The 72,089-nt window shown below is 31.7% G+C and overlaps 3 protein-coding genes across 4 annotated transcripts; 1 reads left to right on the top strand and 2 right to left on the bottom strand.

Annotated features, from left to right (window-relative positions):
* Nucleotides 1-40,864: 40,864 nt before the first annotated feature.
* Nucleotides 40,865-44,419, top strand: LOC120166844 (transmembrane protein 64-like). 2 transcript variants are annotated; one of them, XM_039176036.1, is made up of 4 exons: nucleotides 40,865-41,291; nucleotides 43,290-43,526; nucleotides 43,658-43,897; nucleotides 43,934-44,216. In XM_039176036.1, exons 1-3 carry the CDS (start codon nucleotides 41,004-41,006, stop codon nucleotides 43,877-43,879), a joined length of 747 nt encoding a protein of 248 aa, XP_039031967.1. In that variant the 5' UTR covers nucleotides 40,865-41,003; the 3' UTR covers nucleotides 43,880-43,897; nucleotides 43,934-44,216. The 2 variants fall into 2 exon arrangements, with proteins under 2 accessions (XP_039031967.1, XP_039031966.1); XM_039176035.1 differs by lacking the exon at nucleotides 43,934-44,216 and adding an exon at nucleotides 44,234-44,419 and having other exon boundaries at nucleotides 40,866-41,291; nucleotides 43,658-43,875.
* A 7,245-nt stretch (nucleotides 44,420-51,664) lies between these two features.
* On the bottom strand, nucleotides 51,665-66,126 carry LOC120166889 (probable sugar phosphate/phosphate translocator At1g12500). The gene is made up of 2 exons (XM_039176066.1): nucleotides 66,109-66,126; nucleotides 51,665-52,905 (listed from the first exon to the last, which is right to left on the bottom strand). Exon 2 carries the CDS (start codon nucleotides 52,871-52,873, stop codon nucleotides 51,806-51,808), a length of 1,068 nt encoding a protein of 355 aa, XP_039031997.1. The 5' UTR covers nucleotides 52,874-52,905; nucleotides 66,109-66,126; the 3' UTR covers nucleotides 51,665-51,805.
* A 2,565-nt stretch (nucleotides 66,127-68,691) lies between these two features.
* On the bottom strand, nucleotides 68,692-70,136 carry LOC120166864 (protein STAY-GREEN homolog, chloroplastic-like). The gene is made up of 4 exons (XM_039176047.1): nucleotides 69,968-70,136; nucleotides 69,693-69,866; nucleotides 69,117-69,284; nucleotides 68,692-69,042 (listed from the first exon to the last, which is right to left on the bottom strand). Exons 1-4 carry the CDS (start codon nucleotides 70,088-70,090, stop codon nucleotides 68,707-68,709), a joined length of 801 nt encoding a protein of 266 aa, XP_039031978.1. The 5' UTR covers nucleotides 70,091-70,136; the 3' UTR covers nucleotides 68,692-68,706.
* Nucleotides 70,137-72,089: the final 1,953 nt, after the last annotated feature.

The raw sequence follows: 72,089 nt of genomic DNA, 5'->3' as shown, positions 1-72,089 counted from the left end.
AACAGATTCATTTTTAAAATTTGGGGACTGAGGAAAAGATCGTATTCTTTTAATTAAATTCATCGAGAAAAGACAGTTAGATCGAATCTATGGTCTCGTCTCGAGATATTTAATTAATTGAATACCCTTATTCTCATTAAATATTGGTAAATAAATAATTAATCAATTGCTTGATAGTTTTTTTACTTTTGCATGTGTTTTTAAAGGGTTTTCAAAATAATAATATTCGATCATAAATAATTAAATATTATTATTTTATCTCTAAAAATTATTTTTGGTGTTATTATTTTGAAATTTAGAATGAAATTTTAATATTTTTTATTTCGATTGGAGTAAGAATCGATTGCTTCAATGTATGATAGATCATTTCTTCTCGATAGGAAATAATTAAATATTATTATCTTTCATCCAAAATTTTGAAAAATGTTATTTTAGGGGATCATAAATCAAATTAATTTTGAACTTGTTTATTTTATTGCAAAGACAATTAATTAATCGACTAGGTACCGATTTAGGGCGCTGTGGGGGTGCTAATCCTTCCTCACGTGTAACAGACTCCCGAACTCATTTTCAGGTAACGCGGACCTACATTTATTGTTTTAATTAAAATTAATTTTTATTTAAAATGACAAAACATTTTTGGGTGCCCAATCACACCCTAATCAAAGATTGGTGGCGACTCCTCGAACCGTATTTTTATCATAAAGGAATTTCCAAATTTTCGAAACAAGAGGTTTTTTTAATCACATTCACTTTTAATTTAAATTTAATCTGAATAAAATAATTAAAAATTGGTGTGGTTTTCAAAATCTCAACTCGGAAAAAAAAACCGTTTCGACACGGGGATAATAGCGTTTCAGGTCCCTTGCTTTTGTAACATCTCTATTTCGGTCATGAAGTGAAAGAGGTTATTTTTATGTTCAATCTTCTGTATTTTGCGTATGTTTTATTTTGGTCACCATTTATATATAATATTGGAAGTTTCGGGTTTATTCACATGTTCGGTCCTCATTAAAGATTATCTATTATGACTTGGACATTTTATTTTAATCATGTTTATTTTGGTCACTATATATCATATATTTTTAATTATTTCGATTTTTTTAGCATGTACTTTTGAATATTTGTATTTTAGTTCTAGTTATAGATTATTTTCGTTTATGGTTCCTGTATTATTCGATGTTTACGATTTGGGCCCTGATATGTTTTGTAATTAATGTTTAGTCATTTTTAGTTCTTGTTAATACCAGTTTAGACCTTCAAATTTCTATTTTTGATATTTTAGTCCTCTAACCTTTTGTTTTTGCTATTCGGATCCTTTACATTTCTATTTATTTGTTTATTTATTTATTTTATGTATATTTTTTAATTTTTTAATTTTTCTTCGCATTTTTATATACATATATTCTTTTTTTTATTTCTTCACTTTTATTTTTTATTTTTTTCTTAACATTTTTATTTTTATTTTCTCGATTTTTTCCTCTCTTCAATTTATTTAATATTTATTTTTCAATCTAACCTTTTTTGACCTTTTAGGGGTAATTTCAAATGATCAAAGGTAAGTAATTCAATCAGATTTTTAAAATTTTAGTTTTAATTTTTAATTTTTTGTAATTAAGACAACTGACAAATTAATTGGTACCGGAAGGGCAGTTCAAGGGGGCTAATCCTTCCTTGACTGTAACTGACTCCTGAACCCGACACATTTATGGTGATACGCAGATCAAGTAAGATAGTGTCCGATCCACCTAACTATTTTAAAGTGATCGGTGGAGACTGTCCCAATTCATTCACGTCGAAGCCCAATTCTAGGCCCACTCGAAAGACGGCCGCTATAATTAATTTAATAGTCTAATAATATTTTAATAAAAATATTTAAAATATATTTATTAATAATTTTAAAAATACAATATACTCTTCTTATATTAATAAATCTTTAATATAATTTATAATATTTTTATTTTAATAGAATATACTAACCTTAACATTTTTATTTATAAAATTTTAGAAATAATATTTTAATAATAATATTAGCATAATTATTATTAAATAAATCATTCTAATATTTTTAAAATAATAATATTAATTTTTATAATAAATAATATTATTTATTATATTTCATATTTGCAATAAATAATTTCTAGAAAATTTATCAACTAGTTGAAAATGGTTTACATAACATCTTCTAAACACCGTAAAATGTTTTCCAGAAAATATTTTTCAAAATATGAAACCCATTTTACGAAAAATATTTTCTAGAAAATGTTTTTAGCGAAACAAACGGACCCTAAGATGTGATCGCTAAGGGTTAACTATCGTTAGATCTTTAACAGATCACTAACGTTGTACACTGAATTTATATAATTAAAAAGGATAAACTACAAAGATGATCACTAATATTTGGGATTTTGTTTTCCCAGTAAAGTTTCGAAAGTAATAAATTCGTCACTAGAACATCAAATAGGTCTTTGAACAATGATTTTATACTAATTTACCCCCAAAAGCTTTCTAACTTTTTGTTTATCATTTGAAATATTCGATTGCAAAAAAAAGGAAAAATTAGAAAGTTTTTGGAATAAATTAGATATAAAATCATTGTTCAATAGCCTAGTTTATGTTTTAGTGACCAATTTGTTATTTTTGAAACTTCAATGGGGGAAATGAAGACTTACTCAAACATTAGTCACTATTTTTGTAGTTTACCCTTTTTAATTTTATAAATTCATTGTGCTATGTCAGCAATCCGTTAAAGGTCTAGCGGCATTTAACCCTTAGTGACCACATCTTAATTAAATAAAAACAAAAGTGACCAAATCTTATATATATATTTTTTACTTTAGTGATAAAAAGTGTATAAAACTTAAACAAAAGAGATCAACCATGTAGTTTGATCCTCTATTTTTATGTATTAGTATGTCTAAGTTTATATTTATTAATTATTACTGTAAAAGTGATTATATAGAATTTTATAAAAAAAAAATATTTAGACATTCAAGTAACATATACATTTTATTATTTATTATTTAAATGTATGACAAAATAATAGTTAAAAAATCAACTCCGTGACTTTAATGATTGTGAATAGCATTGTCAATTTGAACTTACGAATAATATTATAAAAATAAACAAATATAGTCATATAGGGTTCAAATTAGGTTTATTAAAATCTTTGTTTTAATTACTTTAATCCAACATTTTATTATGAGTTAAAATATTTTTATAAAAATAATTAATTAATAATTAACACTTTTACTGTCGTGTACTTAAGTCTTGATACAACATAATGTCATATTATCATTTTTTTATTAATCTGGGATAAATACAAGGTAATATCTGTTCAAAGTTAACTCTCAACCCCTCAACCTCTCGATATTGAAAACTGTAATACCCTAATTTTGTCTAAACAATTCAATTAGACTAAAAGAGATCGAGGTGTATTGAGGTTGAATTAATTCGAGTGGCATTGACGATTTAGTGAAAAAATCGTTCATAAAATTTTGCAGTGTGTTGAAGAAATTCAATCGTGAATGATGGATTTAAGCCTTTGATAAATTGAGTTTAGTGGAGTTCGGGATCAAATGTTCATGTTGGAATTAAAACTAGAATTAAAGCCATTTTTATTGGATACCAAAATGCCCAAATTCAAGTATCCAAATGAAATGTCCATTTAAAACCAATTGTCCAAATTAAAATTCAATTACACTTCACATATCCAATTAAATCATTAACCCAATACAATGGACCCAACATATCAATTAAACCCCAAGCCCAAAGAGCCCAAACTTTTAGGGTCGCAAGGAAACCCTAGTTAGGAAGCCTCAAGCCTTGCCGTCGCCGTCTCCACGCCTCTTCATCTCCCACGCGTGTACTAGCCACGCCGGCATGGTGGTCTCAGCCCCCTCGACACAACAGCCCATTCCACGCTCGAGCGGTCCCAATCTAGCAGCTTGGTCATGCCAGCAGCGTACAAAGGGTCCTTTTTTCGACCTCATCAGCATCTTCACATGCAAACAAAAACGTACAAAAAGGAATTTGTAAATTCTTCTTTTCGGATTTTTGTGAAAAAGGTTAATATTAAACCACAACAAAGAACATTAAAATGGGGTGTTTTTATCGAAATATCACATGTACATCTAATAATTACCTGTCATGTACCTTTTCTCTTAATATTATCGATCTAGCACCCTTTCTGACAAAGCATGGATTGCCATCCGCGCCTTCGTCGGATTTTGTCCGAGCTGGTGCCACGTCAAGAAAAGCGCGGATGTCCATCCACACCTTCGCGGGATTTCTGACATATACGTAAGGCGCGGATCATTTTCTTTAATACCCCAACCGTTCACCTCCCACATTTTTGGGAACTCTTATACCCCTTCCCCTCTTTCTCTAAATACCCCCTAACCTCTTCCCCCAAACGCAACCTCCAAACCACACTCAAATCTCAAATTCTCTCATTCTTCCGAGTATCAATCTCTCTCATTTTTTTTTTTTGCAATTATAAAATAAAAGGTGGTTTGCTACGTTTATATGGGAATCATATCTTGAGGCATTTTGCTAATACGACAACAATTTTAAATTCTATTGTAATTTTAATTATTGTTAATGTTTTATTTATTTAATTTGTTTAGTATTAGTTATATTTTAATTTCTATAATATTTATTAAATAAGGAGAGATATTGTATATTAAATCCATTCATTTGTAACCTTAAGTTAGAGATACCTACACGTGTATGGTCGTATTTAGTCGAGGCTGAATTCAGTTACGTGGAAAAATATGAATGTCATTGTAACCTTGAATTCAACCTTATTTCTGCATTGGTTGAGAGTTGGAGACCAGAGACACACACATTCTATCTTCCGTGTGGAGAGTGCACAATTACGATGGAGGATGTTTCTATGCATATGGGGCTTCCGGTAGATAAGGATGTGATTTCTGGGGTGTCGCATGGTGACTGGCATTCCTTGTGTGAGGAGTATCTTAGAGGTGGCCCGCCTAATTTCAACGGTGGTCTAATACTGTTAAATTGGTTGGATACAACTTTTAAACATTTAAGTCGTGACGCCTCTAAGGAGCAGGTTAAAATGTAAGCACAGGCTTACCTATTACAGCTCATAGGAGGGATCCTAATGCCCGAAAAATCGCGCAACCAAGTTCATTGTATGTGGTTGCATCACCTCGCAAATTTTCATCACGCTAGCACACTCAGTTAAGGCTCCGCAGTTTTGGCATTTATGTATAGGGAAATGTGTTGAGCTACTGACTATCGAAAAAATGCTATCGACAGATGTCTTCTTCTTCTCTAATCTTGGGTGTGGTATCACATGCCTTTTTTATATCCAATGCTGAAAAACCCGTTAGTCTTCCCGCTATTATTGATGTAATTTCAATACTGATTTCGTATATAAATAATTTTGTTGAGTATATAATGAAAATTATTTCATTGAATAGGTGGTCAAGTGTAAGAAAATATCATCGGGATTTACCTGATGAATTGAAAGAAATTAGGCTACTCATTGATCAGAAGGCTGGTACAGAGGTATATATTTAAATATTATTATCTACTTTTAATTATCATTATATAATTAGAATATTATTTTGATAAGAATTATATATATATTTGTTTTAGTTTCAATGGGCTCCTTATTCTACTGAAGAAATGAGGATTTGTATACCATATCACTTAAGACGCCTATTAGATGTCTGGGTGGCGGTGGTCCCTTTGATATGTTATGCTAATGTCGAGTGACATCCTACTAATTGTGTGCTTCACCAATTTGTTTTTGTACAATCTATTCCGGAAGCACCTAAGAATCTCGAAGATTTGTATATCATCGATGGACGAGGCAAAAAAGAAGTCGATTGGCTGTTGAAGCACATTGAGTGGGTAATGATATAGGAGGATCGACGTGGGTGCATTCCCTGTACAGAACACATTTATGTGTATCATTACTCGGTTGCGGATGATTATTATGAGTTGTTCAACAGGAACGAGAAATCATTCCTACTTTCTGGGGAAGCACGAGGCAGGAGTATTCATCGACATCGACAAAGACGTCCACCGTCACAACATCATCGTCCCCTGACTCGTGGATAGAGAGCAAGCCCTTCCGGCTCATCCTCAGCTGCAGCACCGGAACCATCACAGCAACCACCATCTACACCTCTGTACATTACGCATTCATTTTATATGTCACAGTAAGTGTATCAAATGGCACCGTAACCATTTCATATGCCACTGCAGTTGGGTCAGATGCTACCGCTTCAATACCAAATGCTACCACCGCCGTAAAGTTTTATGACCACTCCTGGCGGATACTATACTTATATGCTTGCAAATCTAACTTGGGGTTCATACGCTGATTATTTGGCGGGTGAAGCTTCACCACATTCATAGAAACCTCCGGTGCAGTTTTTGCACTCATCGATGTCATTGTTTTCGCAGTTTTCATAGTTTTCTATGAGCGGTGAGATAGTCAGCCATACACCTCTAAGATCCTTATTCTATGGAGGTGCTACATCGTCATTCGTCCCTCATCTACAAAATGTATCTACTCCTAATGATGATGATAATGATGATAGTGAGGAGGCAGAACAAGTTATACAAAGAAATCTTCATCGACACAGACAGGCACCGCCCTGCGAAACACATTGAAGACACCGACATCAATAGAGTTGTTTACTTCGTTATATTTTTATTTAATTGTGTTTGTTTACCAGCAATTGTAAAGTTATTATTTAATTATGTACTTTTTATTTATTTTTTCTTAATTGTTTTATTATTTAATTGCTTGAATTATTTTATTATTTAGTTCTTTTATTTTTTTAAATTGTATCGTTTCTTGTTTTTCGTTTGTTTGAATTGTTTTCATTAATTAATTTCTTGAGTTACCAATTAATCGATGATGCTCAAATGACATTAACTGAAAGTAAATGAAAATTAAATAACAAAAACTTAGATTTCATAAACAACTACATCAATCGCAACATCAATGGTTACTTGATGACAAATGATATGGACATTTTTCCTATTGTGTCCTAGGTTTCTACAATCCCTACATATTTTGTTTTCTTTGGACGTCTCCCGAAGATTCATATCACAATGAATTCGAGTGGATTTTGAACGACCAGGCTCCCTCAATAAGGACGGATCTGGTACAATCGAAAGCTAATTATGAACCTCATCATAGCCTTTCTCATTACCTATGGGGGAAACTGTTGAAAACATTTTGATGTTTCGATATAAAAAATAAAATGTAAATGAATTTTAAGATTTTATATTCGATTTCAAAAATAATATTCGATTAAAATAATCGAATATCAAAAATATTACTCCAAGTTTTTAAATGTCAATTTTACTCCTTACTTAAGTGTAAAATTGTGTTTCAATCTTAAAATATTTTTGAAACAATTTTTACAAAGTATTTCGATCCTTAATCGAGCCAAAAATGAATTTTACAAAGGGAGGTACCGATACACTCATTGGATGTACCGATACCCCTTAATTTCGAATAGAATAAGGGTACCGATACACAACCGAATGTATCGGTACACTCAATGTCTAAAATGGCTCTGAGAAATATCGAATGTAATTAGTGTACCGATACCCCTAGGGTGTATCGATTCACTAGGTCAAATAACGGTCGAAATATTTGAATTTTACACTGGGTGTACCGATACCCTTCGAAGGTGTACTGATACCCCTACACTCCCAACTGATTTTTGAAATGGAAAACATACAACGACTCTATTGACTTCACCAATAATCCCCAACGTTCAGAATTAATCCAAGGCGTATTTAGACAAGTTCTGAAGCCATTGATCAACAACAAGAAACAAGAATTAAGAGAGAATCAAAGAGAAAACCTTAAACATCAAGTTTTAGAAATTTAAGCCTTATTTCCATTCAATATTCATTTGCTTTCAAGAACACCATTTGTGATCAATTGTATTTAATCTTGAGTGTTCTTTCTTTGTTCTAGAATTGTGCAAACATCTTGCCTTGAGAGTTTTTTCTGTAAGTTTGCGAAATTTGTAATTTTCTCTTTGGGAGAGAGTGTTCTCAAGAATTTGGGGTATAATTCTTGAGGGATTTATAAGGTTACTCTTTGTCCTCAAAAGAAAGACAAATTAGTGAATTTATGGAAAATCCTTAGTGTGAATATCTAAGGTAGTGGACATAGACTTTGTTTGAGAAAGTCGAACCACTCTAAATAGCTGTGCAAATCTTATCAATTTTCTGCAAAAGCTTTCACCGAAATTTTTATTGCCAATTCACCCCCTCTTGGACGATTCATCCGATCGATTAACTCAACAGAAACTCAAATTCATATACCTTAAAAACTTCTGAAAGTTGGTATATGAGATCTACAAAATGGTTATAGTCTTGACGGGTATGCGAGCAAGCTTTTTTAGTTGTATCGTTTTCTTGTTTTTAGTTTGTTTGAATTGTTTTTATCATTTAATTTCTTGAGTTTCCAATTAATCGGTGATGCTCAAATGAAATTAACTGAAAGTAAATGAAAATTAAATAACATATACTTAGATTTCATAAACAACTACATCAATCACAACATTAACGGTTACTTGATGACAAAAGAGATAGACATTTTTTCCTATTGTGTCATAGGTTTCTACAATGCCCACATCTTTTGTTTTCTCTGGATATCTCTTGAATATCCATATCACAATGAATTCGAGTGGATTTTGGTCGACCAGGCTCCCTCAATAAGGACGGATATGGTACAATTGAAAGCTAATTTTGAACCTCATCAGGGTCTTTCTCATTACCTATGGGGGGAACTCAAATTCATATACCTTAAACAATTCTCAAAGTCTGTATATGGGATCCACAAAACAGTTATAGTCTTGATGGGTATGCGAGCAAGCTGCTATGACAAGAGAGCATAGATACTTCAGAGCTTTAAAAAGCCCACAGTTATACCATATGTCTCATAGATTAACTCTGAATAAGTTAGCTTGAATCCCTTGAGGAGGTCGCGGCATCTTTGTGATTCATAGGTTCTAGAAAAGATTGTTATAGACATTCCATTTGATATAACAATTCTTTTTTGTAGATCTGTAACTAATCTTGGGTGATAGACATGACCGTTTTGCATCCAAGTTTGAGCTTGTCGCCCGAGCTTGGTAAAAGCGCTCCAAAAAATTGTCATTTTAACCAAAGCCGTTACTGGTAAATGGCGTGTCCCCTTTAATGTCGAATTGATAGCCTCGGCCAAGTTGGTCGTCATGTGTCCGTATCGATATCCACTATCATATATATTTGTCCACATTTCTTTGTTAATGAGGCTGATGTAATCGTATCCTTCCTCATTCTTTCATCGCAAATCTTGAAGCATATAGTCAAATGTTTCAGTTAATAGTTCGTAACTTGAGCATCAAATGTAGAACTTACTGTTAAGTTTCCATAAAATGTAAATGATTGAGAAATAAAAAATAGCATTTTTACATACCCATGCACACAAGTAATTGTCGCTCATCATTCTTCTTGAACCTTCCATGATAGTTAGCAGTAATGTATCGGATATAGTACCGATGTTAGACATAGAGTGGTTGCCACATTGGACCCAAAGAATCCATTGTTGCTTTGATCCCATCTCTGCAATATGAAATGACACATATTTTTTCCCTCGTGACAACATGTAAGCGTAAGTTTTTGAGGAAAAAACCCAAGAATATATATATTCTCCTTCAACAAGGGAAAAAACACCGGTAATAATGTTGTGATTACCATCTTGGAAAACTGCCAATAGTAAAACTTGCTTGTATTTTCCATAAAAGAATGTCCTGACAATTTGAACCACGAGCTTGTAGTATTTCACAACATTAATGCAATGTGGATAAGTCCAAAAAAGCTGGTAGAATTGGCATCGATCGCGAAGCACTCGATCATTTTGGTATGTATGGCAAGTTTCGAAGTCAAATATTGTCCCAAGATTCAATCTGTGCACTACTCTAAACCAACTTGGTAGTTCGTTGTAAGATACATCCCATTCGCCATGTAGTTTTTTAATGGCATTCTACTTTGTCTTCCATGCTTTCATGTATGAGACGGTATACCCATATTGTGATTGTATATATGAAATCAGCATCGCAATAGCTATATGGGAGCTTGATTTTACTATGGGCATGATGGCTTGGCAGATAATATTGGAGTCCAAGTTGGGATTTTCCCGGTTGATCCCTCCAACATAGCATATGTGAGGACCGTTGTATACCATTATTTCCCATATATTGTTTTTCTTTTTCCTTTTCGATACATGAATCATCCAATTGCATCTGTTATCCCGTTGGACACAGTGGCAAACATATTTCTCGGTAATGGAATGATCGACTCTGGACTGAACAGAATTATGAATATTGTAAATCTTAATTGCCATCATCGCTTCTTATTTGCATGAAAACTCCATTCCTTTATATAACTCACCATCATTGACTAATGTGTTAAATATGTAGTCACCGATATTAGGCATATCCGTAAATTTTGGCCCGTACATTGCAGCATAGTCAGCTTCATACATGTGTGCTAGAGGTTCAGTGTGTACCGTATTCATGAAAACTTCATCTACATCATCATCATCGGAGTCTATGTTGAACTACGGTGATTATGGCTAAACGAATAGTCCAGTCTCAGCATCATCCGCACCTGGCTCATGAAGAGGTTCTTTTGGTGGAGATGAGGATTCCTCCATGATATCAACATTTAGGTCGAACAAGCTGGTAGTTGCATGCCTTCCCCTTGAACTTGAAGGCATCTCGACATTGAGGTCGAAGAAGCTCACAGTTGAATGCCTCCCCCTGGAACTTGAAGGCGTCGTGTCAAATGGATACTACAAAGATTGTTGCGTAGAGGGAATCTCTATATTCAGGTCAAAGAAATTGGCAGATAAATGCATTCCCCTTGAATTGGACAAAATGTTACCATAGGGATTGTTTATGAAGCCACCTCAGTATAGATCGTAATAAGTCGTTGATAAATGTCTCCCTATTGAACTTGATGGGATGACACCATGATGTGGATTTCCCATTAACGAGTTAAAATCATCACATATTACTTGAGTTGGGCTGTCAACTTCATCAATTTGTTGAGTCATCCCATAGTGGGAGCATAGTGACATACCACAAAATACAAGCACTTCAACAAATTTCGCATACATTTGCGTATCGACGTTTGAATATTGATTTTGAGAATCAACCATCATAACAACATCTTCATCTTTGGATAGTTTGAACATTTTATAAGTTAACAGAAATACTACGGTTGGAACTATGTACTAAAGTGAGGACAGTCTTCTAGCACTTCCAACATGAATCTTCCTTGAAATTTAAGTTATCAGCTCCTCAAGAGTGATGTTTCTCTTGAAGAATATTCTAACATAATGATTTGATGTGAAGAAGACGCCGGTTTCATCTTCCCGAATTTCTCCATCATAGTAAACAATAGTTGAAATAAACATCATTTTGAGAGTTTGAAAGATTGAGAGTCTTATATTTGCAAAAACAATAGCTGAAAACGGCTAATTAAATAAATAGTTTATGAATTAAAATATAAACCAATAAAAAAATTAAAAATTTTCACAATAATTTAAATAACATAATTTTATATTGTTACCATATCGACAAAAATGTCTTGAGGTATGATCCCACTTTACAATTTTACAACAACAAAAAAATACAAAATAATTAGTAAAATAAAATTTATTCAAATAATAATATATAAAATAAATATAATATAATAAAAAATAGTTTTACCTTATAACAAAAATTGAAGGAATTGATAGAAGCAAAAATAAACAAGTAATTTTGATGTGGTAATGTTTACATAGAGGGGATTCTTATTTATAAGAGAATGGGAGGGTTTAAAAATTGAGTTGCTCGGGTGGTACCAATAATGGAAGACGCGGATCATTATATGCGCCTTACGTACATGTCAAAAATCCCGCAAAGGCATGGATAGCGATCCATGCCTTTCTTGACGTGGCGCCAGCTAGAACAGAACCCCGCGAAGGCGTGGATGGCGATCTACGCTTTGTCAGAAGGGTGCTAGATCGGTAATATTAGTACAAAAGTGTCTGACAGATAATTATTAAGTGTAAAGGTGATATTTTGATAAAAAAAACACTTAAAATGGGTTCCTTTTATTTTTCACAAAAAAATGGATATAAGGCTCTCCCCTTTTCTTTTTTTGCTGGAAAAATTATGAAGGGGTCTTCCTTTATTAAGAGGCTCCCCCATTCAAAAGTAACAGAAGGGTCCCTATTTTTTTACTTCTTCTCTTTCTCTCGAAAAGAGCTTGTAAGGGAATTCATCTTTCCCATTTTCTCTCGAAATTATAAAGCAATACAAGGAAATGTTTTTTTTCTTTCAAAGGATTTCATTTTCCCTTCTTTTTGACAACAAGGATTCCTTTCATTTTCAAAATTAAAAAAATAAAATAAAAGGGAGAGAGTTGCTTACCTGCGTTGTTGGTCCTCGTCGGAGATAGGGAGTTTGCAAGAGTTAAAATGTTAGGGTTTAGAAGACAAGGGGGTCACGTCTTCCTTTGAGTTTTAGAGGTCTTGCATGTTCTATTTTTTTAGGGTTTGATATTTAGTGAATCATCCACCGTGGTGGTCAGAACAGAGAGAACCCTGCCGATGTAGGTCAGGGAGCGGTGGCCATGGGCTTGGGGGGTTTCGGTCGAGTATATAGAAAAGAGGGGGAGTGCTTCGGCTTTATTTGGAGGCCGTTTAGGTGGAGTTCGAATGTCTTGGCAGTGTGGATGGTAGAGGAGAGACGCCTTGTGGCCGGTGGCCGAAGAGCGGTAGCCTTGGCTTTTGGGATTTTCGGCTGCAGTTTGTGGGATAGGAGGGGTGTTTAGTTGAGAGAAAATATGAAAAACCCTTCATTATTAGAAATTAGGTTTAAAATGAAATAAAAAAAATAGGCTTTTACGTTCAAGCCCACACATATTTGAGAGAAAATGGGTTAATCACATTTTAGTCATTCTAACTTACCCGTGTTTTTTTTATTTTGGTCATTGTCTTCTTCTTTTTCTCTTATTTATTTCAATTTGGGATGTTGATTTTATTAATTTTTATTCTTGTCACTCATTTATGTTTTTCTTATTTTGAATTGATTCATTACATTTTATTTTTATGACACTTTGATCCCTGATACTAATTTATTAATATTAAACGTTAATATCACCTTGTGGTGACTCGTCCTGGGGTACAATCCACATTATAACGGTTCGAGTAAAACTTTAAACCGCTAACTTGCTAATTTTAACTACTAACCACAAACTTTTTTATATTTGAATCGTTTACAACCTCACGATGACCCGTCCTTAGGTGTGATTCGTGTTATTCATGATCCAGGTAACAATTAAAAATTAACCTCTGACCTTTTAATTTTATTCAATTGATTTATTTTCTGTTATTGACATTTCTGCCCTTTAAATTTTTGTTATTTTAATTTCAACCTTTATATTTCAACATTTAATTTCAGTCCTTTAAATTCTAGCTTTTAATTTTCTGAATTATTTTAATTTAAGCTTTACTTTATGATTTATTTTATTTTAGTCCTTTAGATAATGAATTTTAATTTCAGCTTTACCTTTTTAATTTATTTTAGTTTAGTCCTTTTACATGTGTTAATTAATTTTAATTTTATCTTTATTTCAATTTCATTAAATTTAGTCATAGAACCTTTTTTTTATTGAACCCTCAAATTTATATTATTAATTATTTTAGTCCCTAACTAGGCTGTTACTTTATTTTTAAATTTAGATCCTTTTTAAATTAGACCATAAATTAGGGGAATTTTTAATTTGGTCCTCGTCTTTGCTTGAGGTTACATTTTAATTATTTGAATCAAATAATTAATTAGAATTGACTAGGTTAATAATTAGAGTCTCCATTTTAGGCTTAATTTCAAACTTAGTCATTAAATTAAGGAAATTTTTTAATTTGGTAATCGCTTTTGCTCGATGTCCCCTTTTAATTGTTCCAATCAAATAATTGATTAAAATTGACTAGGTTAATAATTACAGCCTCCATTTTAGGCTTAATTTTAAACTTAGTCCTTAAAATTAGGGAATTTTTAATTTGGTTCTCTCTTTTGCTCGAGGTTCCATTTTAATTATTCAAATCACATAATTGACTAAAATTAATTAGGATTAATATTATATCCTCCATTTTAGGCTTAATTTCACTTGGTATTTAAATTTAGGCAAATTTTTAATTTGGTCCTCGCTTTTGCTCGAGGTTCCATTTTAATTATTCAAATCAAATAATTGATTAAAATTAATTAGGTTAATTAATAGAGCCTCTATCTTAGGTTTAATGTGATATTTAGTCCTTTAATTTAAGAGAAAACTTAATTTGGTCCTCGCCTATGCTCGAGGTTCCATTTTGATTATTCGACTCAATAATTTATTAAAAATGATTTGGATTAATATCATATTCTTTAAATTTCACAATTTACTCCTTTAAGTTAGAGAAAAGCTTTAATTAATTCATTTAATATAATTAGGTTCAATAATTGATTGTATAATTACATTTTGTTTAAAAAAATATAGCAATGTTCATTTATTGGGGAGTTAGTAGTGTATCTTCGCTTTTTCCTGGGGGTGATCGCTATTGATTCCTGAAGTAAATTAACATCATTTTCAAAATCCCACACCATGATTTCTAAATTATTAAAGCAATGTTTATTTTTTAAGGTTGATACTGAAGCTTCCGCTTTTGCTTGGGGCGGTTGTTATTGATCTTAATAAATTGACATCATTTTCAAACTTTCCATACATAGTGATTTTTAAATTAAATAAAATTTTGAACAAAAAATCTTCAATTTTAAAATATAGGGTAATCGACTAAGTACCAATTTTGGGCATCATGGGGGTGCTAATCCTTCCCCACGCGTAACTGACTCCCGAATCTGATTTCTAATTTCACATATCAAAATGTGGTATTTTTGATAAAATAAAATATTTTATTAAATTTACCTGATTTAGGTGTTTCAATCTCACCCTAGCGACTTCTATTTTTTCATAAAAACCTTTTATTTTCCAAAACATTGGATCGGTCTTCCCAATGAAAATCAGTTACGACAGCTTGGCAACTCTGTTGGAGACTTTGTTTTCTAAAAATAAAAAGAAAGTCGAGCCACAAATCGATTACCATATATTTTAAGAGTTTGAAATTTTAAGTTCGAGATAATTTAATTTATGAATCATTATGTTTTTTTAAATATATATAAAATAAATAAAAAGCTTTTCTCTATGGTTAATGCTTTCACTTGTTTCAATATAAATAGGATTGTTACATATCATAGCTCTACACTTGAGCTCTATCCTGTCTCACATAAGTAAAGAGAAACACCACACCACCAAGGAAAATTGTTTTTCCTTGTGTTGGTCTGGCAGAGTACCTCTGAAAAACATTCTTTATGTCTGCCAGGATACTGTTTTCCTTTATAATCATTTAGTGATGTGATCCCCTAAATTAAATTCAATCTGAAAAGTTTATAATGGGCTAAGATCGAAGTCCTTGTTTACCTTAGCAGTTTGTAAGGACAGATTAAGAACCCTTCTTTAGAACCAAACTTAATATAGAGAATTTAGTAAGCCCATATCTTTAGAGCCATGTGGATACCCTAAGAGAACTAGAATGCATGCGGATATGGTTTTAAATTTCTTTGTATTTTATTCAATGTATTTATGTTTCATTTACCATTTGAATTTAATCATTTCATATTTTCTAATACACATTTCTTTTATTTGATTATCATTTTAGCTTTATTAACTCTTTTTCCTTTTAATTTGACTATTTACCTTGCTTTATGTGTGCAATAAACATGGTGTTAATACCTGAGTTATTTATCAAAATGAGAAGGCTCTCAAAACGACAACGCCACAGAAAGGGGTAAATAAAATAATTTTATATTTTTGGCATATTGAGACGTTGTGTGTTCTTTGAAAGTTGTTCTAGGATAATTACCTTTTAATTAACACATGTTTCATGCATGATATATCATAGAAGGTATTGATTCATGAGTTAATGATCACATTAGAAGGATTTTAATGTGACAATGTTACTCAAAGAGGTAGAATAGAACTGCAAAGACGCATTAATGGTCCAGAATGGTGCTCGAGGAATCAACTATAGGAGGTACATCAAGCTAGAATACATGAAGCTCAAACGATACAATTGATCAAGCTTTTGATAAGCCCATCCGAGAAGAAATATTGGAAAAGAAAGTATCTGAACCAGAGTCATCAAATAAAAATGAAGGTCAATCCAAAGTGTGAAGCTTTAAATGAAGAAGCAACTCCAACAAGTTGGGAATCATCTCGATGCTAACATGAGGTTATAGATGGTGCATGCGCTTAACTTGTATGATGATTCAATCGATGCCACTTTTCAAAAAGAAGTTGAAGCTTTGAAGTTGTACACTAAACCAAAGACAAAAGAAGAACATCATCTTGCATGATTGATCGAAGAAGTTAAAAAATCAAGTGATTTGTAGTTTTTGCCTACCTCGGTATACTGAGGCATTGTGTGTTCTTTGAAAGTTGTTTTATGACAATTACTTTGGAATCAATACCTCTGTTGCATTGGTATTTTACAGTTTGTATTTATATTTACATCTTTGTATTTACATTCATATCTTTGCATCTTTGCATTTACATTCAAATATTTGCATCTTTGTATTCGTATCTTTGTATTTGTGCACTTGTATCTCTACATTATGCATTCCATTATATTATTTAAGCATTTTTCAATGCATTCAATCATGAATATGTGAGTAACTCGTGAAGGATTTCATGAAAGAAATTCTGAGAGCAAATTGAAGCGACCTTGGTCATATCTAGAGAATGATAGAAAGTCTTGAATAAGATTATCGAGTTGGAGTTATTGCATCCACCATGAAGGTTTTTTTGTCTTGTTTGAACTTTTTTTTTTGTTTTTTCTTTAATATTTGCTTAAATATTTTGTAAATCATTTGATAAATAAACTTATGCTACCTTCTAAGGTTATGAGCAATGAAGAAAGTTTTAATCGGGAAGTTCTTTTAATATAATTTGAATTAAAGATTATTTTAAGGATCGAGGTTGTAGTCCTTTAACATGTGTCAAGGTTAAACCGTTTGTATCTTGTTTGAACCCCAAAGATACAATCACTCGATTCTTTACCCAAAATAATTCATGGTCAATACCAAAAAACTGAATCATGACCATGCCTCTCTCTGAGGTATCAAAGCCATACTCTTACTTTCTCAAACACCATCAACCATTTTATGACATTACCTTTCCCCAAATATATGACTTTAAAGTCACGTTGTCCTCTTCTAAGACACAAAACCAATATTCTTCTCCTATAATAAAACCAGAGGCATTGAGTACAAGACGATCGTTCTTATGTGAACCATTCCTGCAAGAGAAACAATATGGGGCATCTTAGATCAACTTTCTGAACATAAGCTTGAATAATTGGGGTATACGAGAAGCAAGAAGAAGAAGAAATAAGGAAAATATTTGCAATAATTCTATCATGCATTAATTACATTGTTTTCATGTAAATAAAAGTTAATCCTAAATATTTATCCCATAAGGATACCTCTTTTCAAATATTTTCAGGTATGAAATGATGAACGACCTTATTTCATTATCCATTCATAAAAGGATAAAATATATCCATTGTTGTCCCTATTTGAGCTTGGATTTTTTTTCTTTTTCTTCAGATTCAACCCTAACCAAGGATCACCCTCCACACTGGGGGGCAAGGCTAAGGGAAATATGCTCATATGAGTGAAAACCATCAACTTCGATTCTATTACAAGGACAAGTCCTTATGAAATAAAGTGGTAATAACAAGATAATGCAAAGTGGACTAGATACAATGTGTTCGAAGATTAAATTCAGTCAAGAGCAAACAAAAAAGAGGATATTCCGAATGAAAAAATTAACTTTTTCTCATATAGAAGTGTTGAATTCTACAAACAAAGAGAACAAGAATGTGCTCAAATCAATTGAAGTCCTAAATTCATAAAAAAAAAAAAAAAAAGAGGACAATAAGCATATATAAGGAGTTACTCATATGAAAAGGCTTGTTGAACTCTCAAACCACAAGGTTGATCGAGTACGACTGGTCCAAATATCAGATTCAATTCATCAAAAGATCAAGAAATTACAAAGGTACAGAAAAAGAAGATGAACTCTAAGGTGAAAACCCACAAGTGGGCAGTCTAGAGGGATCCAAGAGAAAATAATAAAAGACATGTAAAGCCAGATTCAAATCGTGCAAAACGAGATTGAAGACACCAAAACGAATTGAACATTGATTCTATCACCCTTAAACACTTGTTTGAGCCTATTTATCCTTTTATTTCATAATTGTGAGTCATGCCCTACATTACGCGTCTTAAAAGTCTATTCTAATCATACATGGATTTCTAAGTGGGAGAGACTATCCTTAGATTTTATTCCACCCCTCAGGGTTAATCTTTTTATTTGTAAAAAGTTTTCTAAAATCATTAATGCATGATAGGGAAAAATAACAAAGAGGGTTTCAAGATGAAAATCTTCAAACGACATCTTGAAACCAAAGGAGAATTCGAGTTGAAAACCTGAAATGGTGGCTTGAATATGGAAACTGGGCGACTGTTGCAAAAAAGGTGATCTTACAAATCTGTTGATGAAGCATCACACATCTCAAATTAGAACCAATTAATATTTCTAGAAGATGAACATAATAACCATTTCATTGAGTTAGTGGGCACTAAAGAATCAGAAATGCTACAACAAAGAAATCAACCTGAAACACCTTACCTTTCTAGAACCAACTTATACCCCAAATTTTTCATTAGTCTTCACACTTGTCAAAGGGCTATAATTTTTGAAGAATTAAAAGAGTAATTAATTGATTTGATATCCAATGAACTCATGTTTTATAATTTGCTCCAATTGTGAACCTAAATTAAGGGGCACATTTTTTCAAAACTTTTTCATTGAACTTTTTCACATTTTGAAAAATGAAAGAAGAAGAAAAATATATTTCAAAGAAGAAAATTTCTCTAAGGAGTGTATCTAGAAAATTGACAGAAGACTTTTAGATTTAAAAGCTCATAATCGGAAATTGGGGCAAACGAATTGAAGGTTAGGGGCAATATATGTTGGAGCAAGAAGAACATATTTTCACAAATAGATGCAATGGTATACTCTGGTGTGAGTAGAGAATGAAGACGAATAGATCAAAAAGAGAATCAAGATTTCTTGAGAACCTCTTCACTGCTATTAATCAAGAAAAACATGCATCGACATACACGTTTTGCATCATTGCATCAAACATCCATCATCATATGCAATAAAAGCTTTGATTTTCCCTCTCATAATGATGCCTTTAATAATTTCTCTTTAAATCTTTTTTTCTTAAGAACATTTTCTCGTCTCTTGAGGACAAAGCCAAAAATTCATTTGTATCAGATGACTTCATAAAAATATTCAAGACAACTGCAAAACCTTACTATAGATTTTGAATCAGGGTGGAAAGACTTTAAAAATGAAGGAGTCATATCAAGAAATTACATAAGATAGTTTATTCGGATTTGATATACAAGCAAAATTTTTATCTCACTTGAGATTGTTTTTCTTAAAACAAATTCCATCTCACGTGAGACAATTTTCCATTGAAATAAAAATCTTGAAATTGTTTCACTTGAAACAAAAATTTATCTCCCTTGAAACAAAAATTTATTTCACTTGAGATTGTTTTTCTTAAAACTAATTTCATCTCACTTGAGACAGTTCCCCTTGAAACACAAATTTTGAAATTGTTTTACTTGAAAAAATTTTATCTCACTTGAGATTGTTTTTCTTAAAACCAATTTCATCTCGCTTGAGATAGTCTCTCTTAAAACGAAATCATTTTATTCCACTTTCATCTCGCTTAAGATAGTTTCTCTTGAAATAAAAATCTTGAAATTGTTTAACTCAAAAAAAAATTATCTCACTTGAGATTGTTTTTCTTAAAACCAATTTCATCTCACATGTGATAGTTTCCCGACACAAATTTTGAAATTGATTCAATCGAAAATTTTTATCTCACTTGAGATTCTTTTTCTTAAAACTAATTTCATCTCACATGAAATAGTTTCTCTTGAAATGAATTTCTTTTCACTCATTCATTTTCATCCAAATGTTGAATTTTTTACAGGAATTCAAAAAGTTAGCCGAGATTTCATTTCACAATTCCATGTTGAAGAAGAAGATTTCAGCAAAGATTTAGTCCACATCTCAAATTTTGAAAAAGTGGATCTTAGCGAAGATTCGAGGACCTTCGGGTACTTCAAATACAATTTTTACCGACATATAATAACCTTTTTTTACATATTCAAATACATCGCATAAGGGGGTGGATCATCATTTCTAATGAAAGGGTTCATAATGAGAAGAACTCGTCCGAATAAGGAGAAAAAGTTCATAATGAGAAGAGCTTATTCAACCTTTTGCTCAAATCCATCACAGAATGAGGTGGATCATCATTCCCAATGGAATGGTTCATAATGAGAAGAATGGTTCATAATGAGAAGAACTCGTCTGAAGAGGGAGAAGAAGTTCATAATAAGAAGAACTTGTTCGACCTTTTGCTCAAATCATCACTGAAGGATGTGGATCATCATTTCCAATGGAAGGGTTCATAATGAGAAGAGCTCGTCCGAAGAGGGAGAAGAATTCCATAATGAGAAGAACTCGTCCGAAGAGGGAGAAGAAGTCCATAATGAGAAGAACTTGTTTGACCTTTTACTCAAATCCAACACAGAAGGAGGTGGGTAATCATTTCCAATGGAAGAGTTCATAATGAGAAGAACTCTTCCGAAGAGGGGGAGATAAGTTCATAATGAGAAGAACTTGTTCAACCTTTCCTCAAATCCATCACAGAATAATGTGGATCAGCACAATCAAGGGAAAAAGAAGTTTATATAGGAGAGCTTGTTCGACCTCAACATGACCTTTTATGGAAGAATTTGCAGTTCATATAGGAGAACTCACACAATCTTTCAAAAAAAAAAGGAGCAAAACCTTTTGATTTCCTCTTATAGAGGAGTCAATTGTCAAAGATTAATTTTTATTTAAATAAGAAAAAGAAAAAATAGAATAGGAAAAAAGAAGAAAAAGAAATAAGAAAAAGGAAAATGAAAATGAAAAAAAAGAAAATAATAAATGAAAACAAATCCTCACATGAACTAACAATGACAATTATGTTTTGCAAGTCCAACTTACGTAGGATTGGGGGCGAACCAAGGAAGAAAATTTCCAAATACAGAGAGGTTGATCATTCGGTTGAAAGAGGAGAAGATCGATAGAGGATCGAAGAAGAGAATTGGTGCTAGAAAAAAGGAGTTGCAGTCAAATCCGACAAAATTAGACTACCTTTTGTCTTTGCTATGTTCCTGTTTTTACAACAACGAGCAAAGAGAGACGGTTGTAATACTCTAATTTTGTCTAAACAATTCAATCAAACTAAAATATATCGAGGACCAATTTGAAGGCGTTCGTGTATTGAGGTCGATTTAATTCGAGTGGCATTGGCGGTTTAGTGGAAAATCGTTCATAAAATTTTGCAGGGTGTTGAAGAAATTCAATAGTGAACGATGGATTTAAGCCTTTGCTAAATTAAGTTTAGAGTACGGGATCAAATGTTCATGTTGGAATTAAAACTAGAATTAAAGCCATTTTTATTGGATACCAAAATACCCAAATTCAAGTATCCAAATGAAATGACCATTTAAAACCAATTATCCAAATTAAAACCCAAATTACACTTCACATATCCAATTATATCTATTAACCCAATACAATTAACCAAACATATCAATTAAACCCCAAGCCCAAAGAGCCAAAACTTTTAGGGTTGCAAGGAAGCCCTAGCTAGAAAGCCTCAAGCCTTGCCGCCGCCGCCTCCAGCCTCTTCATCTCCCACGTGTGCACTAGCCACGCCAGCATGGTGGTCCCAGCCCCCTCGACATAGCAGCTCATTCCACGCTCGAGCGGTCCCAATCCAGTAGCTTGGCCAAGCCATCAGCGCACAAAGGGCCCCCCTTTTCGACCTCATCAGCATCATCACATGCAGACAAAAACGTACAAAAAAGAATTTGTGAATTCTTCTTTCCGTATTTTTGTGAAAAAGGTTAATATCAAACCGCAACAAAGAACACTGAAATGGAGGGTTCCTTTTGTTTAAAAAAAATGGTGGATACAAGGGGGGTATAAATTCGGGTACATGAACTCGAAATTTTTGGGTCAGTGATTTTTTGATTCATATCTCGACTCGGATGTTACGGATATTCGGTAATTAAATTCTCGGATTTTACGGGTACCCGATAATCAGGTATCCAGTATCTGATTTTTTTATTTTTTATTTTTAAATTATTAATTTAAAAAATATACACAAATTTCAATGTTCGAAACTTCGAATTACATATTCTAATATCTGAACATAAAATTTAAAAGTTCAAAATACAAAATCTAATAATCTATAACATAAATAATTCATTATATTATATTATATATATATATATAATAAATAATAAATAAAAACTAACCGGGTAATCGGGTAACGGGATACCCGAAAAAATTATATTTTGTGACTCAGGCCCGACCCGGAAAATATTGGGTCGGATACCCGACCCAACCGGGTAATTTTTTTTAATTTTTTTAAAAAATTACCCGATTTTTTTAAGTTTGAGCCAGCGGATCAGGTCCTCGGGTAATTTTGCACACTCATCCTTCATTTTTTTTCTCTACAAAAGTTGTAAAAGGGTCTTCCCCGATTAAGAGCCCCCTATTCAAAAACAGCATAAGGGTCCCATTTTTTTTTTGCTTCTTCTCTTTCTCTCGAAAAGAGCTTGTAAGGGAATTCATCTTTCCTATTTTCTCTCGAAACTACAAAGCAATACAAGGGAACGTTTTTTCCTTTCAAAGGATTTCCTTTTCCTTTCTTTTTTGTTAGTAAGGATTCCTTTCATTTTCGAAATATAAAAAAACAGAATAAAAGGAAGAAAGTTGCTCACCTGTGTCGTTGGTCCTCGTCGGAGATGGGGAGTTCACTGGAGTTAAAATATTGGGGTTTAGAAGACTATGGGGTCACGTCTTCCTTTCAGTTTTAGAGGCCTTGCATGTTTTGATTTTTTTGGGTTTGATATTTAGTGAACCGACCACCATGGTGGTAGTCGGAACAGAGAGAACCCCGTCGATGTATGGTCAGGAGCACTAGCCATGGGCTTGAAGGGTTTCGGTCGAGTATATAGAGAAGAGTGATAGTGCTTCGACATCATTTGGAGGCCGTTTGGGTGGAATTTGATACCTCAACGGCGTGGATGGTATAGGAGAGCCACCTGATGGTCGGTGGCCAGCGAGCGGCAGCCTTGCCTTTTGGGATTTTTGGTTGTTGTTTGTGAGATAAGAAGGGAGAGTTTGGTTGAGAAAAGATAAAAACCCTTTTTCTTTTGAATTAGGTTAAAAATGAAATAAAAAAATATCTAGGCTTTTAAGTTCATGCCCACACGTTTTGAGAGAAAATGGGTTAATCGCGTTTTAGCCATCCTAACTTACCCTTGTGTTTTTTTTTGTTTTGGTCATCATCTTATTCTTTTTCTCTTATTTATTTCAATTTTGGATGCTGATTTTATTCATTTTCATTATGGTCATTCATTTATGTTTTTTTTATTTTCAACTGATTCACTGTATTTTATTTTTGTGGCACTTTGATCACTGTTATTAAATTATTAATATTAAACGTTAATACGACCTTGTGGTGACCCATCCTGAGGTACGATCCACATTATCATGGTCCGGGTAAAACTTTAACCCGTTAACTTTGCTAATTTTTAACTGCTAACCGCTAAATATTTTTATATTCGAATCATTTATGACCTCACGATGACCAGCCATGGGGTGTGATTCGTGTTAGTCCTGGTCTGGGTAACAATTAAAAATTAACACCCTAACATTTTAATTTTATTCGATTGATTTATTTTATGTTATTAACATTTTTGCCCTTTAAATTTTTGTTATTTTAATTTCAACCTTTAAATTTCAGCATTTATATTCCAGTCCTTTAAATTATAGCTTTAATTTTTTTGAATTATTTTAATTTAAACTTTACTTTCTGATTTATTTTATTTTTGGTCCTTTATTTAATGAATTTTAATTTCAGCTTTGCCTTTTTAATTATTTTAATTTAGCTCTTTTACATGTGTTAATTGCTTTTAATTTTATCTTTAATTTCAATTTCATTAAATTTAGTCCTAGAATCTTTTTTAGATTAAACCCTCAAATTTATATTTTTAATTATTTTAGTCCCTAACTAGGCTATTACTTTATTTTTAAATTTAGATCCTTTTTAAATTAGTCCTTAAATTAGGGGAATTTTTAATTTGTTCCTCGCTTTTGCTCGAGGTTCCATTTTAATTATTTGAATCAAATAAATAGTTAAAATTGACTAGGTTAATAATTAGAGCCTCCATTTGAGGCTTAATTTCAAACGTAGTCATTAAATTAGGGGAATTTTTAATTTGGTCCTCGCTTTTCCTCGAGGTTCCTTTTTAATTGTTCAAATCAAATAATTGGTTAAAATTGACTAGTTTAATAATTATAGCCTCCATTTTAGGCTTAATTTCAAACTTAATCCTTAAAATTAAGGATTTTTTAATTTGATCCTCACTTTTGCTCGAGGTTCCATTTTAATTATTCAAATCACATAATTGAGTAAAATTAAGGGTAAAGTATAGTAATGGTCACTGAATTTTTCTAAAGCTTTCATTTAGGTCCCCTAACTTTTAAAACTTGCAATACAATCCTCCAACATTTAGTCAATTTGCAATATAGTCCCCAACCGTTACACTGTCGTTAGTACGTTTGCAATATGGTCACTGAACTTTTCAGGTGCTTGTATTTAGGTCCCCTAACTTTTAAAACTTGCAACACAATCCTTAATTTTATTCTAAACCCCAAATTCCTTTTCAATCTCAAATTTCCTTTTTTGATTCTCTCTTCTCATTTCCAGCGTAACTTTTCAGTCGGAGATGCATGAGAAATTCTAATCTAACTTTGAATTATGTGGAGGTGTTGACTTGAATAAGGGTCTATTGAGATAAGACCCGACTAAAGGGCTATCGGGACCATCAACGATTCAAGGTGTAATGTTAGATATATGTCATCTCAAGTGAAGCATAAATGTTCAATGAAATGCTTGTGAGAAAAAAATGGGGTTAAAAATGCATAGTTGACAAATACTACTAAGATGAACCAAGTATCATTGTTGAAAGTCACCCACAAAGCTGGAATTTTTTTTGTATAAATGGCATGTAATAATTTCTTCGTTTAGTGGTTAAAGATTTTCCAACAGATGATCAAATATAATGAAATCCCAAACAGCGCATTCATCTCTCAGTCTCTTTCGCTCACATGCACTCTCGTTTGGTTTTTGTTCTTCAATTTTCCGCCATGTAATATTGTAAACCCAAGTAGTGCCTCTGTCTTTCAGCTTTTTATTTACAAAGAAAAAATGGAGGAAGAATTGCTGGAACGCAACACTGATTGCGTTTATTTCTTAGCCTCTCCCCTCACTTGCAAGAAGGTATTTATTTTCTCTTTTAGGCTATCTGGAAGTAAGCTTTTCCTCTTTCGCATGTTCCCATTTTCAGCTCGCATTATGTGTTTTTTTGTTGAATTTTTTTTGTTTCTGAAACTGTATGTCAAGGATCTGGATATTCGGTGTTAGTTTTGAACCAAACCATCTAATTTTCTTTTCTTCTTCTTAATCAAAACTTTTAGTACTCCTTATGAAAGATATTCAGTCCATCAGAATAAAAGTGAAAAAGGGTCATATGCTAAATTTTTTATCTTTTTATTTGGTTTTTCTTTAAATCAGGTAATTGGTTGTGAGTATTGAAATAGTGAAATCGCCAGGCTCAATCCGATAGACTACCGATACTAGCTTACTGGAATTGTATTGATCTGACATGTAGTTTTCAGCGTCTTGTGAGCTCGTATTCTTTTTAATAAGTTCATGTTAATTATGGGACTGATATATCGTAAACAAATTGGATTTTTACAAGTTTTTGAAAATTTTACAGTTGAATATGTATTGAATTATAGATTTAGAAGACAATTCTATATGCATAAAACTCGAAAGGCATCATGACATGATAGTATATTTAGAGTAGCTACTTGATATTTTGCCCGGTCATTGCACATTTGCAACTTCATTTCTGGCATATATATGTTTGTTGCAGTGTCCTCTATGTTTTACAATGTCTTTTATTGCTAACATGTCATGAATTTACAAGAATTATGATGTCCTATGATTTTAGTTCCGCTATCTGCTTTAGATTCTCATCATGTTTGGCTATGGAGAAACATTAAACCTGGAGCATTAGAAGCAATTATATGTTAAAAAGGTAGGCCATTAATGCATTTGCAACTGGTTATGTTGTATTTGGCATCTAATTTCTATCTTAAACAACCCATTTGATGCCTTAGCTTTTGGAGTGACTATGACCGAATCTCTTTCCCTTTATTTATTAAGTCCTACTTTTGAATGAGTTATTAATTGATATTCTTGGTTTATTTTAGTTATTGCTTGGTTGTATGGTGTAGTCCTGTGAACTAAAACTCTTTACTATTTTTGCAGACGTTGGATGTGCATGCTCAAGGTCCTTCCAAACCTATTGGATTGCCATACCAAAGGGCGGCAACTACGGACAAGACAAATTGGCCTTGTTACTTTTACTTCAATGGTTTATGCAATAAACGTGATAGATGCACTTTTCATGTTCAAAGTACGGCAGTCGCTAGATGTGCATGCAACAAACCTCAAATTTATATTGAAGTAAACACTGTCAAATAGCAAATTCATGTTCAAAATTCAAAAAACACTTCAATTACCTTATAAACCCCAAATTCCAAAATACTTTAATTACATTCTAAACCCTAAATTAAAGTATTTTAAACTTTAAAGTTTAAACATAATTGAATTATTTTGAAACTTAGGGTTTATAATAAAAATTGAAGACTATGTTGCAAGTTTTAAAAGTTGGGGGACCTAAATGCAAGCGCCTAAAAAGTTCAGTGACCATATTGCAAACGTACTAACGGTAGTGTAACGGTCGGGGGCCATATTGCAAACGGACTAATTGTTATAAAACTGTATTGCAAGTTTTAAAAGTTAAGGAACCTAAATGAAAGCTTTAGAAAAGTTCAGTGACCATTACTATACTTTACCCCAAAGTTAATTAGGATTAATATTAGAGCCTCCATTTTAGGCTTAATTTCACTTGGTCTTTAAATTTAGGTGAATTTTTAATTTGGTCTTCACTTTTGCTTGAGGTTTTATTTTAATTATTCGAATCAAATAATTGATTAAAATTAATTAGGTTAATTAATAGATCCTCTATCTTAGGTTTAATGTAATATTTAGTCCTTTAATTTAAGAGAAATATTAATTTGTTCCTCGCCTATGCTCGAGGTTCCATTTTGATTATTCGACTCAATAATTTATTAAAAATAATTTGGATTAATATCAGACCCTACACTTTTTAGTTTTGTCCCCTAGGTTCTTTAAATTTCATAATTTACTCCTTTAAGTAAGAGATAAGCTTTAATTAATTCATGTAATATAATTAGGTTCAGTAACTGATTGTTTGATTGCATTTTGTTTTTAAAAATAAAACAATGTTCATTTATTAGGGGTTAGTAGTGTATCTCCCACTTTTGCCTAGGGGTGACTGATATTGATTTCTCTTGGGGTGATCGTTATTGATCTTGGTAAATCGACATCCTTTTCAAACTTTGCATACATAGTGATTTTTAAATTAAATAAATTTCTGAACTCAAAATCTCCAATTTTAAAATATATGGTAATCGACTAGGTACAAATTTTGGGCAACATGGGGGTGTTAATCATTCCCACGCGTAACTGGCTCCTGAACCCGGTTTCTAATTTCACATGCCAAACGAATGTGGTATTTTTATAAAATAAAACATTTTATTAAATTTACTTGATTTTCAGTCTTCCCACTTAAAATCGATTACAACAAATGCTCACACCCCTAGCATCTATGGTGCTCGAACCCATGTCCTAAAAAAATAACAACAATTCCTTTACCATATAGGCCACTTGGTTCATACTGTCATATTATCATTTTTTTAATATGTTAAGTCATCAAAAAATATTTTATTAAATTAATTTTAATCATACAAATATTTATTTAAACATATTGGATTACCGAAAGAGCTCAGATACATCATACAAGTATTCCAAATATACTAATCATTTAAGGTTTTCACCTAACAGTCATAAAAACTAAAAGAGTTTTATATTGTGTAACATAATCTTATCCCTTTATAGGTTAGGATCTATTTACATAATGTAAAATTCATTAGTTTTACATAGATTTAGGATCATTGGATGTGTGAAAATAGATGACTAAGATTGACTCCTTGTTTTTTTTCCAATGAATATCTTATCATTTCATACTGTTAATCTTAGTCATCTATTTATGCTCATCCAACAGTCCTAAACCTGTGTAAAACTAAAAGAGTTTTACATTGTGTAACAACTAAAAGAGTTTAACATTGTGTAACAACATCTTATCCCTGTCTATATAAATATAAGAATAGAGGTAATTTTATGATGATAATATTTATTTAAATATTAGTCACTAGAATAGAATTTTAAAAACTATTTAAAAATGATTTTTTTTACATATGTAGGATAAAGATGTGCTTAGTTGGCTGCTCCTTTGCTCTACGTGGCACATAGTTTTAGGATAATATTTAGAGAAAATAACCTCAGTGACAAAAAATATCAGATAATATACGATTTTGACCAACTTTTTTTGGATTTGCGAAAATGACCAACAAAATCGCAATGCGATCTCTAATTCGCATTGCGATCTCCACTATCGCAAATTCGCGTTGCATTTCGCGTTGCGATAGTTGAAAATCGCGTTGCGATAGTCTACAGTTGTCGTTGCGATTTTCCAAATTCGTTGCGATTTTCCAAATTCGTTGCGATTTTCCAAATTCGTTACGATTTTCCAAATTCGTTGCGATAGTCTACAGTTGTCGTTGCAATTTTCCAAATTCGTTGCGAAAATTCGTTGTGATAGTTAAAAAAAATATTTTGTTTCTTAAGAATTTTCACTAAAAAGATAGTATCTGTAACATCCCAAAATACGGGTAAGTGACCAAAATTGTAAAATTTCAGAATATGGTGATTAAAGTATAATAGTTTAATAGTTTAATGATTTGTTCAGAAATATTTCCTAAAAGTTTATTGTAATTATCTAAAGAATTAAAGGGCAAAAGGGTCATTAGACTTGAAATTATAATTAAATGATATATATATGGATAAGGATGGAGGTTTTCCAGAAAAATCTCTTCTCTCTTTTCCTTCTTCATTTTCTCTTCTCCACGTGTGAAGCCAAGCAAAGGTGAGTTGTCTCTTGAGCTGATTATGTGCTGAAATTTAAGTTTAGTTTTGATTATTAGATGCTAAGTAAGATTAAGGAAGGATTAATTTGCTTTAAAACAACAAAATGAAGAGTTTATGAGGATTTAAAGATTAGGAGTTTTTGAATGAAATATTGAAATAAAGTTTATATTGAGAATTGAAAGTTGAATTTGACTTGTCATCAAGTTAATTAAGGGATAGGAAGTGTTAGAATAGGAATTTGAACATGTTGCAAAATTAGTATAATTTTTGTAATTACATAGGAATGACTATATTTGAAGTTAAAGAAGTGATTATGGAATAGAAATAAGTTTAAGTATGTGTATTAAAGTTAGGAGTATTAAAGGAAGTAAAATAGGAAGGTTTGAGTTGAAAATTGATGATTTTCGAGCTTAGAATACAATTTCTGGGTAGAGGGAACCGATACCCTATGAATGGGAATCGATTCCCCCTCTTGAACGAAAAATTCCAGAATGTTCAGGGGGTATCGATTCCCCTGGGGGGGTATCGATTCCCCCCTAAATGAAAATTCAGAATTCGATTCAATAAACCGGTTTAAGTTATTAACATCAAGTTTAAAGTTTAGGCTTCTGATAGTTGTTTTGAAATGATATATTTATGTAGATATTGAGCCTAAACAAGTTCCGGAATAATCAAGGGATTATAATCGAATCAAAGCAAGGCTAAGGTGAGTACAATTTAAATTGTAATTATGTGATTGATCAAACATTGGCTTGCGATGAGTCAATGATAGAGTTACTATGGTAAGAAGTAACTTATATAATGTTATGTGATTACTCTGTATGCATTAGTACATATAAATGGATGTATGTTTATATGTTACATGATTTATATGCTTACATGAAAATACAACATATGATATTAGATATGTGCTTACACATACATTTGGTATGTGATAGAAGAGAAGGAACATGTGATTATGAGATCAAGGATTACACGTACATGTGGTACGTGACTGAAAAGAAAAGATATGTTTTAAGAGTAAGAATATGAATAAGTAATGTGAACGGTCATAAATAATAATGCCCATGTTATGTGATATGAGAGCTAGGGGTATAGTTGGCATGCCAAGGGTCGAGGGTTACCTATGTTCTTCGGGACATATGGACTATTTACCTATGTTCTTCGGGACATATGGACTGTTTACCTATGTTCTTCGGGACATATGGACTGTTTACCTATGTTCTTCGGGACATATGGACTGTTTACCTATGTTCTTTGGGACATATGGACTGATTACCTAGGTTCTTCGGAATCTATGGACTGGTCCTTCGGGACATTGATCGAGCTGTTGTGACAGCATAGTGGTGCACAACCTCAATGTACTCACATACCTTAAGTTCTCAAAAGTATACATGGGCTAATACATGGTCTTTACAGAGAGTAAATAAATAAATTGATTTGCTACTATGTATGTTTTGTTGTGAAGTAGTGTATGTGTTCCATGGTATTTAGAGAAATGTTCGATATATGTATTTATACGATAAAAAGGTACGAAAAGTACTTATATTATCTCAGGTTATCATGTATACTGAATTATATGCGACTCGATTGAATTCATAGATTGAATGTTTATATTTATGAGAAATGCATTATTGTTATTATGTTTTTGCTTCACTAAGTCTATGACTTAGCGTGTAAGTGATTTACACGTAGGTACTGAGAAGCAGAAGGATCAGCTAAGTTCAAAGTAACAATATATCTCTGCCCAAAGACCAGATCAGAAGTAAATTACACAGTATGTATTATTATGATAAATAGGTTGGCATGTAAATAAAGTAGGTAAATTAGGTATTATGCTCTGATCGAGTTTTGTAATCTTTTAAACATATGTAGATATAAGTACAAATGCAAAGAAATGAACTGTTAAATTTTTACGAGTGTTATGTACAATTTACGAAAAATCACTGTAGCAGGTTACCGTATTACTGTTCATATCGTATTTCACCGTTCATAAACACGTTTTTATATCAAATTTTTATACAACACACAATTGAATAATATTTGATTGTATTTTCTTAATATAAATTCAAATGTTCAGTACTTTTACAAGAGTAAAGGTTTTGAAAATGTCAATGTGACATCTCGGACTCGTATTCAAGTCGGGTACGGGTTGGGGTGTTACACTTAATGGTATCAGAGCTACGGTTTAGCCGATTCTCGGCATAAACAAGAGTCTAGGGTGTCTTATAATGGATACATGCCAACAAAATAGTGGAAACTTCTGATCTGGTATAGTAATAAGTATGTTGTTTTGCTAATAGAACGATATGTTTATTCTTAATAGATGTCCGGACATGATAGTTATAGAAGTCAAGCGGGAGATGATCGGCCCGCTGAGAGCAGTAATTCACCTGCCCTGGCCAGGCAAGGTGAAGAACAGACACCTTCTGGAGTGCCTGTAACTGATCAAGATGTGTTCTTTAGAACATTAGATGCGGTATTGACGCGTTATCAACCTCCTGTTACTTCAACTCCAAGAATGAATGTTGCAAAGGAGTTGAAGGGTTTAGGAGCTACAGAGTTTAAAGGTGAAGCCGAAGAAGGTCCTGTTGCTGCGGACCTTTGGCTTAATGATGTAAAAATTATGTTAGATGGACTCCGCTGTTCTAATGTAGAGAAGTTAGATGGAGTGGTCTCCTTGCTTCGTGGGCAAGCGAGAATTTGGTGGACAAATGTCACTTTGAGAATGACCAATGATCAAGTGACATGGTCTTTGTTCTTAGAAGAGTTTAAGCATAAGTATATAGGAGACCAATTTATCCGTCAAATGAAGCAAGAATTTTTGAATCTGAAACAGATGAATCGCACAGTGTATGAGTACGAGTGTGAGTTTAATAAGTTAAGTCGTTTTGCGGCCGAGTTGATTCCAACAGAGAAGGATGTGTGTGAGTGGTTTGTAGAGGGCTTGCACCCAAGGTTGAAAGAAATGTTAATAGTATTGAACTTGTCCTCATTTCAAGAAATAGTAAATCGTGCTAAAGCTCTAGAGAGAGCTCAGAATGAAAGGTTTGGGGATCAAAGAACCCAATCATCTAAAAGAACCGGGGCTTTATCGAGTTCTGCACCACCCAAGAGGGGTAGAGATTCTGGTACTCAGTCTCAGGCAAGGTCTGGATGGGTAGAATCCTCCGTTAGAGAATCAAATCAGAGGAAAGTTAGACAGACCCAATCAGTAGGGTTTAGTGAGCACAGAACCCAACAGAGACATTGTCAGACTTGTGGAAAATATCATGGTGGAATATGTAGGGTAGAATCCGGAGCTTGTTTCCGATGTGGTGAAATGGGACATTTTGTGAGAGATTGCCCATTGGGGAAAGGAGAACCAGTACAGTCGGAACGATCTGTTATGATACCTGGGAGAGGGAGAAGGAGAGGAAGAGGTAGGAGCCAACCTGAATCTTCTACTCAACAAGAAATACGCTCCACTGCTCGAATGTATAATATCAATACCAATGAAGATTTTGATGATCCGGAGATAATAGCAGGTATCTTTCTAGTGTGAAATAAATACATTATGATAATGATTGATTTAGGCTTGCATGTTTATATATATTAGTAGTAAATTGGTGAAAGAATTGAGAATTCAATTAGAAGTTATTTATAGTAATATGACAGTGACAAATATATTAGGGTACAGTGTGTGGATAAGTAAGATATATTGAAAGTGTCTCATTATAATTCGGAGAATTTAATTTCTTACTAAATTGATGAATTGTTATTCAATGAATTTGAAGTAAGATTGGAATTAAACCAGTAGTATAATGTTAGAGGATTTATATCGTTCGGAAATAGAATAGTTTCTTTGCTGCATTGATAAAATAAGGTATAGGGGATGATTCTTATAAGGAGAATATTAAAAGATCAAATGATGCAGAATATTGTTATAGGAAAGTTTAAGAATATGTACATTAGGGATTTACATTATAGATGGATTATTGGTATGGAGTGATGAAACTAGAGGTTACTGTCTATATAATGAGTTACATTATATGGATTTTAAGAAAGGTTAAAGTAAATTGCATTAGAGATGTGTAGACAATATCTTATCTCCTGGTGCAATGAAAATTCGAGGACGAATTTTCTTAAGGGGGAAGATTTGTAACATCCCAAAATACGGGTAAGTGACCAAAATTGTAAAATTTCAGAATATGGTGATTAAAGTATAATAGTTTAATAGTTTAATGATTTGTTCAGAAATATTTCCTAAAAGTTTATTGTAATTATCTAAAGAATTAAAGGGCAAAAGGGTCATTAGACTTGAAATTATAATTAAATGATATATATATGGATAAGGATGGAGGTTTTCCAGAAAAATCTCTTCTCTCTTTTCCTTCTTCATTTTCTCTTCTCCACGTGTGAAGCCAAGCAAAGGTGAGTTGTCTCTTGAGCTGATTATGTGCTGAAATTTAAGTTTAGTTTTGATTATTAGATGCTAAGTAAGATTAAGGAAGGATTAATTTGCTTTAAAACAACAAAATGAAGAGTTTATGAGGATTTAAAGATTAGGAGTTTTTGAATGAAATATTGAAATAAAGTTTATATTGAGAATTGAAAGTTGAATTTGACTTGTCATCAAGTTAATTAAGGGATAGGAAGTGTTAGAATAGGAATTTGAACATGTTGCAAAATTAGTATAATTTTTGTAATTACATAGGAATGACTATATTTGAAGTTAAAGAAGTGATTATGGAATAGAAATAAGTTTAAGTATGTGTATTAAAGTTAGGAGTATTAAAGGAAGTAAAATAGGAAGGTTTGAGTTGAAAATTGATGATTTTCGAGCTTAGAATACAATTTCTGGGTAGAGGGAACCGATACCCTATGAATGGGAATCGATTCCCCCTCTTGAACGAAAAATTCCAGAATGTTCAGGGGGTATCGATTCCCCTGGGGGGGTATCGATTCCCCCCTAAATGAAAATTCAGAATTCGATTCAATAAACCGGTTTAAGTTATTAACATCAAGTTTAAAGTTTAGGCTTCTGATAGTTGTTTTGAAATGATATATTTATGTAGATATTGAGCCTAAACAAGTTCCGGAATAATCAAGGGATTATAATCGAATCAAAGCAAGGCTAAGGTGAGTGCAATTTAAATTGTAATTATGTGATTGATCAAACATTGGCTTGCGATGAGTCAATGATAGAGTTACTATGGTAAGAAGTAACTTATATAATGTTATGTGATTACTCTATATGCATTAGTACATAGAAATGGATGTATGTTTATATGTTACATGATTTATATGCTTACATGAAAATACAACATATGATATTAGATATGTGCTTACACATACATTTGGTATGTGATAGAAGAGAAGGAACATGTGATTATGAGATCAAGGATTACACGTACATGTGGTACGTGACTGAAAAGAAAAGATATGTGTTTATAAGAGTAAGAATATGAATAAGTAATGTGAACGGTCATAAATAATAATGCCCATGTTATGTGATATGAGAGCTAGGGGTATAGTTGGCATGCCAAGGGTCGAGGGTTACCTATGTTCTTCGGGACATATGGACTGTTTACCTATGTTCTTCGGGACATATGGACTGTTTACCTATGTTCTTCGGGATATATGGACTGTTTACCTATGTTCTTCGGGACATATGGACTGTTTACCTATGTTCTTCGGGACATATGGACTGATTACCTAGGTTCTTCGGAATCTATGGACTGGTCCTTCGGGACATTGATCGAGCTGTTGTGACAGCATAGTGGTGCACAACCTCAATGTACTCACATACCTTAAGTTCTCAAAAGTATACATGGGCTAATACATGGTCTTTACAGAGAGTAAATAAATAAATTGATTTGCTACTATGTATGTTTTGTTGTGAAGTAGTGTATGTGTTCCATGGTATTTAGAGAAATGTTTGATATATGTATTTATACGATAAAAAGGTACGAAAAGTACTTATATTATCTCAGGTTATCATGTATACTGAATTATATGCGACTCGATTGAATTCATAGATTGAATGTTTATATTTATGAGAAATGCATTATTGTTATTATGTTTTTGCTTCACTAAGTCTATGACTTAGCGTGTAAGTGATTTACACGTAGGTACTGAGAAGCAGAAGGATCAGCTAAGTTCAAAGTAACAATATATCTCTGCCCAAAGACCAGATCAGAAGTAAATTACACAGTATGTATTATTATGATAAATAGGTTGGCATGTAAATAAAGTAGGTAAATTAGGTATTATGCTCTGATCGAGTTTTGTAATCTTTTAAACATATGTAGATATAAGTACAAATGGAAAGAAATGAACTGTTAAATTTTTACGAGTGTTATGTACAATTTACGAAAAACCACTGTAGCAGGTTACCGTATTACTGTTCATATCGTATTTCACCGTTCATAAACACGTTTTTATCTCAAATTTTTATACAACACACAATTGAATAATATTTGATTGTATTTTCTTAATATAAATTCAAATGTTCAGTACTTTTACAAGAGTAAAGGTTTTGAAAATGTCAATGTGACATCTCGGACTCGTATTCAAGTCGGGTACGGGTTGGGGTGTTACAGTATCCGTGTGGACGTGTCGAAGACACGTATGACCACGACCACGACCACGAACACGACCACGAACACGACCACGACCACGACCACAAGACGAGACGGACGGCGGCGGCGGCGCGCGAGAGTCCCCCTTGTTCTCTACACTAAACAAGAAAGTGGGAAAGCCAAGCCTTAAATACCATTCCCAATAGTGTTTCCAATACTATGTGGGATTTGAGCATTACCAACACTTGTTCCCAATACTATGTGGGATTGAGCCTTAAATAGTGATATTATTTTTTAATGTTTTGCTTAAAATTGCAATAATCGCGATTGATTGTAGATTGACTTTTAATTATGACATATTTAATCGTATAATACTAATGCAATTGGTTGCTGATTCAGTTGTTTTAAGGTGAATGATTGTTAATTGTTTCCTGAATAATCACATTGTATTGGAAACAAGTGTTGGTAATGCTCAATCCCACATAGTATTAGAAACACTATTGGGAATGGTATTTAAGGCTTGGCTTTCCCACTTCCTTGTTGAGTGATAGAGAACAAGGGGGACTCTCGCGCGCCGCCGCCACCGCCGTCTGTCTCGTCTCGTCTCGTCTTGGGTCGTGGTCGTGGTCGTGGTAATACGTGTCTTCGACACGTACGCGCGGATACTATCTTTTTAGAGAAAATTCTTAAGAAACAAAATCTTTTTTTTTAACTATCACAACGAATTTGGAAAATCGCAACGACAACTGTAGACTATCGCAACGAATTTGGAAAATCGCAACGACAGCTGTAGACTATCGCAACGCAATTTTCAACTATCGCAACGCGAAATGGAAAATCGCAACGCGAAATGGAAAAGCGCAACGCGAAATGAAAAATCGCAATGCGAAATGGAAAATCGCAACGCGATTTTCAACTATCGCAATGCGAATTTGCGATAGTGGAGATCGCAATGCGAATTAGAGATCGCATTGTGATTTTGTTGGTCATTTTCGCAAATCCAAAAAAAGTTGGTCAAAATCGTATATTATCTAGGACTTTTGGTCACTGAGGTTATTTTCTCTAATTTTTATTTTTATTGGCTGAAAGAGAAATGTGTGAATTATAACTGGGGCCTCCTAGTTATTTTATTAATTTTTATATTATTTTGATTAAAGAAATTATTAATTAATTATTAGTTTTATTTTTCTCGTATTTGAATGAAGTTTTTTATTTTTTAATATTAGTTTATGTAAATAATTAGTTTTTATATAATTTATATTTAAATAATTTATATTTAAAATAATTAGTGATTAAATAATTAGTATTTAAAAAAAATAAATTAATAATTATGGTGTGATAAACATTTCAAAAAATTATATTCTTCAAATATAAATATGATTTTCTACATTAGAATTATTGACATTCATATTTAGAATAAAAGCGAAAAATAAATCTCCCAACTCACGGATAACATATATGTGAACTGGTTTTATAGTACAATTGTTATCCGTTACGTGTAAGATACTTCATATTAGACGATCTTCAACAGGATCGTCACTGTCAACGATAGTTTGTTTAGTATTATTATGAATTAATGAGACATATTAATTCATTGATGTGTCTGATTTACACAATAATTAATAATAACCTTTGACGAATAATAATTTCGAGTGCGTCCAATCGACAATCCTATAGTTGAGTGAAATTGGTGAAAATCTAAGAAGTGCAATCAATAAATAGGATGTCAGTGACTGAAATTGTTGTGGTAGAAGAGCAGTCCCACTCAATACCGATGCACATGTTACATGTGTCTGATCTGATAGTACTGATGTGTAAAATCCTTGTATTAGACTCAATAGAACTGAAAATATTGCATCGATAGGGCACATGACAACAACTGTGGTGGCCTGATCGGAGAGGATGAAGACAAGTTAGAAGGGTTCCATCTCCTACTATTGCCTATTCCCGGATTAACTAAGGATCGATGATAATCCATCAGTGGACGTTTTTCCCTGGTTTATGAATTGTCTATACTTGTCGTGTCTTGGATAGTATATACCCCTTATTGTAACTCATAAACTCTGACATATTCTTCAAAAATCACAATATTGGGTCTTTGGATTAATTGTAAATCAGGTATTCTGTTGAGTTCCACATCGTTGACTTACATTCAATGACGAGACACCTTGAGGACCAGTGGGGGCCATGGTCCCCCACCCAAAAAAACTATTACTAGGATATATATATTTATATAAATATATATCTACATATATTAAATTATTAAATTTGTTTTCTTTGAATAATATTTATACTAATAAGTTATTAAATTTAGTTGCTCCAAAAAATATGTATATTATTTTATAATTTAGAAGCCACTTAAATATTATTTATTAAGAAGAGTTAATATTTATTTTTATATTATTATTTTGTTTTTAAATGAATGAAATCTATTTTCATTTGTTATTTTTTATTTCAAGATACAAAAAATTTCTTTGTATTTTTCATGTTTTGTTGTTCATATTCTTTGAGGTTTTTTTTTATCTTCTTTAAGTTGGGGCTTCAATCAAGTTATCACATATTTAATTTCAGTTGAAAGTAATTTTTTAAAATATTTTTAATTTAATTTATATTTATGATTTTATTTCAAACAACTATATTTATTATATGTGTTCATGAATTTTCATCTCTAGAAATAAAAGCATAGACACAAATATATATAATATTTTAAAATGTTTCTAAATATCTTAATTATATAAATATAATTTTAGAATTTATTGATTAAATTGTATATTATGTGAATTTATTATAAAATTAATTTCATATAGTTTTATGATTATATGTAAGTTGTGTGAAATTATAGACAAATATAAAAGACTAGATGAATTTTATTTCTTTAAAATTTTATGTGAACATATAAATTTTAGGGATTTATTAAATATTCTTTTATTAATATGATATTTAGATATATAATCTACATTGAAAAAAGTGCTAAAATATTTTAAATGGCCCCCTCAAAAAATAAATATTGAGTTCCGTCACTGTCTATATTGATTAAAAGAGAATTTATACACCTAAATAAGAAAAAGAATATAATTTAAATACCTTTTTTATATTAACCCTTTCATAAATTAAAAATGCTAAAATATTTTAATGTTATTGTGAGATATAATATAATTTTATGATTTTTTTAATTGTGTTAGTATTCGAAATATTATTTATATTTTATATTTGTGTTGTATTTGAATATATGAAAATTAATATAATAAAAGACATAATTATATCAATAATTAATTGGTCTAATGGGATGAGGTACTAGATTCTTTTAGCAAAGTCAGGCGTTGGAACCCTGGTATTTGCGAATGAAGTAAACTGGATTAGGAGAGTCGCTATCGCCTCTGCAGTACTCGATTTGAATTAATCGGTCAATGGATCAGATACTAGTGATTAATTAAAAAAAACATAATTGTAAATAACTTGTTGGTTTGTTATGTTGCTTAATCAGATAAAGCTGATTGGTTCGTACATATTTTGAAGCTTCAAAGGCAAACCTAGTGAATATAAACGTGTTTGGGGTATATTATTGCCAAAACATTCCAGCTTTGATTCCTTAGCTTGGAGCTGTTATTGCTTGAAGCCAGCTATTTCTATCACACGTGTCCCATTTAAATTGATCTGTTCTCCAAATCTAGCGTACCATTGTGTCACCGTCACAACATGCCCTTCTAATTATATTTTTTAATTTAAAGTCCCAACATTTATCCATATTTTTTTTTGTAGTTATGTAATACCACAATTTAATTTAAAATTAATTTAAGGTACGCATTAAATTATCTTGGTAATTAAAAAAATGATTACTATATTTAAAGGTCCTATATTCGAGTACAAAAGACTGCATTATATTTGAGTGCTTATTGTCAAATGATTGAGGGTTTTTAAAACAGAAACTACTACTTGTAAGCATATTAGATTAATAAAAAAAGATTAATTTAAGACAATTTTAACTTAAAATGTTATTTTGTTCAACCTAAAATATCATGTAAATTTATAATATTTTCGATTGCAATTTAAAAGTTACATTACGGGGGAGACTGCAGGATATTCGAGTTTTTATTGCCAAATGGTTGAGATATTTTAAAACAAATACTACCACTTGTAAGCACTTAGATTAATAAAAAAAGATTTTGTTCAACCTTAAATATTATGTAAATTTATAATATTTTTGATAGTAATTAAAAATTTACATCGCAGGGATTTGAGTCTTCAATTGAAAATATTATAAAAAATATAATATTTATGTAAAATGTTATTTTACAAACCTAAAAATTAAACTCTTGATAATATTTTCGGTTATAACTTAATTATATTTTTTAACCTTTTATTAACAAATTATAATTTAAAATTTCCACGGTATTTTAGATGAAATAAAAAAAGAAAAAAATGAAAATTTACAAGGGAGTGAGTCAGTTCCTCGTCGGGTGCAACTCGTGATAAACTCAGTTCCCGAGCTCGGTATCAACGTAGCGTATCAAAGCCGTCAGTTTCCAAGCAATAAACGTATTGCCACCTGTCCTGCACTATCGGATCCTTTTAGAAAACGACGCCGTTGCATCCAAACCCAATGGCAATTTCGTGAATTACAATACCTTAAGAATGAAAAATCTCCCAAATCTGTCAATGGAGGTTGACAAATTAAGATTAAGATAAATAAACGTTGGGGTTTTGGTTTTCTTTTAGATTAATCAATTTAAAAAATTCAGAATTGAAAATAAGTAATCGTTGGGGTTTTGGTTTTCTTTTAAATTAATCAAAAGCCAGAAATCAAACGGTTGTTTTGTTTTATTTAGTTGCTTTCAATTCATCTATCCATCCACTTCTTCAACTTCTTCCCTCACACATTTTTCCTTCTCTAATTTTCCCTGGAACCAAACAGAAATTTGGGATTTTTGTTCTGATATTCAATGACTTTTTATAATGATAATGATGAGGGAGGAGATGAGGTACCGGAGCTGAAGCTAAGAGTTGAGGGTGATGATGATGATGTTAACGCAAAAAGACAAACTCTGAGACAGCGATTATTAGAAGAAAGTGAATCAGAAGAGAATGATTCGTGGTTAAAGGATCTGGGTTTTTCTTTTCTATTGAGAAGGTCTATTTGGGAGTGGATCAAGTTGGGAATTTTGCTTATCATTGTAGGGTTACTGGCTGCTGTTTTCCTCAAATGGGTTGGCCCTTTTTTCATGGATAAGGTTAGTTCCTTTTTTTTTATCCCTGCTTTCATTTGTTTTTTAGTGTTTTTGATCTATGTGGATTGTTAGTTTTATCCTGGATTTCTTTCTTTTCTTCAAATTTTCTCTTAAGGATGAAAAGTAGTTGTTTTTTTTACTTGATTCTTGGCTTTTTTCCTGGTGGGTGTTAGTGATTGCATGATATTTAACTGTTGGTTGAAGATGTGTTTCTTTGTTCAATCTGTTTAGTGCAATGTCTTTTGACTTTTAGGGCTGATATGGGGTTTAGTGGTTGTTGTACATTTGTTGCTTATGATTTTATTCTTTGATGTATTCATCTTCTCTAATAAATAATCCTGTTTTCTATCCTTGTATGCTTTGGATGTTAATGCCGGTTTTTTCTTAAGATGGATGAACTCAAACCTTCTCCATTGGAGTAGCTTATGTTATTACTGACTCTAAGATTGCAGGACCATGCGGCTATCTTTCGAGTTGGAATTTTCAGTTTTCACTGCTTGCTGACAAAGAGCTGTATTGCTAGAATTGCACTTTCATGTTTGATTTCTTCTTTAACCTCGAAATGTCCCACCCTAGTGTTACTTTCTATGACAATAGTTTATGGTTTGAGACATTGAGAATAACTGAAATGTTTTTATTCCAAATCCGGTACCTGTTGATCAGCTGTCTATAACGGAATTAGGCACCTGTCGATCAGCTGTCTATAACGGAATTAGCACTAACTTTTACTTCCTAGGATACTTATCTTTAGTTGAATCACCGACCGTGGTATCTTTGATTTCGTTCATGTTTGAGATGCAGTGCCTAGGCAAAATTGTTGGTGTTTTTGACCGTTTTGTATTTCTCAATGTTTTTAAAACCGGACCGGACATTGAACCGGTGAAGGTACTGGATCACTGGTTCAACCGGATTCAACCGCTGTTGAATTGGATTTTATATAAAATAATATTTTTTTTCTTAATTTTACATAATATTCAAAGCAATATTAATATATATGTAACACTTTTTTTAAGTTTATAATATTAAAAGGTATAAAAATATCACAAGTCATAACATATATAAATTAAAAATCATAAAATCAAGTGAAACAAAATGATTCAAATCAACTACAACATAATATTTAAGGTAAAACATATTAAATATTAAATATAATTATATAACTATAATCAAAAAAATAAAATTGGGGCTTAAAAAAATCATAACAAATGATGTCATTTGGTTTAATTTTTTTTTATAAAAAAATCTCACATGACTAAGAAACATAGAAGAGCATCTCAAAAGTTTAAAGAGTAAAAATATGAGAACAAAACAATCCCACATGGCTAAGAAATATAGAAGAGCATCCCAACTTACTTCTATAAATAATGGAGGTAATTTGACATTCAAAATCATTGAGCCTTTTGGTGAGCACACATCAAACTATTCTTTTGCTTCAATTGAGCTCAAATTTTAGGCTTCAATCGAACTTCTAAATTTTTTTTGAGTTCGAGTCTTTTCGAGTTCAAGTTTTAATATTATATTTCGAGTTCGAGTTGAACTAGATAATTTTTAACTCGTGAGTTTTTGAGTCGAGTTAAGCTTACTTTTAAAGTTGTTGAGTTTGAGTCGAGTTCATCAATATTTGAATTTGACTTGGCTTGTTGAACAAACGACGTCGTTTGGTTTAATTTTTTTTAAAAGAAAAAAAGTGAACCGGCGGTTCAAACCGGTTTTGTCGGTTTTCAGCCGGTTTATCCCGTTTTACCGGTTTTCAGCCGGTTCATTGCCAGCCCGGTTTTGTGAGGTAATCGGACCGGACAGGCCACCGGTTCACGGTTTAACCGGTTGAACCGGTCGGTCCGGTCCGGTTTTGATAACCATGGTATTTCTTTTCTGTGATCTTTATGTAAACTTCGGTTAAAGTGATTATCTCCTTCCGCATACTAGTGGAGTTAGTTCATTTATCTCTTCTTAGGATATACACTTTCTAACTGGACTCAACTAATGACATTATGACTGCAGGAGCTAATGCCTTTAGTTAATTGGGAGATGGCAACCTTCAGTGCTCCAATGCTGGCAGTTGTAGTTTTCACTTCTGTGGCATTATTCCCGACAATACTTCTACCATCATCACCATCCATGTGGTTGGCTGGGATGGCATTTAGTTATGGTTTTGGATTTCTGCTAATCATATCCGCAGCTGCTGTGGGTGTATCAATACCATTCATTATCGGCTCACTTTTCCTTCACAGGATTCAAGTGCGTGTCGTACTCTAAGATTACTTTGTTCACCCTTTACTCAATTATCATTTCCGACCATAGGTGCTTGTGTAGGCCTGTGTGCTATATCACTGTGCTTTGCAATTTTAACATTTTCAGATTTTTTGCAGGGCTGGTTAGAAAAATACCCTAAGAAAGCTGCCTTTCTGAGAGCAGCCGGTGAAGGAAATCGATTTCATCAGTTCAAAGCTGTAACATTAATCAGGCTCTCTCCATTCCCATATATGATATATAATTACTGTGCAGTTGCAACACATGTTGAGTATGGGCCTTACATCTTGGGATCCTTGATAGGAATGGTGCCAGAAATTTTTGTTTCTATATACACGTAAGATCTCGGAGTCCCTCATGTACTCTCTTTTTCTAATATTTTGTTTTATCCCGAGCTTGTATTTCCATAACATAAGTGTTTATTTTGCCTGTGATCTTTGATCATCACAACTTTTGTGCATGTGCACAGGTCAGCACGTTTTAAACGTATGATATAATTCTCGACCATAACTGAATCAATAAGATATGCCTACATATATGATATACACAAAATGTATGAGCTATGTTTTTGGTTAGCTAACTTTTAGGTTGTTCTGCCATCCATTCTGTTCTGTATGCTTATCATAGACGTTGCTTAATGGCAACATGCAAAGTTAATAAGGTTAAACTTATTACTAATAGATTGATGATTGCAGTGGCACCCTCATACAAACCTTGGCAGACGCTTCGCAAGAGCGAAGTGGCCTATCAGCTGTACAGATTTTGTTGAATGTTGGTGGTTTCCTTGTAACGTTGGTGGCAACAATTGTTTTCACGGTTTACGCAAAACGTCAGCTAAGAAAATTGCAGATGGAAGAAGAATTGGTATAGGCGTAAGGTGTTGTTTTGGTTTTTACAGAAGAAGAAAAATAGTGTCATCTAGATCGAAGCTAGGCTGTCCGTTTCGTGTTGAATCGATACATGTTTATAGGGCTGGATGAAGTTTTTACTCATTGAACAGCTTCAGCCAATGAAGGTAAATACGCAACAGATTGTGGTCCTAGTTAAACATGAGTGAACACGAGGGGAACCAAGACAAATCTAACAATCTACACTGAGATTGCTTCTGTCCTACACAGAGATTGCTTCTGTACATAATTCAATGTCATTTTGTTGTTGACTTTCTGTATATTATATTTTACAAAATGGTGCTGTTGATGGTGCTCAACTATTCTTTAGTCTAAATTTTTGTATTTTATTCTTATGAACGTGCTCTCCTTTTGTTTCGAAAGGAAAAATATGTTAGGTACCTAATTGGGTCATTAAAGTAAAGTTAGAACCATAACCCGATTGATTCGACCTGAAATTTATACATCCTATCAGAACCTGACTCGATTTTTTGAGATAAAATTTGAATCTGACTTGACCCGAGCCGAAATAATATATTTATTAAAAAATATTTTTTTATTCAATAAAAATAGGGATTTAATTGAAAAAATAATATATATAATGATATTATTGTAATTATCTCTAAATATATAAAGTAAAATTATATTTTTTAATGGTCAGGTAAGGTATTTTTCACTCCAAATCCGATCCGAACTCAATTATTTTAAAAAAATTCGATCTGATAAAATCGAGTTAGAGCTCGTTGGGTTTGAGTCTCGTGTCCATCTCTATGTGGAGCATATATATGCCTTATAATCGCCTTGATTTATTTCTTATAAAAAATATAAGATAATTCTTAAATTTAAAGACAACAAACTATATAAGATCACAATTTGACTCATATAAGATATTGATTGCTAATGGCTTAATGATTAACACTAAATAAATCCCCCCCCCCCCAAAAAAAAACATTGAATTTTACTGATTAAGATCGATTATTGTCGGACTACATAATAAATAGATGAAGGGAGCAGGGTCAAAGGTTGGTATATGTTGTATAAAATATGTCTCTAAATGAGACGAGACAGATAATAAGTTGTTTGAGATTGATTTGGTTAAAGTTCGATAAATATTTAACTTAAGCTTGAGCTCGATTAGAGTTCTTAACGAGTTACTTAATACAACAACAAAAACAAAATCTTATTCCCATATGCAATGGGGTAAGGGGAGGTAGGGTAGTATGCTGCCCCCAACGCCAGGTTGAGAGCAGCTTCCATGGAAGGCCTCCGACAATCAGAAAATTAAAAATAAAAATAAAATACAATGCATAAATAAATAAATACATAGTTGAACAATCTTCATATGTAGTCTTCATATGCGAATTTGTAATAGGAAGTAATCCCTGCAAATAAATCCCTGCGTAAAAATCTCAGCATATAGACAGAAACGTAAGACCCGCCTAAATTTAAAAAGAGGAAATGTAAGACTCGCGATCAACTCGAAAAAATATATTAAAATTTAATCTTTTGAAAAATAAATTATTAATACTATTAACATTTATTGGTTGATATTTTTTATAAAAAATTTAGTCTAAGGTTTTCATATATTTAAGGTTCAAGTTTAGGTTTGAGCTTCAATCAAGTTAAATTTAAGATTCTTTTCTTTTCAAGCTTTATCGAGCTTTTACAAACTTTAATTCATGATTTCGAGTTTGAAAATTTTTTACTCGTGTATTTTTGAATCAAGTTGAACTCCATTTTAAAATTTTTAAATCAAGATAAACTCAACAACACTTGAACTCTGTTCAACTCGTTTACAACCATAGTACGAAAGCAAAAAAAAAAAATGAGCTTGTTGTCACATATGGTTGGGGGGAAATATTGAAAAAAGGAAACCAATGAAACCAAGTGACAGATGAAGCCAGCACATCATTCAATGCTTAAGTTATAGTATCAAATGATATCAATGCACAGCCAAAATTAGGCCAATATTGTTGATTCCAAAATTATTTAGGGTTATAGAATAGCCTTAAAATTAATTTGAGATTTGCGATAAATATTACGGTATTTATAGAATTTGTTATTGTCTCATGAGAGTTTCATGAAATGTTATTTTTTATTGGCTCCGATTATGTAGGCCCTGTAAGCAATATTATTTTAATATATTTAATAGACTTCGTCATGATTTCGTGAAAAGTTTCTTCGAGTAAATTGAAAAATATTTTTTAATTTTTTTAATTTTTAAAATTTAGAAAAGAGGTAGCTTTGAAAATATAAATGTTGTTTACTATTTGATCCTGATTATGTGTAACGGGAGGACTTTGCTTCGCAGTGTAATCGGTTGGTTGAAGAGATCGTGGTAAACTGACTATTAACCCCATGGTGTGGTTGTGACCCCCTATTGGTTGGATTAAAACTAACTCGGATGGCACTGTGCGAACGAATGATAGTATGGCTACGAAATTCAAAGGGTGATAGACGTGAACCGTGCCGCGAAAAGTTTGTTTATGTGCGTTTATTTATTAAATGAACGAACATGAGCAAGATTTTATGTTCGTTTAATTAAATGAACGAACACAAACATATGTCCCGTTCGTTCATTTACGTTCGTGGACGTTCGGTTATGTTCGTTCATTTATGTTTAACTCAATCTTCTTAAATCAATTTTGGTGACTAATTTGTAAGTATCTTAAAAATATTAATTAATCTAATATTCTGATGACCAACTCCATAATTAACCCAATTTTATTTAGAGATTAAATCCAATATGTTAACCTATAAGGCACCTCGCACCTATATTCATTTTCCTCTTTTTTTCCCAAACCCTAGTGTTCATTGGAGAGTATAGACGATCGGTGAAAGCTTCAAAATAAGTTATATTATAGTGCAATCTGAAGTTTTACAAATATGTTTTCATCTCTTTCTCTGTTTTATTTGACTTAATAATTGATATGTAAAGTTATTGTGGGTATCTTCACATCTAAAACTCAAGAAAATATCATATTTCTTTCTAGAAATAGATGGGAAGATAAAGGTAATAATCGGAAGTATATGAGTATCAGTAAAGAGAAAATATATAGAATTTGTAAAAAAAAAACAAAGATTTTTATGTAATTTCTAAAAAATAATGTAATAGCGGAAGTAATGAGCTTTTAAGGAAGAACCCATTAATAAGTAGAAAATACACTTTGACCACGAACTTTTGTTTTCATAGTTCTTGTATGATCTTTAGTTGTGGAGTAGACTTTAGGTACATTTAAATTTTGAATGGTGATTTAGCAATAATATCAGTTAGATATGTAGCATCGGAGAGATTTCAGATCTATGTTATTGCCTTGTAGTCCAATTTGTACCATTCGAAATCTTCATGCTATTAAATTTTCTACTCTGCCAATGGAAATGATCATTATTAACAAATCTCACTAAAGTCTGACATTGATGTCACAAAACTTTTAGCCGACGAATTTATTAGAATAACGTAGTGAAAATGATTGTTCATATGTAATCATGGACCACTAAAATAAATGTTATAGCGTTAAATTAAAGTCGCGTGAATCATTTAATATCTTTAAAAGATCGATCGAAATATCTGATATCTTCAAACATTTCATCGCTGCTAATCAGCTCTTACGCTATTTATCATTGTAGATTTGGTTGATTTGCATTGTCGAAATGGAAGGTAGGATATCCAACGTTTATGTTCATGTTCATTTATGTTCGTGTTCGTTTATGTTCGTGTTCGTTTATGTTCGTGTTCGTTTATGTTCGTGTTCGTTTATGATCGTTTATTTATTAAATGAACGAACATGAACAAACTATATTCCTTAATGAACGAACATGAACAAAAACATTTTTGTTCGTTTATATTCGTGTTCATTTATTTATTAAATGAACGAATATGAACATACCTCCGTTCGTGTGCGTTCGGTTCGTTTATAGGCCTATCTTCGGATTCACTCGGAGTTTGGGGAAATGTTCAGTCCTTGTTTTGGGGGAGGGGAATGATTACGTGCGACGATATTAATATACAATAAAAAAATATTATCGATTTTATTATTATTAAAATAATAAAATTAATAAAAAATTATCGAAAACATTATTATTTCTATCATTTTGTTATTATTTCTATCATTTGTTATTATTTGATGTTTTACCGATTTTGTTAAAAATATTGATATTTTAAATAGAAATAATAATATTTTAGATAATATTTTTATCTATTTATTAATTAAATAATAATAAAATCGATAATTTTTAATAGTATATTAAAAGTGTGTACTATAAAACTTTGTTGTGGAGCCCTGGGCTATCCATAACATTATTTTATGCTTAGGCTACCGACATGACGAGATGGAGACAGATAGTCTTGAAGCTATAAGAATTTGTAACAAGTTTTTTGATGCTGCAGCCAAAAGTGCCTTGGTTGCTACTATCTCGAATCTTTGAATTCATGACTGGGAGAGAAAATTTCTACACGTTCGTCGTAATCAAAATACTGTTGCAGATAAATTGGCAGCTTTGAGTCCATCGCCGAAGTTAAGTTTGTAGAGCATCCATTGGAAGAATAGTGCAGGGGCAAAAGAATTTTATTCTCTGGAAAGATTAATTACTTTTATCCTTTTATTTTGGATTAATTAAAAAAATTGTCTAAACTATACCTATTACTTATTTTAGGTGTTTAAGTTTTTTTTTTGTTAAGATAGGTATCTATTTTTTTTGTTATCATTTCAAGTGTCTAATATTTTCGTTTGGAATTTTATTTGTTTAATTTTTATTTATTGTTATTTTATTATTATTACATATTATATATATATTATGGTACGATATTATTATTTATTTCTTAGTGTGCACTGTTTATTTAGAATCATAATTAAAAAAATAAATAAAATAGATTTATACTTGTGTAATTATGTGTAAAAGGATGAATCATTTTAAAATTGCTCTCTTCTTTCAAGAGTATTCTTGTTCTAAAAGGAGAGAATTATCTAATACTTCAGAAATGGAAGGGAACGACATTCATTAAAAAAAAAGGCTCAAAAAATAATACTGAAAGGTTCATGACCCCTGAAAGGAATACTCTAACTAAAAGTGTGTATATGATTCCGAAAAAAAAAATATTTTCCTTAATAATATTTTTTCTTGTGAAACAAACACCCCTTAAGAATCGTAGGCCAACATATAAAGGGGTTATCATTAGATTAGGCCTTTGGACAATGATTTAAGGAGAATTCGTGAAAAAGATCGCTACTAAGGGATTAACTCGAATTACATTTCCTCGTTTAATTCACGAAAAAATCATTACTATATAATAACTTATTACCAGTGATAGTAATTTTTTTAAAATTGTGGGAATGCATTACCTCAAAATTCTTGGGTATTATATAATTCCTGTCACTTTGGACTAGAATACCCATGAAATAATGAATTATTTTCATATAGATCCTTCTCAATTCCATTCTTCGTGTTTTACTCAAAATTATAAACCCAATAATGATAATATACAAAAACTTTAATTTAATAAAATACTAAAAAATTTAAGTAGTTAAAATTATTTTATATTTTATATTTTTAATATTTAATATTTTGAATTATTAAAAAATAGATATTATACATTAAAAAAATAATATTTTTGTCCAATCAAGATCATAATATTATTTTTTATATTATGTTACATTTTATATAAATAAATAAGATACTGATGAAAATTATTTAGAAATATAAGTTTGATATTACTAATTATATGCTAAATGTATTTTTTTCCATAAAAATTAGATAGTGTAACAATTAAAATATTTCTATGGATTTTCATTCAAATGTTTATAATTTAATATTAAAGGTTAACTTGTTGAAAAAAACATATATCACATGGATAATTTGATAAAATATGCATCCAATAATTTTATATTCCTTCAACTTTACACTTATGCTAAACAAGCCAAATAAGATAATACAACATGTAATGTTACATTCAAATAATCTTATTCTCAAATGTAATCTTACATCCCGTGAATTAAATGCCCTTTTAATGTTCGGACAAATCAAGCATCTTAAGAGGTGAACATTCAAACCTCTCAGGATACGCACAAAAATATATATTAATTGTCTGGAATGATTACAAGATAGTATCTACTTAGATTTTTTTTTTAACAATATAAGCATACATTGCAAACGTAACTACTTGAACTCAAGATCTTAAAAGAGAACAATACTCCCTTTAATCACTGAGACTTCTTGATGGGCTCTTCGACTTTCCCAGTTTATTTTTTTCTTTCTTTTAAGGAAACTTATAATTGTGAGAGATGGAATAATGGAATCCCATTTGATAACAAGTGTTAGTTTGCTACAAAGCACCAAACAATCTCAGCCGGCCAAGTTTTGCTAACCATGGGAAATTCCGTCGCACTTTTTAATACAATTCTATAATTGCAACATTTGGCTTTTTGTATTATTTTTCACCAATGGTGGATTAAAACTATAAAAGCAACATCTCATCTTCCTATATTAAAATAGAGAGGTAATATATTTCTTCGAAAAATGTGAAATTGGTGAGACAATATGAACATCATTGACCACTCGATCAATTAATAGATTTCAGTAAATACCTAAAAGATTCTAAAGTTCTCCACACTTATCTTATAAATAAGAAAAAATGAATGGCCTCTAATCTCCATGCTCAAGAAAAACATGTCCTAGGCTGGTTCAATTCCCCATTAACTTGAATTGAAGTCATCCCTTTTGTTTTCTACATTATATTTAATAAAGAAACTGACAATCACGATGAGAAATAGATGTGAACAATTAACAAATTTATCATTGGATGGAGGGAAAATCACATTATAGATCACAAAGATGAACTCTCAAATGGTATACAGAAGAAACTTGAATGCAGATTTCATTTTCAAGCTGTTACATCATGCAAAAACATGTTTCCTTCTAAAATCTAAACCCAAATCAAAGGACAAGACCCCAAAAAGACATAATATTGCCAACCAAACCAAAATTTTCTAAACTCAGAAACATGACCAAAGGCGTCAATCATGCATTGCATTTTGAAACTGCAAATAGAACAATTGGAAATTACAAGATTCAACAGCACAGCGGATATGTAACAAATAAAAATGAATAGTTGAATTGAGTCTTCTGTATGTCCATTTTAATGAAGCAAATCCATATGATAAGATTACAAACAGGGGAAATTTCTCTTCCCAAATTCTTCCTATACAATCCAATTCAATAACAATTTTATGCAATTTTTCTTCATTGATTCTTTCCCTCAGTTAAATCTAAAGTAGAAAACAAGAAATTTATAGTAAATGATAAAGGAAAATAAGAAAAAAAGGGTCGCACCAGTGTTTGTGGCAACCAAAAAGAATCACATTCTTTGTTTTTCAACATATATTGTCAATGTGCTGTGACCTTAGATCCCTTCTTTGCCTCACTGTAAAGAACAACTCCCATAACTGTAACGGCGAATCCAGTTATTCCCATGACGGTCACCGGATTCCTGAAGACCAAAACCGACACGAATGCAGCCAATGCAGCTTTGGCATTGCCTAAAACCTGCAAAGTAAGGGCACTTGTATGCTTGGTAACCAAGAAATTGGTCAAATTCACCAAATAGGCTACCGTAGCATTCCCAATCAATAAGAAAATAATGAATGAATCACTGCTGGCTTTCTCAGCTGTGACCCTTGCAACATTCCCTTCAATATAAAGAGAAAACGGAAACAAAATCATGGCTGCCATAGGTGCCATATACAACAACAAGTTCATGGAATGTAGCTTCTCAGTTTCATTAGTCAACAATATCCCTTGGACCACAGATTTCAAAGCACGACCAGAAGTGGAACCAATGCAAACCAAGAAGCCAAAGAAGTTAAACAAAGGCTCACTGTTGGTAGCCAAAACAATCCCAAAAACCACAGGCAAAAGTGCAAAATAGACCTCAGCAGATTCCTTCTTGCAGGTGATTAAGAAAGCGAAGATGGCAGTGAAAAAAGGGGTGGTCGCGCCAATTGCTTGGTTAAACGACACGGGTATGTACCTTAAAGAAGTGTTCCCACACACCACGGAGAAACAGAAGATGACACACAAAGCCAAGATCTTGAAGAACTGCTTCCTCGACAGAATGTGTTGCCTTGGAACTATTTCAAGGAAATTTATGGCCACGTAACTGTAAGAAGCGCATGAGAGCATGTGAAGCATGGTGAGGAAGATTGGATAGCGGTAGCCATAAAAGCTGAGCAGATACTTGTTGAGCAAAAGGACCCCGATGTTGGACATGAACCATGAGGCGATGATCAGTGCCGTTACAAGGTTAGGAGAGAGACGGGATCCAACGGCGTAGGTGCTGTTTTTAAGTTCAGCCGTCGGCGTTGCCGGTATGTCCAAAACCTGGTCGTCCGCAGTGACGGTTGAGTCCAATCTTGGATTGCTCATCCTCCGTGTCCATGTTTGCGCTTCCACCATTTGGGATCACCGTAAAGATGCCAACTTTGAGCCCAAAGATTCAATTTTTTTCCTTTTGGATTTCTTCCCTCTCCAAAAAAAAAGAAACAAGAGAGAGATGAAGAAGAAGACCTTGTGTGGCTGGTTAGATCTAAGGAGTGAGGTGATCTGATCAAAGGGTGGAGATTCAGATTTGAGAAAATGGAGAAATGGGAGCCTTTGGATTGGAAGAAAGGGTGATGGAGATTCAGATACCCTGGTGATCTGGATCTGACCAAAATTTGTTTCCTCCCTTCTTTCACTACTAAGCAAACAAATGAACGATTATAGTTAGATCATAGGCTTAGTTCATGATTTTTCCCTAAATTATATATATTTTCTCATTTTAGTCTGTTTTATTTTCTTGTCCAGATCAGGACCGAACATTATTATTTTTATATTAATCCCTAGTTATTATTCACGATTGACATTAAGCAAACAACTAATTGTCTAGTAGGATGATGCATTAGATCCCTTAAGTAAGGTCAAGAGTTCGAATCATGACGTTTGCGAATGAAGCAAACTAAGTTGAGATGATCATCATTACCTCTGTATTACCTGAATGTCAAAGATATAAACATTCAATCTCAAATGATTAAAATTATTTTTAAATATATATTACATTATAATTATCACACATTAATAAAAAAAATCTCATGTCGTACCTCCAATCAAAAGTAAAATGATAAAACTTAGAAAATGAATATAATTTAAGAAACAAACCATGTATTAAGCCTTAAAATATGTTAAAAAATAAAATATACATATACTCGTTGAGTTGATATATATATTTAGATTCAATTTAAATATATATAGTTATTATATTTTTAGATCAACAAATATATACAAATCATGTTAGATAAATTTTTAGGCATAATATCAAAATTAATCCACAATGTTTATCAAAATGCTCATTTTGAGTTATATTTTATTTTTTAAGCATTTGGCTCTCAACTTTTTTTAGGGCAAAAAAACTTATAACGTTTGATTAAATAGTCACTATGATCCTTATTCTTTTTAAGAACATTTACAATGTTTCATTTTAGGGTAAAAATATTCTTATTTTTTAGCGTTAATTGTTTGTTAACTAACGATTTCCATCCACTGAGATGCCTTTTTGCTCCCAAATTGAAACGTTATGGGTCAAAATATTCCAAAAAAAGAATATGAGCTAAAATGACCATTTTGATAAATATTGAGGGCTAATTTTAATATTATTTTAATTTTTATTATATTTATATTTACTCACCCAGTAAAATTTTCTTTCGTCACCTTTCTACTTGTAACAAGTAATAACGATAGTTAAATAATTTTACTTTATGTTACTTCGGTTCAAATTGTGATTAGCAACGATAATAATTGGATGAACTATTACTATAACAGTAAATACATAATTTATCACTAAATTTTACTCTCTTTCTTATTTCATTCATTAAACTTTCAATTTTTTAATTTGATCACTAAACTTTATAGATTGATTTTTTTTGCCACTCAACCGTTAACTTTCTAACAGTGTGATTATGTGTCAATTAACACCAAAAAAAAGTAGTTATGGATCATATAAAAATTTAAATTTAGACCAAAACGACGTAGTTTCAATTTAAATAAAAAAATTATTTTTCTTTTTTTTTCATCTCGTTTTTGCTCTTTCCTTCTACCTTATTCCTTTTTTCTTCCTCCCTTTCTCTCCTCAATCTCACCTCAAAATAACTATTTTGACAACTGCCATCCATAGTTGTCGGAGATCAATGACCAAATACTAACTTCACCTCAAAAGAAACCTCACTCAAATAACTCATGGATCGAAATTCTCTTGTACATCCACACTCGTCTCCTCGATCGTACTAACTTTAGTCCCATCTGTAAACAAAAATTCGATTTTTGATGGATCTATAGAGTTATACCAACAAGTAAATAAAAAAAGGGAGAAAGTGACACATCTTTTGATCCAAATCAAATGCTTATCCAACATCCAAAACACAAAAAATTGCAACAAAGATGTATACAAAAACAGGGTAACTGACACATCTATGTTGTAACTCCTATCAAATGAACACCACAACCATAAAAACCCAGAAATCAAAAGGAAGAACAAATTTCAGAAGAAAAAATTAATTTCTATATAGAGATCTAATTCACCTAAAAGCAAACAAATTCACAACCAATGAGACTAAGAACTAATGGAATGGACTTTTATGAAATAAAACCAAGAAAAGATGAAGACCAATTCTCTCACAGAGACCAAAAAATAAGCGCATGCAGTGCATGAGAAAGCAACTAAAAATCAAAACTAGAAAAAGGAAGCTTCCTTAAGATGCATATACGTCTAAGTCATAAATCATATGAGATATAATCTAATTACACAATGTAAAACTTTTTAGTTTTATACAGGTTTAGGATAGTTGGATGAGTAAAAATAGAAAACTCATATTAACAGTAAGAAATAAGAAGATATTCAATGAAAAAAAGAATAAAGAGTTATATCTTAGGCTTCTATTTTCACTCATCCAACAATCCTAAATCTGTGTAAAACTAAAAGAGTTTTACATTGTGTAAGTGGATCGTAACCATATGTATATATATATATATATATATATATATATATATATATATATATATATATATATATATATATATATATATATAATCGTATCATATATTCTTAGTCGAGAATTGTCTTGATTTCGACCTTCTAGTCCTCAATCAGGATTAAGGGTAACAAAACATCAAAAAGTGACATAGTAATCCTTCTCCTTTGAACTTTCTCACCCTTTTCAACTTAGTAATTTTTTGTGTACGTTCAATGCAATTTATTACTTTGTAGTTTAATGTTTATGTTATGATGAAGCCATGATAATAACGAATATAGAACGATTGTAAAAAGAAAGAACACCAAGATTTAATGTGGAAAGTCCTTTTGGGAAAAATTACAGACAGAAGAAGAGAATTTTACTAATATAAAGGAAGAAGAATTCAAGAGGATTTGGAGAAAGATAACTTAATATCTAACTCTCACCCATAGTATTTATTTACAGGGATATATACTTGATTAGAAAGGAAATTTATAAAGTAGAAATCTACTCAAAATAGGTTTTCTACATAAAAGAAAAATATTCTTCTTTTAATCAAATTAGTTTATTACTTTTCTCAATTATTCTAAGTAATTTGTGTCACATTGAATTTGAGTTAAACTCTAATAAATCTCCACCTTGACATGGATTCTTAAAGTGCGAAGGATTCAAGAAAAAAAATACACAAAGTCGATGAGACACCACACAAAAAACAATTATCCACTTCAACGAACAAATTCTTCACTTTGAGAATATATTCTTTACTTATTCCACAAAACCCCTTAAAGGGGCATTCTTCAACAATGAACACTGACCAAGCCCAAGCAATGCTTAAACTTGATTGTAGGAAGCAGGGTCGACAATGGGTCAAGGCAAAAGGAGCGCCCGCCCAGGGCCCATAAATTAAAAATATTATTAGTATGATATTTTCCTTTATTTTTGATAAGAAAATTTAAAAAAATTGTAAAATAAAATAATAGAGACCATAAATTTATTAAGGTATATTGAATTTTATATTAATGTTAATAAATTGTTCCACTTCCCATTAAATTCTAATTCAATATTTTTTCCAAAATAAAAAAGTCAAATTGAATTGAATCTCTGTAATTTTAGTATTCCCAAATTCCCACCATCAATGCACTAAATCTCTTTTTCGATTTTCCATGTCAATGAAAAATTTTATTAACATTATATTTTTCTTTTCAAAACTCAATTTAAGTTGTTAGTCTGCTTCTCTTCTCTTCCATATTTTATAATTCCTCTAAAAATTATTACACTCGCTTTTTAATTTCTAATATTTCTCACAAACACAAAGTCAAAATTCTTTATCACCAATTGTGGTGCTTGAATCATATTGAAGACTGTTATTAAAATTCTAGGTAAGATCATGTTTTTCAAATTATTTCTTTTGGTTTTTATATATTTTCAAATTCTAGATAAGATAGTTCTTTTATTTCCAAATGCTATGTTATGTATTGAGAAAAATATATTGGAAAGCAATGATTTTGACACTATCATCAATGATTTTGCATCAAGAAATATTTGAGGGCAATGTTTTTATAAGTATTTGTATGCTTAAATATATTTTTGACATTTTTGATATTGTAATGAATTGTTATTTGTTTAATTTAATAAAGCTTTTATATTACATATATTTTTTATTTTTTTTATGAATTAGGGACTCATTTTTTTAATTTTGCTCTAGGCCTAAAAAATAGTCAGGACTGATCCTGGTAGGAAGTGACTTAGTCATCATATCTGCAGGATTATCATGAGTGCTAATTTTACTCACAACAATGTCACCCCAATGAATAATATCACATATAAAGTGATATTGTATATCAATATGTCTTATCCTCTCATGGAACATTTTATCCTTAGTAAGGAAGATAACACCCTGATTATCACAAAATAATGTATTAGTTTGAAGGTCTTCACGTAGTTCACTAAAGAGACTTTTTAAGCACATCGCTTCTTTACAAGCTTTAGTAAATGTTATGTACTCAGTTTTAGTAGACAACAAAACAATCGTGGATTGTAAGGTAGCTTTCCAACTAATGGTGCAGCCTCCAACTGTGAAGACATAACATGTAAGAGAAATTCTCTTATCAAAGTCTCCAACAAAATCAGAATCAATGTATCCAATAACTCTATCTCTTGTTCTTCTAATTTGTAAACATACATCAGAAGGCCCAACCCTTGTAACTTACATTTCACTTTGGTAACCAATTTTCCCAAGGCAAATATTTGGAAATCTAGCTTTTAATTGAACCAACTACGACGATCGTCATTAGTACAAAAACAATTTTAGTTTAGGAAAAACCCAACTCGGATTATGTTGTCTCGTTGAGAATAAAACCCGATCTCAGTTTCCCTTAGTGGACCACCGCTAACTGTGTTCAGAGAAATTCATATATGCTACAAGCCAATCTTTCCTCCCAACTTTAAATCAGAACAACATCCATACCAACGTCAACTTTTTGAAATGAAAGTTTTTTGATTTTAACGGATAGGTCGATTACCTATCCAAGTTTCCAGAAAACTGAGAATGACATCTTGATGTTAAGTGCTTTTCAATTCTCACATATTGAATTGAGTTATCGCTTAGTCTTTCCGCTTATGAGAAAATTAGCTAAGCATGGCAGAAGTCATACTTATCATATTTAAAAATAAAACATGAAAATAAATAATAAAAATGAAAACAAAAGAAGAAGAACATAACTTTTATAAAAATCAAAATCACCGAAAGTTACTGAATCTAAAAAACAAGTGTGTTCTAAGCCTTACCCCAATGGGGTATTTATAGCTTCTAAAACCCTAGAGATAAACATAAAAATGAAAAGAAAAATAATCCTAAAGATAATTCCAAATGTTTTTCAAATTCAAACCTTACAATTTAAAAATAAATCTCTTGAGATATCTCTGACCGTCCACCTTCCAGAAGGTGCTGACTAGATCTTCTAGAAAACTACTCCTGACTGGACCTTCTAGAAATTATCACATCAGACTGTTTCATGCCTAGAGTCGTGCCCATGTCTTCAGTCGTAACCAAATAATAATAAAAAATGCAAAATACAACCTTCTTACTGTTAATTTTGGAAAATAAGATCATGCACGAAAATAAACACAATACAACCAAATTAGCAGTAATAAATCCACAACAAGAAATAATTAACAAGAAAATATCATCAATTTAGAACACTCATCACTCTAACTATGAAGACATAACATGTAATAGAAATTCTCTTATCAAATTCTCCAAGAAAATCAGAATCAATGTATCCAATAACTCTATCTCTTGTTCTTCTAATCTATAAACATACATCAGAAGTTCCTCTAAGATATCAAAAAAAATTATTATATAGTTTTCCAATGTTCTTGTTTTTGGGTTTTCCATCTATCTACTAACTGTACTGACCGCATGCACTAAGTCTGGGCGTGTACAAACCATAACATACATGAGTGATCCCACTTCACTAGAGTATATGACTCTTGACATGTACTCAATGTCATCATTTGATTTTAAAGATAAGTCCGATAAAAGTATAAAATGAGCTGTCAATGAAGTACTAGCTGGTTTAGCACTTCGCATATTAAATATGCCAAGTACTTTCTTAATGTACTCCTTTTAGCTTAGGTCAACTTACTTGTTTTTCTATCTCGAAGGATCTTCATCCTGAGAATCTTTTTTGCATGCCTTAAGTCTTTCATCTCAAATTCTTCACTAAGCTAAACTTTAATTTTTCTTATCTCCTCTTTATCTTTGACTTCTATCAACATATCTTCAACATAGAGAAGGAAAAATATTGGAGAACCGTCTTTTCCCATTTTAAAATAAACACAACCATCAAAATTGCTTTTTCTGAAATCACATGTAATCATAAATGAATCAAACCTCTTGAACCACTACCTCTGTGACTGCTTTAGGCCATAAAAAGATTTCTTCAATAAACAGACATGGTCCTCTTTTTCTAAGGCCTAAAAACCCTCTAATTGTTGTATATAAATTTCTTCCTCGAGTTCTCTATTTAGGAATGTTATTTTCACATCTAACCGTTCCAACTCAAAATCATGCGTAGCTACTATACCAAGTAAGTCTCTAATCGAGCTATGCTTCACCATTAGAAGAAATACATATGTGAAATCTACACCTAGAATTTTCTTGTATCCTTTTACAACCAGCCTTACTTTATACTTGGGTTCTTCTACTCTGGGAATCCTTTTTTAAAAAAATAAAACTAATTTACAACAAATAACCTTTTTATCATTAGAAAGTTTTACCAAGTTCCATATATTATTCTTATGAAGATATTTTATCTCTTGTTGCATAATCACAAACCATTTGCTTGAGTTTTTACAAGTAACTGTCTCAGAGTAAGTTGGTGGTTCTTGGCTTACATCTATATCTTCAACCACAACCAACACATAAGCAACTAGATCGGTCTGCACATACCTCTATGGACATTTGATTTCCCTCATGCATCTATTTTGAGCAATAGTATTGTGATTTTCATTGTGACGGAGGTGTCTGTGTTGAAGAATTCTATGACGGAGATGTCTTGGTTGAGGATCATATACTAACCTAAAGTCCCACTATTTTCAGTGTTGTATTTAATTTATGTTGGCCTTTATTGGTAGTGTCTCTTAAGAGGTGATTCATGTAACATAATAGCCTCATCAAAAACAACCTCTCTGATAATTACTACATTTTTAGTTTCTAGACACCATAGTTTATACACCTTCACCCCAACTTTGTACCTCAAAAAGACACATTTCATGGATCTCATTTCTAACTTTCCCTTATCAACATGTGCGTAGGCTGGACAACTAAAAACTTTTAAATCATAATAATCCAATGAACTTCCCAACCATACCTAGTGCGAAGTCTTCTTCCCAATGGAAAATGATGGAAACTTGTTAATTAAAAAACATATTGTGGAGGCAACTTCAGCCCAAAAAGACTTGGATAAACCATCATTGGAAAACATACAACGAACTCTCTCTTTTATTGTTCTAATCTATTTTGCGTCACTATTTTGTTATGGGATATGACATATGGTCAAGTGTCTCATGTTCCCTTCCTTTTGTCACATCTCATTAAATTCATTAGAACAAATCTAAGCTATTATCAGTGCAGAGGCGTTTTACCTGTTTCATTGTTTGTTTCTTGATCATTGTCTTCCAATCTTTGAATGCGAAGAATGCATCACTTTTCTTCTTAAAAAACAAGGCCCAAACATTCCTAAAGAAATCGTTAGTGATCGTCAACATATAACTAGAACCTCCTCTGAGAGGTATTCTAAATGGACCCTAGAGATCAAAATGCATATAGCCTAGAGTGCCTTTCGTATTGTTGATTACTCTGGTAAATTGAATCATTTTTTGCTTCCCAAAGACACAGTGTTCACAACAATTTGGTTTACAAATTCCTTAATCATCAATGAGACCTCTTCTATTCAACTCCATCATATTGTTCTCACTCATATGCCCTGGACGCATACGTCAAAGTTTTGTGACATCTTCATCTGACAAAGTGGAGGATGTAACAATAGCAACACCTACGACTATGAAACCCTGAAGAACATATAATCTACCAGTTTTCTTTTCCCATATCATTAGGAGGAGGAATCTTAGTTGACCTTTAGATCTCCACCTACAGCGTAGTACTTATACCCTTTTAAATCTAGAGTACTTAGTGAAATTAAATTCCTCTTCAGATCTGGTACAAGTCGTATGTCACTGAGAATTCTAACGACACCATCGAACATCTTCACTTTGATTGTTCATATCCCTGCAATTCTACATCAGATATTATAACACATTAAAACAACACATGTTGTAACAGTTTTATAGGTTGCAAACCAATCCCGATTGGGATACATAGGGTAGGTAAACCCATAATCGAGGATCCACTTCTCACTTGCTTTATAGTTATTGTTAACTGCAACTAGGAGTTATTTGTTATCGCGCCCCTTCGCTACATCAACCTCACCAGATTTTCTAGAGTTTTGCTCAGTAGTTTCTCTTTTGATTTTACTTGTAACTTGTAACACTATGATTTAATGTGAAAATTTTCTTGCGAAAATTAAAAGTTTTAATTCAATTCAAGGACTTTGATCTGTCTCTATTTTTATCTCTAGAATTGTATTATGCTTTTCTTCTACCATTTTTACTAGTTGAGCCATGCATTACGAGACCGTATGTTTGAGACTCTGGTCCAACTACAAGATGCTTCATCTTATTATACGAGTGCATGCTATCATACACTTCTTCAAGAGTAAATGTATCATGACTATACAAAATGTGTCCCTAAAGGACGAGTAAGATGGAGGTAATGAATGTAGGAGAATCAAGCCTAAGTTTTTTTATTCATACTTCACATCCATGTCTCTAGGTTGAAGATGATCTCATTTAATGCAATTAAGTGGTCTTTAAGTAACGAACCTTCTACCAACTTGTATGAGTAGAGACACTACTTCAGGTGCAACTTGCTAGTTAATGTTTTCTTTATCCATAGTTGCTCCAAATTTTTCTACAAAGAAGCAATCATATTTTCTTTCAATACATCATGAAAGATTTGATTTGATAAGTGTAAACGAATCTAAGATAGAATCTTACGATCCTAACGTTTTTGTTTGTTTGTCCACTCTGACGATGTCTCCTGATCAAACCCTTCCAACGCATCATCGATATTAATATTTTTAATATTTTCTTTTGGAAATATATATATATATATATATATCCTTAAAATTAACTTCAAATCAATATTTTTGTTGTATGGATTGTGTGTATTATAATGTTTTTTTAAATTTTATGTATTTTCTATTTGATTTTTAAAAAATTAAATAAAAAAATAAAAAATATATGAACCGTGTACTATGACTTGAATTTTACGGGTATCCGAATTTTACGAGTACCCGATTACCGGGTACTCGAACTTAACGGGCCAGGTCATAGGTCGACAAATATACTACCTGAAGAATCGAGTACCCGACACTTCGAGTATCGAAAATGCAGGTACTCAAATTTGAATGCCCCTATTTATAGGAATAAATAACAAAGGAAACTTATAAAGTAGAAATCTACTCAAAGTATATTTTTTATGTAAATGAAAATAAAATTTTCTACTTTTAATTAATCTATGACCAATTGAGATCATTCTAGCCGTTGTTTCTTATGCTTACCATAGATCCAATGTCCACCAAATGATCATCAATGGGTTTAATGGTATTCTAAAAAACAATAAGAGCTTCAAGCTGGGGTAGGTTAAGGAATAATAATTAGTTCCATATGGTAAAAAAGAAAGGTTGAGACCGTTTTAGCTAGTTATTGGATATGTCTAGGGATGTAAAATCAGGTAATTGTTCAGGTTTCAGTCGGATCCTGTCATGTAAGATAAAATTGAATACATGCCGTGTCAGGTTATTTTAATGGTTGGACATGGATCAGGTCGGGTTTAGGTCAAATCAGTTCGGGTCATTTTTAGATTGATTTGACATCAGATTCAGTTCGGGTTAATTTCAATTCGGATCGATGTTAGTGCATATAAAAACAGTTCAGGTTTGGAACAATTAAACATCAGGTTAATTCAAGTTCAGATAAACTTCAGTCAGATCTCATTCAGATCGGGTCACATCATTGGCAAATAAAATTCAAGTTGGATCTTTACCGGATACTGATTGACTTCAGGTTGGGTTATTTTTTATTTTGGATTAATTATTTTTTGCCTTTCATGAACGTTGAATTACAATTTTTAATTGTATATGATTTAGAGTAAATTACTAAAAATATAAATAATTATGGATCAATTTTGATAAAAATATAATTTTAAGGATTAAATTGAACCGATATGAAATTACAAGTAAAAATTTAAATAAATTAAACAACACACATTGATGAGGGACAAAATTAAAATAATTTTAAAATGTGAGGTTGAAATTAATATACAAAAGTACTAAATTATATCCATTTAAAAGTTATGGGCCAATTACAAAAATATAAATAAGTAATTAGTATGGGCCAATTTCTTATGCAAATATAATTTTAAGGATTAAATTGAATAAATATGAAATTAAAAAAAATTTAAATAAATTAAACAATACAAAGGGATCAAATCAAAATAATTGTAAAATATGAAGAAAATATGTAAAATGGACTAAATATCATTCCTTTCAAAAGTTGAGAAAAAATTGAAATAATTATAATATGTTAATATATATATATATATATATATATAATATAAACTGTATAGTTTATATTTATATATTATATATAAACTATATATGAACTCTCCAGTCAGCGTCATTTTGAGGTCTTGGCCTTTTCGACCACGAGAGGAGGAGAGGAGAAAATGAGGTTTGGTTCGATTCGGTTGGGTGGCCTCTCCAGCCACCCTGGTTGCGATCGGCAGTCAGAGGGTTGGACATCGTCGAGGTTCGGCCGTCGTTGGTCTTGGGGCTTGAAGAGAGGCATCGTCGGTGTGTAGGATGAAGAAGATGAGAGAAAATGAAAGATTTTCATAGGATTACGATTTTCAAAGTAAAAAAAAAGGAAAAGTATGATAAATATTAAAAGTTTTTTGGGTTAATCCGCATTTAATCCCCCAACTTTAGACTCTTATTTACACTTCAATCACCACTTATTTTTTTATTTTGCTTTTATTTTTCATTAGAATTTAGTCTGCAAGTTTTTTTATTTTATTTTAGTCACTTTTACATTTTTATTTTATTTTAATTTTGATATGCTATTTTTGTTTGTTCATAACTTGGTCACTTATTTACATTTAGTTTTATTTTAATTATGATGTGTTGTTTTTGTTTGATTATATTTTGGTCACTTATAAGTCTATTATTTCATTTTATTTCTAATTTTCTATTTTTTATTTCATTTCATTTTAGCCATTGTTTATTTGTGATTTGCTTGCTGTTTTTATATTTTATTATGTTTTGGTCCCTAATATTAAAACAAAAGCAATAAATGTTAATACGATCTTGTGGTGACCCGCCCTAGGGTATGATCCACATTATTTACGGTCAAAGTAAAATTCTAACTTTTAACTGCTAATTTTGCTAACTTATTAACCACTATCTGCTAACTTTTATTATTATATTCGAATCATTTTACGACCTCACAATAACCCACCCTGGGGTATGATTCACGTTGTTCATGGTCCGGGTAACAATTAAAAATTAACCCCCTAACTTTTAATTTTATATTCGACCGTTTAATTACTGTTATTTTAATTTTTGCCCTTTAAATTTTTATTATTTTAATTTCTGCTTAAAATTATTAATTGTTTACATTTTAATCATTTTAATTCCAGCTTTTAATTTTCTGCACTGTCTTAATTTAAGTTTATATTATGATTTCTTTCATTTTAGTCCTTTATTTAAGGTCTTAATTTTAGTTCTATGTTTTAAATTGTTTCAATTTAGTCCTAGTTAGCCTATTTAGATCTTTAGATTAAACCCTTAAGTTTAGAATTTTAGTTTTTTGGTCATAGTTTGGATTAACATATCTTTAAATTTACTCTTTTTGATTTAGTCCCTTAAACCTTTAATTTAGATTTGAATCAATAATTGATTAAAATTAATTAGGATTAAAATTATAGCCTCAATCATAGGCCTAATTTTGCACCTTGAATTAGGAGAATTCTTAATTTGGTCATCACCTTTGCTCGAGGTTCCTCTTTAGTTATTGGAATCACATAATTGATTAAAATTAATTAGGATTGATATTAGAGTCTTCACTTTAGGCATAATTTCACATTTAGTCCTTTAATTTAGGGGAATTTTATCTTGGTCCTCACTTTTGCTCGAGGTTCCATTTTAACTATTCGACTCAGTAACTCATTAAAAATGATTTAAGTTAATGTTAGAGCCTACATTTTTAGGAAATTTCATAATTTGACTCCTTAAGTTAGAGGGAATCCTTAACTAATTCATTTAGTATAATTAGGTTCCATAACCGATTGGTTGACTACATTTTGATTTTTTTTAAATAAGGCAATGCTCATTTATTAGGGGTTAGTAGTGTATCTCTCGCTTTTGCCTGGGGTGACTGTTCTTGATTCTCGAAGTAAATCAACATCCTTTTTCAAAACCCCACATCATGATTTCTAAATTATTAAGGCAATGTCTATTTATTGTGATTGATAATGAAGCTTCCGCTTTTTCTTGGGGGTTGTTGTTATTAGTCTTGGTAAATCACATCCTTTTAAAAAAAATATATGCATACATAGTGGATTTGAAATTAAATAAAATTTTAAACTCAAAATTTCCAATTTTGAAATATAGGGTAATCGTTTAGGTACCAATTTTGGGCGCTATGGGGGTGCTAATCATTCCCCACGCGTAAATGACTCCCAAACCTAATTTCTGATCTCGCAAACTAAAACTTGGTATTTTTAGTAAAATAAAATGTTTTTATTAAAATTACCTTTTTTTAGGTGTTCCAATCTCACCTTAAAAATGATTGGTGGTGACTCCCATCATTCCATAAAATATTTATTTCCAAAAAAGTCATATCGATCTTCCCACCAAAAATTGGTTATGACATAATCTTAATTATTTTAATTTGTTTATTTTATTTTCACAATTCTAAGTATTTTATTTGTCTTTTCAGAATTTTGATGTTAATTTAGTTGCTTCAAAGACTAGAAAATCATATGTTGATTCCTACATTAATTTGCCTATTGTTCCCCATATTGAAGGTGCTGAGTTTGATATTTTGGGTATTAGAAATCACAAAATGCTTATTATCCGGTACTCTCACGCATGTCGAGAGATATATTGGCCATTCCAATTACTTCAGTGTTGCTTCTGAATCTTCCTTTAGCATGGGGTTGTATTTTGAACAAGTTGAGAGTCAAACTTTTACCAAAAAATGTTGAGATTTTTCTAACAACTCGAAATATGTTGTATGGTTTTGAACCAGAAAAATGAGATGAAGAGTATCTTATTGTAGCTACTGATTCTTCCCTTTAAAGGTAAATATTTGATTTGCTTTACTTTCTTACGTTTATTTCATTTAATTTGCTTTTGTAGGGTGCTACTGCTTTTACATTTACAACAAACACATTTGAATGAATTTATGAATAATTCTTCCTTGATTATTCCCTTTTATGGTAATTTCTTTATTGTGTTTATTTCATAATTTTCACTAATACTTGAAATGATTTATTGTAGATGCCACTGCTTTTACATTTACTGCTTTTTCATTAATTTTCATAAATTTCAGTAAGCATGCTACTGCTTTTACATTTAATGCTTTTTGATTAATTTTCATAAATTTCAGCAAGCATATAAATGAATCCTTTACCACTGTTTTAACTTCTGTAGGTTTGGTAAAGTCGGAAATGTTTGACATTATTGACCATCGTGTTCCCCTTGGCTTTACCATTGATTGGATTGGTATGAATGCTAACTGGACTTGGTCTAAATGCTTATTGGAATTCATCTGAATACTGATTAGAAATCGTTTGAATGCTGATTAGTTTTCATCTAAATGATGAATTGTTGCTTGTTGGCTAACTGTTGCCTTGTTAATTGTTGTTATTGGTATGATAAAATTGAACTGTTGTAAATTCTTATCTAATTAGTTACCCATGATTAAATTATGTTGGTGTTATTTTAGCTTTTAAAGCTAAAAAGATGCCCACAATTTAATCATGTTGGCATCATTTAGATATTTTGAGATAAACAAAAGCTCGATGAAAAAAATTTATGGTAGCAAAGTCGGGTTTTCGACCTTGTAAAACTTTTGCTATAAGATCTGAAAGCTTAAATTTCAACGTAAATTTATTTACTTCATTTAATTGTAATTGTGGTGTATTGAGTTGTAATAAATTTAATTTGTACATTTATACATTTGGTTAGTTTCAATATTTATAAAGTTATTAGATATTTAATCTCATATTCAAATATTATCAATAGCTAGAATCATGTTTAATATATAAATTAAAAATTTAAGATAAATTATATTTAAGTTATTAATTATTACATAAAAATGATTAATCATTTAATAAAATTAATTTAATAGCCATGATTATTTTTTTTAATATTATGATCATAATAAATATATAAAGTTAATTTAGTAATTTAAAGTAAATCTAGTAATATAATGATGGTAATTACTAATTTATTTTAAATTTATTATTAATACCAACTCATTAATTTAATAAATTTTTTGAATATATTTATAGGCAACAATTTATAAGTATAAAAAGTAAATACATTAATTCAATTATCATTGTTAATCATGCATTATAAATTGTGAAGAAGTATTATGTCACATTGTAATATTAGAAAATTATAATTTTCTAACTTTATCAATTATAACTTACAAGTTAGGTAAATATCAAGTTAAGTAAATATCAGTGCAATTTAATAACAAGTGAGATCATTTACAAACTGAGTCAGCTACAGATCATGTTTATAACAAGTCAGGTTGATAATAGATCAGGTCATATCTGTTATTTGTCGTGTTATTCTTAGGTTCGAGTTCATATCAGGTCAGATACAGGTCGGGTTCATTTGTCACATTATCGGGACAAATTTGGGTTCAAGTCGTTCTTAGGTCGGGTGCAGACCGTAAATTTTCGGGTCCAACTCGGGTTTAGGTTAACAACAGTTTGGACTCGAATCGGTTTCGGATCATCACCATCTCGGGTCACAAACAGTTTTAACTCAAGTCGATTTTAGTTAGTTTTGTAATTCGGGTCAATTTTAACTCAAGTCGATTTTAGTTACTAACTATATATTTAATGTAATATTAAATATATTATTATTTTTAAATAAAATTAACGGTTTCTATTTACATTAACAATTAACCATTTTTCATTGTTCAATTACAATAAATTAATCTCCATTGTATCTTATTAGTCTAAAACCATAGGTTGATAAAAATATTTTTTTCATCTCGTTGGGAGACCAAAAAGAAATATTTTATTCAACTTGCCATGAATGAATAGATCTAATCCACTGTAACCTCTAAAAATTTCTTTCTAAAAACAAAATAATTATTAGAGATAGTTAAATGCAGTAGACGAAATCAAACAAAAATATCACGACCCACTCATTTATGTCACGCTGACAGAATAATGAAGTTCAGATGCTTTTAACTTTTTTCATTTACATCTGTTCTTTCATCACAAAGAAATCATTACATATCATTAACAAAGAAAAAACAATTGATAAATTAATTAAATTAATAATTACATATCAAGCATTCCATTGATTGATTATGTCATTCTATGATATTCGGATTTGGGGTCCCATGTTCATTTTCATGGGTGTGCATTGGTGACCATGGGATCAAGCTCATTGGTGGGAAGCAACAATTACAGTCATCTCGGCATGGTTGAGGCCATTCCCAGTTGCTTCCAAACATCTCCTGTTTTTTCCGATTGTGACTGTAGTCGCCACTGCTAGACGGTGCTGCAGCTTCCACCAGCGGACCCCAGCACTCGACCCCGTTGAATTCCGGCACGTTCGAGTGAAAATAAACCCAAACCAATGACTCCTGTAATTCTGGGTAGTTTTTCAGCAGATTCCCATCTCCATGGACAAACGCCTTCAGTACCTGTTTCAATAATACCAAGACGTTAAAATTTTCTTTCCAGGCCAGGAAACAAAATGATCAATTTATATTATTACCACAGGGAGTTCTTTGGAGAAGATGAAATATCGAAGTCTAGCACACAAGTCTAACAGGAAATGGCCACCACTTATGTGACAGTGGACGTGCAAAGACATCTTTCCCTTCACTTTTTTCCATTCAGCCACCACTTCGTCTCTGTATATTTTGTTTGCCCATCCCTGCAACTGCAACCAAATCAAACCCTAATTCAGCCCGTTCATGTACAAGTGTTTCAGGCCCGTCCATGTATAAGTATAACATGTTACTCGTCTTAGGATCCAAAATTGAGGAAACCCCAATTCACACCCGTTCATGTACAAATATATTCAGGTCCGTCCATGTATAAGTATAGTATGTGACGTCTTAAGACCCAAAATTTGAGGAATCCACATATAAATACAATACAATTCAGGGCTCCAGTTTAAAAAAAACACATGACCTACCCATCATTTGGGATAGGCATGTCCCAATTCATATCGAACTTTATTCACCCATAGTTTTATTTTCTTTGATAAAATCATTGGTTAGTTGACTACAAATCCCCTGTTTCCCATGTTTTAGAAGAAAAAAAGTTATGAAATCAAAGGATTTACCTGAGAGTTGTTTATGGTTTGGGAGATGGCTAAAGTGAGTTTAGAGGTTATATCACTATGTGTAAGGGTGTAAGCCCTTGGTAGCTTCCCTGGGTGCTTCTTTTCATCCACTCCCAAGAACAATACCTTCAACTTTGATGCCTCAAATATAGCTGGACCAAACAACCTTGCTACCTGATCCCATCAAATCCATAAAAAAATTTCAATATGATCAAACTAAACTCAACCAAAATAATACTAATAACAGTAACGAAAGGGGAAAAAGAAAAGATTACAGGGACAACAGCTTGGTTCATCTTCTTGGTTTTTCTTCTGGAAACGAGAAGGGATCCATTGTGCTCAAACACCGACAGTCTTGTGTTTGCAGAGAAAACAGGAGCAAAAGTTAAAGTTACCATTTTTTATACACTCAAAACTCCAACTTTGATGAAGAGAAGCACGTAAATAAAGAAAGGAATTGGGAGAATCTTGGAGGAGGAGGATGCTATATTGCTTTAAGGCTATGTTGCTTTTGCTTTGACTCGTTAGTGGCTTAGCTTAAAGACTCGGCCTTTGCCTTTGCTTGTTTGATTAGCCAAAGTTGAGGACTAGGAAAACGATAGGCGAGCAGTAAAACTGGGATTGCGTTTAGGGTTTGAATGGAATGCGTAGCGGCAAATCAGAGAAGAAGAGAGAAAGGAAACAAAATGAAAGAGGTTGCTTGAAGATTCAAGGTATTGTTACATCGACACATGTGTTAGGCATGTTGTTAACACGTTGAGCTTCTTGGACTCTCATCATGTTTTTTTACATCCATACCCTTTTGGTGGCAACTTTTTATTGACTTTCACCCTTGAAACTCTTTTATTCACGAATGCACCATTACAAGATGAACACGATGGACTTTGTCAATTTTATGATTGTTTTACAGGATAGAGTATATAAATGTTTCCGACTATTAATTCTTTTAAATTTATTTTTTTTTTCGGTTAAAAGAACGACTAACATTTGAGTTGGACGTTAACATATTTATGAGATATGATAAAATCTGATTTTAGATTCGTTTGAGTTATATTTTATGGATCGAATCTCTATTAATCTTATGTTATCGGATTAGTACTTGAAATATTATATTGTCATTTCAGTGCTTGAAAGCAATATCGGTACGTGTAAACATCATTAAAATTAATTTTATCATATCTCGGTCAGCAAATTAATATCCAGTTCAGACGTCCATCAACTTTTTAACTAAAAAAGTTGAGTTTGGAACATAGTTAGATGATTATTTTATAATTTTTAATAGTATGAGAACTCAACAAAATGTCAATACCTTATAATTAATGTATCATTTATTTTCTTTATCATATTTTATAAGAATATATGGATTTATATATTTACGTAAACTACTAGTAATGTGCAAGTATATTGAAGGGTCGCTGCTATCTTTTACTGACAAATTGACAATACGAGCATACTCGATTGATTTCTTTCATTAACTCGACGTGAATTCCATCCCATATACTTGGTATATACGAGCATACATGCAGGGTTGCAATTAGACAACGTTTTCAAGTATAATTGGTTCAAGTTTCCTTTCGTTGTTTGATATGGTAACGGACTTTAACTTTCATAAAAACGTCAGCTTTATTTGGGGTTGATTTTTACATAATTTGTTAGAGTAATTATTTCATGGTGTGTTTTGTGTAATAGTCACTTAACACAGTAAAATAAACATATGTTAATAAAGATATGCGGATCATTGTTGAGGGAGAAATCAATATATACATGGGTGTTCAAAAGTATTCGAATCGAATTATTTGATTCGTTAATTCGTCAACGTTGTTAAAAATTTGATAACTTTCCAAAAGAGTCATTCTTTTAAGTCTTTTTACCTAGGTTTATGCTTGTATTTTAGCATTTTAGGATCATTTTTATAGGGTTTTTGTTAATTTTGCCTTGCATGCATGTTATGAGTAAGTTGGCAAAGTTTGAGTTAAAACTGGTGCATTTTGCTGTTACATTATTGTTACTTTGATGTTGCGTTTTCTTTGATGTTTTCAGATATTGTTCTGAGCAGCAAGGAAGCAAGATTAAGGTGCAACCAAGCATTACTACAACAATCGATGACTTGGTATATAGTGCAATAGCATTTTTCAGAATCAGACAACTGTCTATTCTGTTGTAAAAGGCTGAAATTTAAGGAAAAATAGGAATTTTTGTAACATTTCAAAAATTGGGTTAGTGACCAAAGTGTAAGATTTTAAAATTTCGTGATCAATTTTGATAAATTAAAAAGTCCAGGGATTTAATTGAAAATTATTGGTGTAGGATTAATTAGCAAAGATTGAAAGATGAAAGGGCATAATGGTCTTTGGGCAAGTAAATGAATTAAAAATTCATTATGGAGGTATTATAAAC

The sequence above is a fragment of the Hibiscus syriacus genome, unplaced genomic scaffold, assembly GCF_006381635.1.
Source record: "Hibiscus syriacus cultivar Baekdansim isolate YM2019G1 unplaced genomic scaffold, ASM638163v2 tig00111648_pilon, whole genome shotgun sequence".
Lineage (NCBI taxonomy): Eukaryota > Viridiplantae > Streptophyta > Magnoliopsida > Malvales > Malvaceae > Hibiscus > Hibiscus syriacus.
This window is presented reverse-complemented; position numbering and strand designations above follow the sequence as displayed.

Bases quoted from the DNA above. Each gene is read 5' to 3' on its own strand.
- LOC120166889 (XM_039176066.1), bottom strand. From the start codon at position 52,873: ATGGTGGAAGCGCAAACATGGACACGGAGGATGAGCAATCCAAGATTG.
- LOC120166844 (XM_039176035.1), top strand. From the start codon at position 41,004: ATGACTTTTTATAATGATAATGATGAGGGAGGAGATGAGGTACCGGAG. The intron at 43,527-43,657 runs GTGCGTGTCGTA...GATTTTTTGCAG, and splicing joins TTTTCCTTCACAGGATTCAA to GGCTGGTTAGAAAAATACCC. The intron at 43,876-44,233 runs GTAAGATCTCGG...TGATGATTGCAG, and splicing joins ATTTTTGTTTCTATATACAC to TGGCACCCTCATACAAACCT.
- LOC120166864 (XM_039176047.1), bottom strand. From the start codon at position 70,090: ATGGTAACTTTAACTTTTGCTCCTGTTTTCTCTGCAAACACAAGACTG. The intron at 69,867-69,967 runs GTAATCTTTTCT...TGATGGGATCAG, and splicing joins TGAACCAAGCTGTTGTCCCT to GTAGCAAGGTTGTTTGGTCC. The intron at 69,043-69,116 runs GTAATAATATAA...TTATTGAAACAG, and splicing joins TCTCCAAAGAACTCCCTGTG to GTACTGAAGGCGTTTGTCCA.